Raw genomic sequence first — 72,089 nt, forward strand, 5'->3', positions numbered from 1 at the left:
AGATGCAACATTTAATACAGGGACATTTTTTAGGCTCTTATGCTTTGATTTATAAAACTTTGGAACAATTGGACCTAAGGTATATTAGCACCCCTACTCAGTTATGGAACGATATTTTTTTTACTTCCCGGGCTAGAAAACCCGGGGCATGGAAACGTTGTTTGGCACAGAGTAGGGAGGAGGATTTGAGTCTAAAAGCAATTAAAAAATGGCAGGAACAAGAGAACCATGGCTTAACCCTTAACACCTGGAAGACCATAAATAAACTCAATTTCAGTGTATTGAGAGGTGCCAATTGGCGTAGAATGCTATTTTTTAGTAAATGGCTTTTATATCGTACTCCGGCTGCCATCGCCAAAATGTATGTTAATACCTCAGCTAAGTTTTAGATGCCAGCAGTTTGCTCCCGCCAACTGGTCTCATATAATTGCATATTGTCCTAAAATCATGCCATTTTGGAATGAGATTTGTGTTTTTCTTCTAACCTATTATTAGATTAGGATTACTCATAATGCTAAATTAATGTTGTATGGCTATGATTCCGATCTTGAATTAGAAGACCACCTGATAAAATTGGTGTATATAGTCACGGCAGTGGCAAGATCCTTGATATTACAGAATTGGCAGTCAATACAGGTTCCTTTGTTCCAGGAATGGCTTCAAAAAATGAGGAAAGTTAGAAAGAGTGAATATTTGTATGCTCAGCGAATTGGGGGGATGAGAAAGTTTGATAACATTTGGAGATCGTATTTTGATTAATTAGGTATCAATGTATTAGGACTAAAAAGTATGCTCTATCTGCTGTTGTGTTTGTAATTTTTTTTGTCCTGTATGCTCTGTTTCAATGATCCTAATAACTTCAATAAAAAATTTTTTAAAAAAGAGGAAAAAAAAGGGTTTATTCTGATGGAGCTACTGAAAAATCAGTAAAGGTGGTTTATAAAACAAATCAAGGGTTTATTCTGATGGAGCTACCTCAGACACTGCCGCTGTAAACCCAGCACTTTCCAAGTCTCTAGAATGTAGGACTGCAAGTTTAGTAGGAAGGGAGGTTCAGATGCACCAGATACTAAATGAACCTCTGATTTGTTGTGAAAGACTCACCGAATGTCCACTATTTCACGGAGTAACCTTATATTCGATATGAATGTTGTTGATTTTATGGTAGTAACCTTAAGCACAATATGACCATTTGATGATGTATTTATTCTTCATCAGTTATGTTACTATACAATAATTAACATGAAGCCCGATGGTTCAAGTTTTAGTAACCCGTTGGGACGTGTCGGACCATATTGTGCCTATAATTGTATGAAACCATTAGTAATTAAGCATTACATTACATCAATATTTTATCTGCTTTTTATTTGTTGTGTATATGGCAATGTTGTGAGGGTTTTATAACTTAAAACAATAAAGTTTGATTTGATTTGATTTGAGTCACCTACACCATTTTCTTTCTTTATGTATCAATTATTTTTAAACTCCATTAGGTCACATCCCTATATAACTGTACCCATAAGTCCATGTGGTTCGTCCTAGTCTTTTCCTACAGTTATCTCTGCTCTACAAAAAGAAAGATCCTGGGAAAGAGCAGACTACCCTGCATCCAGGTGACTTATAACTGAGTCTACAGAGATATACCATAACCCACACAACATTAATTTTGTTGGTAAATTAAAAGTACCAGTGGTCTGTCCCTGTTTCATTTGTTTGTCTAGTTATTAAAAAAAAGATTGTAGAGCGCTGCAATGCTGCATTCTAGCAACCTCAAAGCAACTTCAAAGAGCAACACAATATATGGAGCTATCAACGCATAGTTAAAGGGTTCATGCATCCTGATATGAATAGCATGCTGCTATAGAGAGCTAGAAAAGGCCAGTGACTTGAAACTCGGGGTGATGATTTGAAACTGGAAAGAAGATTATGTTAAAATGTGTGATGTGGAGGTTGTAACTAACAGTGTCCATGAATCAGGGGCAGGAAGAGTCTGGTCCAAGTAGTTTAGGTAGCCTGCAAAATTGCCCATTTTAATTTGCTGCATGGTATATCACATCTAACGCACAGCTGCCCAGTTATGCTAGATTATTTGTTAGTCATGGAGGAGAAGGTCCAGGTTTTTTGTTTGTAAGTATATAAATCCCACCTTTGATAAAGTGTTGATCAGTAAAAAAGGCCCTCAGCTCAATCATGGGTTTTTGTGTTTGTATAGCATAACCCTTTTCTGCTGGTCATCGGGTGCTCTTATGTGACCCATTAAGAATAGGAGAAGGCTTCTTGAAATTACTGTTTTATCAGGTGTTTCCTAAGTCCCTTGCACTTCCACAGTGTCACTTTCTTTTGACGCTGCAGCAGCACAATCAGTGTACCACACTGAGCCATATCTATAAACTGATGCATTGGGTCCAATGAGTCAATTGGTGGAGCCCTGTGTCACATTATACCAGTGCCAGGTATAATGTATGCAGGGTAGGATAGCCACACAAAAACGCTACGCAGAATTGGCGCAGTGAAATGTACAACATTTTACTACATCACTCACGACTTCACTGCATCAAAATCCTTATGCCTACTCAGACCAGGCATAAGGAATGACACAGGGCTTGGAGTTGTGTAAATGTGTTGGATTTGTAAAGCGCACGGCTGCCCGTGAGCGTCCCAGCGCTTGCTTAGGGAACCTGTCCTGGTATTCCCCTGTGAGAAACCCCGGCAGGGTGTCCACAAGGTGAAAGCCAGGCATCCCGCCGCGAGGGGCCGTAGTGGAGATTAAGCAAGCTATTGCCCAGAGTTGCAGAGTGTGACCCCGTGAGTTGAGTAGGCACCAGAGTGAGAATTGTCGAGTCCGTGGAATTTTGAGCCCGAGACCCGCCAAGGCAGGGAATCGAACCCTGGTCCACAGTCAATCTCAGCTTCCGGGTCTGCCGCCTCTAACCACTGAGCCACACTTCTCCACTAAGAAGTTGCATCATTTTTACTATCAACTCCAGCAATGCATCACTTTTGCGCAAACAGATGTGTCGGAAATATCTGGCGCATCCGTTAATCCTTGCGCCATGGAGCCCTGCATTGTAAATACAGCACACCCATTGTGTCACAAGGACATTTGACTCAGACGCAAGGAAACTGGTGCATCAATGCTGATACGTCAGTTGCTTGTAAATGAGGCCCAAGGGTTTAAAGTCCGTCATGATTTGTGCCATTGTACTCATGATATCATCCACCCTGTGTTTATCTGCTGAGTAAGTTTTTTCTAAAATGGCGGGCCACTTCTGCAGGAGACCTTTTGCATGATGTACAGAAATTACACTTTAATCCTGGAGTCTACTGGGAGTTAATAGCCGTGTTTCGAGTAGGTTGAGTCCTAGTCTGACCTGATCAATTTGCCCATCCTGGCGTTTGTGTATGAATTGTTTGATTAGTCTGATGTACACAATAATACATTAGTCAAGACTTGCCAGTACCACTGTTTTCAATAGGTTATCTCAATGAGATCCATGCACAGTTGCAGAGTGGTGACCCTGGCCACTACATTGGTTTGAGGTGGGAAAGTACAGTATGCAACAAAATAATGACTTGTTTATTTGCTGTATGTACTGTAGATGGATAGGTCTGACATTGAGAACTATTTGAAGGCAAAAGAGTGCCTTTGCACCACCCAAAAATTCAAGCCTCTACATAAATATATGTAGGAGAAAGATTTGCATTGGTCAGAGTTATCAGTGGTAAATACCATATGTTTAGTGGACTCAGCTGTGTTGGCTAGGACCTTAGAATAATAATTGGATTCTCTCTGAAGCCTTTCCTGAAATTCCTTACTTGTCATTTTGTCTTTTAATCATAATTTCATGATCAGATGTATCATGGTTGTCAGTGAGGTCCTGGAGCATCGGTGTTCCCTTCAACAATGACATTAAACAGGTCATTTCTTATGTTATCCAATGTTACTTATATTGTCATTGATTAAATACCTGGTATTGATTTGCGAACAAGATTATCAGGATCGGCATACTCCTGTTTTTGTCAGGCCACACAAGGATGTTGGAAATTGGTTTATAATTGCTCGTATCGGAAGAGTGTACGCTCAATGTTTTCTGGATGGTGGTGACAATGGCATGCTTCATGGTGCAAAGACTATCGGTGTGATTACGATGGCGGACGGACTTAAGCCCGTACACCATCGTCCTGGGAATTGGGACCAGCAGCCTCTATGCCAGCGGTCCCGCACATGTAATTACAATGTGACCGCCACTGTGGCGGTAACAATGTGCATGTTTACCATTGCGGTAACATGCCACTGCAAAAGGGGGGCCCGCAACGGGCCCCCACAGTACATTCCGCCAGCCTTTGAATGGCGGTTGAACCTCCATACACAGCTCGGCGGGGATGCAGCATCCAAATCTGGTGGGCGGTGCTTGCTAGGAACCGCCACCATTTTGTGGATTCAGGGTAGGTCCGGCAGGCAATTGTAAGGATTGTCTGTGTCAGACCCATGGCGGATGGGCTTTCCGCCATGGGTCCGCCACCTGCCATACTTATCTAGCGGGCGAAGAATGGATTAGCGTTGGCGGTGAACCCGCCACCGGCAGGCTGCCCATGGCAGGTTCACCGCCATCATCATAATGACCCCCTATGTCTTGTTTAGAAACATTCAATATGTTGTAGATGTGGGGGTGAATGCTGGGAACAACAACTTGATGCATGCTGGGGCATAACGTTGGGAACAAGTGCTTGATGAATGCTGTGAGCAAGATTTGTCTTTTAGGCAGAGTGCTGTTATCTTGTGCAATAATCTGAAGAGCTCTGGTTCCTTCATAGGTATAGTATTGCCAGGGCTGGTCAGAGGTTGCTGGGAGGGGGTGTTGTTAGCTATGGCAAAGGTTCCCGCTTTTTACACGTCTTCTAGTATGTTTCACTATTTTGCAATATAAATAGTGTTGAGTAATGTGTGACTCATGTTTAGGATGTGCAGATTTGCAGTTCAGGGAAGTTGGTAATTAGTGTTCTAGGGTCGTTTTATTGTTTTCATACTTTGATGATTTGATTATTTCCTTCTTTTTGTGTTATTCTGGACCATGTCTTCCTTGCAAGAATTTCTTGCAGGGCTTACTATAGAAATCCCCCATAAACCTTTCTCTCTATATCTCTGTATTGTAATTTATTGGTGTCATCTCTCTAGAGTGGTGGTTCAATTTTCAATAAACCAGATCTCTTTTGGATTATATGTTCTCAACCCCTAGTGCACAAGTGATGAGAGTGTGTTTAGCCATTGACTGAGTATTTATCACTCCCATGATAACAGCTGGGGCTTATTGGTGCCTGGATCTCAGCTGGAAGCTTCCTTTGTGTGGGGCTCAGAATGCAACAGTCTGTCAGTTGTGTGTCAGCTGTAATCTAAGTGATCTATTCCAAAGCAGCTCATATAAGGGAGCGTGTCCTTTGTTTTTTCTGTCTCGTAATAATTTACTGGGCACTTCAGGCAGTGAGGTCTGCACATGCATGTGCATCTTTAGTACGGAGTGTAATTGTTTATTGCTTAACTGTAATCTCATGTATTATTGGGCTTCCTAAAACTCGTGTCATTTCCAATTTCCCTTACACCCATGCAAACTACTTACTATTATGTGTGCAAAACTACATTTAAGAAGAATTGTCTATTGGAAGTAGTGAAATCAAGTATGTGCAACCATAAAATACGCAGCTCTACCAACGCTTTTTGTCCAACTGGTACACAAAGAGCTCAGGCTCACCAAACACCACTGCATGCAACTTGAACACAGATAGAGACAAAGTCAGAACAACACTGACAGGAAGACTTACAAATCCACCCTTAGACACTGCCACCAGTCACCAAACGATCCGCGCTAATTGACCACATTGAAAGCTGCATCAGCAACGCCAAGGGAATCTTTGCCCTAGTGGAAGACTTCATCTCTCTGGTAGCAAGCTCCACCAGAGCAACCACTCTATCAGGACCTCTGCATCCAACTGTCCCTATTCTCCAGTAACAAGATCATCAGCATCTGCAAAACATCTGTGCCCCAACCAGACCCTTCCACCCTCACAACCCCCTGCCCATTGCTACCAACACCCAGAGGACCACCCACCATCACCACTCAAGAAACAACAATGACCATCCAGTCTATATGCTACAGAGCACCCTCAGAACACTGCACTCAACATGTCTTCATCAAAAGAATGGATTCTATCAGTGAAGCCTTCAATCTGATCTATGCTGACAACACCTAGCTCATACTCTCTTTCTTCAACAAGATGGCAAACACCCAGACCAATTTTTCACCTGTATGACTTAAGTCACCGGATGGATGAAAACTAAATGCCTCAAACTCAACCAAGGCATGACGCAAATACTAATCTTCAGCAAAAAGACCTTGCTCTGGGACTCCACCTGGTAGCGTGCCAAACTCGAACCCACACCCATCTCAGTAATCCACGTAAAGAACCTCTCAATAGTAATCGACAACCAACTCACCACAAAAGGCCAAGTGTCCACTCTGACCTAAGAGATGACGTCCTTAGAATAGAATGTGCCATAATACCCTTAAATATGTTTGCCAGGTCCATGTAGATTAATAATCTAGGAGGTCCACCGCAATGTGAATTTAAACAATATCTAAGAAGTTATGTAGCTACCTATATGCAAGCCAAGCAAGAACAAAGTTGAATCTACTTGTGAGATAATTCACTAACCTAAAATTGGTGAAGAATTATTAATACCACAAATTCCCCTGTTTGGAGACATTCAACCAGGATATCGACTATAAACGTCCTCTGACCATATCATTGTGGTCATAATATTGTGACTAGAAATATATTGTGCACAAAGATCTTGAAGTAAGCGCATTGCTTTTTTATTATGTTGCAATAATACAGAAGTGCAAAATATCATATTCTGTATTTATTAGGCTTCTTTATAGTGTGTGTTGAGTGATGGGAATATTTTTTTAAATATATATATTTACTTATTATTTTTATTTTTTTACAATTATAACATATTAGGGTTTTTACTTGAAAGAGTGTATTGTTATTAGAGCTATTTTTACATATACTTTTATATATGTCTGTTACTGTAGTTACAATATTGAATATAATAACCCCCAATGTAGTCACTTTTGCCAATTTTTGTTGGACTGCAGTTACAATAACAAGCATGATCCTGACACGGATATGCACTTTCACCAATATTTGTTGGATTGGCATTACAATAGAAAATATCCCACCTACTTACAAATATATATGAATTTTACCCCAATGTTTGTTGGTCCGGGATAAGTATGGTATATGTAATTTCCCTCCCCTAATATATGCACTTTCCCCAATGTTTGTTGGGTTGGAGTTAGAATAATAAATATGTCTTCCAAATAGATATATGTATTTTCTCTAGTGTTCCTTGGTTTGGAGTAAGAAGAGCAGATCTAGCCCTGTACCCAAAATAGGCACTTTCTTTTTACTTGACTGGAAATAGAACAGCAAATGTTAGAACCCCAGTCCAAACATGCATTTACCCCTATGTTTTTTGTATGGTGGTTTGAAAGAATAGGATTACAAAAGTAAATCTTACCACCCAAAGTATGTACTTTTTTAGGTTTTTTTTGGACCGGAGTAGGAATAGCAAATCTGATCCACCTCTGTCAAATAAATGCACTTTCCCTAACATCTATTGGTCTGGAGTTACCAAAGTAAATTTGACTCCCCAGACACATATATGCACTTTCCCCAATGCTTGCTGGGCTATAGTTCAAATACTTAGGGTCCGATTTTGAGTCTGGAGGTTTTGGACCACCAGACTTGCAGTGGCACAGTGGTGACTGTCCAGGCGTTCACCTAATTTCAAGGCAGCTTTTTGGACCAGCCACCGCTGTGCTGGCGGCACCATGAAGCCGCCATTCCCTGGTAGCGGTGCAGCGCAGAGGGCCTATAAAATATGTCCGCCAAGAATATTATGAGTTTCTCCTCCATAAGCCTTTCCATGGTGGCTCACCACCATGAAAAGGCTGGTGGAGGGGAAAACAAAGAGCCCCCATACCCCCATCGCCAAAGGGATGCATTCAGGGGGTTACTACATGTACCCCCCTGTTTGCATGCACCCTAAGTTCCAGGTCAGCATGGACTTCACAATCCATGCCATTCTGTAACTTATTTTGTGTTCCCCTTGTGGTGCCCGTTTTCAGGGCACTGTCATGGGATCGCAAAAGACGCTATTGTTATATAAAATTCAAGGGATTATATGTTTGGGATATTGAGGATCCTTACCCAACAGTGATTAAAAATCCTAATGAATTAATAACCTAGGATGTTTTTATATTGATTCACCTATTATTGTCTCTTTTTGAGTTTGTAATTGTTTTTATTAAATATCTGGGTGATTATGCTTTTATATGTGCTCCATTATTGTATTGAATAAATTGATATATTTTTTCTATTTCTGGGCTTTTTTCGTTTTTTGTGCTTGTATTCACAGCTGACTAAGGGTGCATCTTTTGATATCGTATTTAAGTTGTGGTGAGAATAAGAGTTTGATTGACATTTAAACCAAGGGAATTTCTTTATTACACTGTTTGTGTTGGTACCCTGTCCCTTGGATAGTTGGGCCACTTCCTTTTGATTTCCATAACGCAAAAGAAAAGACAGGAAAAGCTCGCCAGACACAAAATTTTACTCGTAATCTGATGGGCGGTCCCTGCACGGCTTTGGCGGTGCTGAGCTGGCGTAGAGCCGGCACTGCACAGTCTATGTCATTGTCGGTCCCTTAATCAAACACCTCCATGGTATGCACTCTCTCCAATGATTTCTGATCTGGAGGTAGAAAAGTAAATATGACCTCCCAAGTATATGTACTTGCTCCCATGATTGTTGGACGGGAGTAAGAATAGTAAATCTGGACCTCCCCACCCCCAGTCTGTGCACTTATCCAAATGTACGTTGGACTGGGATAGGAGTAGTAAATATGACACCCAGCCCCATACATGAACATTGCCAATGTTTGGTAAACTGGAGCTAGAATAGTACATCTGAAAATGCCTCCTTGCCCCTAAATAAATGCCCTTTCACAAATGTTTGCTAGACTGATATTAGACAATTATATCGTCCCCCATCCCCTCACCACTACAAATATATGCCCTTCCCCAGACCTTGTTAGATTGGAGTTAGAATAGTAATCAATCTCATCTAAAGTATGGATTTACCTTACTGTTTTTTGATTGGAGTTAGTGCCCTTCATTTTGACTTTCAATTGATCGATTTTTATTACATATTTTAGATAAGAGTTACTTTAGTAAATGTAACTACCTGTGGATATGTTTTGAGATATTTTGAGAGTGTACACTTTTAAAGTATATTTTTATATTAGTTTATTTTGATGGAATTATTTTTCTGTTGTTTTTTGGTTTTTTAAAATCCTTATCTGTTTTTAGTTTTTGCTACTTTTAAAAATATGTAATGGTGAAATGAGAAAAGAACATGTATTTATATGTTTTAATATACATGATTAATAATTATATATGTATACACTGTTGCTCTTAAAACAAATTAATAGTGGTATATTTATTTTGTATTTAAAAAGGATTTCTATTAAAATACCATTCATATATTATGTTTAAAAAAACTGAAGTTTATTGTTAACAATTATTTCATTAGTATGTATTTTAAAGAACAATATTTTTATTATAGTTTTCTTTTAAATATTTTGTTTACTTAATGGTGTATAAATTATTCGAAATGATATTACAATTTAAAACAATCTTTAGATTTTAGGTTAAATAAAAATAACGTTATTTATAAACAAATGTATGAATTTGCTAATATAATAACGATATTTTGGACAACAATATTTTTAGTTAGCATTTTAATGATGTAAACTATATATTTTTGATGTTGGTTTTTTACACAAATAATATAGCAGCACAATAATATTGTCACCAATATTCGGACATTCAACATTTCAGGTTCATCCAGATTTGACATAACGTAACAGCTGAGAATAAGTTAGGTCTCAAATACTCCGGTCAGTGCTACACTGTTGAATGAGCAATAATATGATTTGTAAAAATTACTCAGTGTCAAAGTTCAGTTTTTTAATACTACAATAAATGCCAGTCAACAAGTAAGTATGTCGACATTTTGACCAATATAGATATTTTCATTATGGTCTTCTTCAGAACAAATTAGGTAGCAACCTACAATAATTAAACAAAAAACAAGGGGGATAATTACTCTACTGTTTACACATTGACAAACCTTCCTTAGTTAACAAAGGATGTGGCATAATCCTTAAAATCTTGCCTTACCTCTACAAATAACTTTAAGCAACAGGGGATTGCTTCAAGCCGTGGATCCCACTTGGTCAGGAAAACATAGTACAACTCAAAGAACATAAGATGTATCAAGAATTCCCCACAAGCATGAGGCTCCGGAAATCGTATTTTGACTAGAAGAGTTGTATTCCATGAAGTTTTGCGAGTCAAGATATATGCCATTGCGTGCATAATTGAATGTAACATGGTAGGGTTGGTTTTGAACCAACATATAGTATGTAGTTAAGTGGAGGCATTCTTAGAGAATGCGGTGGGTTTGTAGTTGTCATTGTTGAATTCTGTTTTAAAGGCAAATCATTTTCTTTATAAAAAATGCTTGGCAATCAGTCTCCACAGAGATAATCTATGCTCAAAAAATATAAATAATGCCAAATCACTCAGTGCCACTGTAAATACTGTAATCATATTAGACACCTACCATAAAGCTACAGAAAAAGGAGAAGCTCACTACAAAATGAAGCGTTTTAAATCTATCAAAAATGTTACCCTGATTGATTACCTAAAACAAGTGATTCAAGCCTTAGATAGATTAAAAGCAATTTATAGATTATCCATACTCACAGGCCTCCCTGTGAAATAAACTGCTCCGTTTAAAGGTATCATCAATGATGCAGCAAGGCGATCTCAGACACTAAGACTCAGATTTACTCATTTTTCATGCAACACAGTGTGGCATCCAAATTTGATGTGTGGCTTTGAGCAAATGGAAAAACACAGCACAGAGTGTTATCAACTAGGCTGAAAGCACACCCTTCAAGTAAACATACCTATGTGTAGGCAAAATCAGAAGTTAACCTCCCATTCACTGAGTGCTACGCACTGTAGCACTCTTACAGTGCATCATTTTATTTTGAGAAATGAACACCTTCCCCTTGTTTGTGATTGTTTCAAGTTGTCATGATCCAAAGCTGGGTCTGGCTATCTTAGTAGATCAGACTTTGTGTCAAAACCTATTGGTGCTCGTGTTGATCCATCCTGTATCACCCTCCTTGACGCATAGCAGTTTTTGTGGCATGAAATGAAATGAAAATAGGATTTCTAAAGCACAACTCTTACCCGGAGGTTTCTAGGCACTACCCCAGGCTGAAAGACAGAGTTTGTAAGGGAGTAACTGAAAAAAGGCTAATTAGCGAATAGCTGGATTTTCAATTTTTTTCCTGAACTCCAATAAGTTTGTTTTATTCTTGAGTTCTATGGGGAGCAAATTCCACAGCCTCACTGTACAGATTACAAAGCCCCTCCACCCCAGTTGACTCATTTGTATTTAGGGGCTACCAGGTTTTCATTGGTAGATGAACGAAGAGAACGTATTGGGATGTAACGTCAGAAGCGTGTCTCAGATAACCTGGGACAAGGTCTTGTAAAGATTTAAAGGCTATACAGAGAGCCTTGAACTGGATATGCTTTCCAATGGGAAGCCAGTGTAGCTGGATCAGGGCTTGGGGTGCAGATTCATATCTGGGGATGCCCCGCAATAATTGTGCTGCTGTTTTTTGCAGCATCAGCAACTTATGCAGAAAATGTTTTTGAATGTTGATGAAATGCACATTGCAGTAATCCAATTTGGAGGAAATGAGAGCAGTAACTACAGTTTGTTGCAAGGACATTGGAAATAAGGCAAGACTTTCCTAAGGATTTTCAAGATATAAAAGCAGGAAAATATGATGTGATTTATCTGCCCTTCAACAGATAGTTGAGTGTCAAAGATTACTCCCAAGTTTGTCACCGTACTTCTTGGAGTAGGAAAAGTTCAGAGTTCTTGAGGCCACCAATTAGGAGACCAAAAAGAGGGGTTATTGCAAAGCAATACAACCTCAGTTTATGAGGAATTCAACTTCAAGCAGTTTTTTGTAATGCAGTTGCCTATGTGGAGCATGCAACAATGAAATTGAGCTGCCATGGCCTCTGGGTTACTTGCTACTGACACAATGATCCGAGTGTTGTCAACATAGGACACCAGCGCAAAACCATAAGGTTTAATCTAAGCTGCCAGCCGGGTGACATATAGATTGAGTAGTTCACCTTTCCAGCCCAGAACACCTTTTGGACTGAATAGTTAACAACACGCGTTGCTTGCTTTGTGTTATGTTAAGGTATGTGCAATGCCTCAGTAAATCTGGACCCAATGAAGATGTCATGTTTAAAGCTTCGAAACTCAGTCCACCTTGATAACTGAGGAGGAAGCGAACATTATGCAGCAATTGAGGCACAAACAATCTCCCCATGGAAACCTAAACGATGTAAAAAGACCTTCACTTTGCCTCTTCCCTTTCCTGGTTTCGTCCCCAAAATCGGAGTAATGTACCAATTGTGATAAGGCTAGATCCCTCCTCTACCCCCTTAAAGCTCAGCTACATGTCATTTGTTTCTAACCACTTAGAGACCATAATTCTTCTTTTCTTTATCTCTATCCTCCGTCTCTAACTGTAAAATTAATTGCATACATTTTACAGATTTAACTGACGTACCTACATCCTTCTTGTCCAAAAATGGCATATCATTTTCCATATTAAGAAAGCTGTCATACTGCTTAGGTAACCTATGACTTTTGATGTACAAATGTTTATCCTTGGCCTCATGTCACATGTAAAGCAATGCAATATCCCTTTAGATAACGTACGTCTACACAAAAAACAATTGCAATAAAAAACAGAAATACATTCAAAAGGGTATTGTCTGGAATCTGGATCCGCTAAGCAGAATGTGTGGTTTTTTTCCCTGCTTTAGATGAGTCCTCTTTTGCACCAGCACCTCAAAGGAACGCTTAACTCACACCTCAGTCCGGCCTCTCAGCCATTAACTCGATCTCTTTCTCACTGGTGCTGTCATTCTGATACTGTCCGTGTTTTGGATTAAAGTTAATTATCACTGGATGCCACATACGTCTCCCCTCCTCTGGGAGCTCTCGTGTGATTAGCCGTGACAGCAGCACTCTCCCACGTCTTTTAAAGGCCTCAAACTCATTGCATCTTTAAAATATCATAAGAAAGAAGACAACCTACGTTTAGAAAATATTGCATTTTTTCCGCTGTGTGACAGTTGGTGTTAATTTTACGTTTCAAGTTAAACTCAGGTCCAAAGCTAACTAAATGAATGTTGTTGATAACGTGTTTGCTTCCATATCTTGTAGAACCTTTTCATAATTATGTTTGCGGAAGGAACTATATACAATTAATTAAATACGAAACAAAAGCCTATGGCTCTGGAAAATAATTAGCATTCTATAATAAATATAGGATTACTCTACGCTAATTAGGTGTTCCTTATCTAATTTTAAAACAGCTAATGAAACTGTAAGAGCCCTGCAAATTAAAATACTATCTGTTCTTCCTTAAGACACCCATTATGGACATAAATCAGCTCATACAAAAAAATCTAATTTTCAGATCATATCGATGAAGTGTATGTTTGCTTTCACCAATGTAAGCTTAAGCTTAGAAATTCTAGAGTGCTACATGGTTTTTGACCAGAAAACAGGACTGTCCACACATGACCAATTGTTCATCACCAAATGCCCCTACTGTAGACCACCTGGACTATGCCCCCGCTGCACGTGGCATTCCACCCCCCCCCCCACCCCCCCCAATGCACATAGCCGTGTTGCTCTAATCTGTACATCATCCAGTGTCTTTGCATAAGAAAATCACCTCTGTGCTCTCCTCGAACAAAACTCCAGTGCTATCCTGGGGCACGCACTGTAGAAGCCCCTTGGCTAAGTAATCACAGGAGCCAGGAAGCTTCTTTAGTAAGCTTTATTACCCGGAGCGCCGGGAACACCGCTGTTCAGGATGCGGTCGCCGCCGATAACTAAAATGGCCGCCTTCCGCTTCCTGTAACTCCCTTCCGGTTCCGGCCATAACAACTAGACCGTCACCACATATCTCCCCCCTTTATGCAACCCTTAACAAAACAGTCTTACTAGTAGTCCATTTCGAAGTCCTTAAATCTCTCTGGTTTCCTCACGGTTCTTCCTGCTCCCGTCGTTCTGATGTGATCTGGCTGTTCTCCTCTTTGTCCTTCTGTAACCTTACTAGTCCCTGCTTTCTTACCATCTTCACTCAGGTTCTTCTCTTCCTTTCCTTCCCTCTTCACTTCCTTAAGTCCTCCTCCTTCTTCTCTTCCACTTTCCGCTCTCTTTCCCCTATCTACTTGCTGCATGCCTTCTTCTACTTGCTCATTCCTTCTTTCTCCACTTGCTTCTTCTCCTTCCTCTACGTTCTCCACCTCCTCACACGTCTCGTTGCCCCAGTTTAGTATCTTACTGCACTTCGCCATCCTGTCTTGCGACCATATCTTGCCATCGCTGAGAAGTGCTGATCTGGCATAAGGTTCCAGTACTTGAAGGGGCGGAGTGAACTTACTGTCCCCATTTCTTTTGAGTGTGGCCACCTTCACTCTGACCCAGTCACCTTTCTCTAATGTAACTCCTTGTACCTTGTGTCGTTTGTTAAAGTGTTCCGTGTATGTCTCCTGCGCCCTTTCCAAGTTTCTCCTGACTACTGCTGGAGACCATTTGCTCTGCACAACCATCTTCCTCCACACAGCATTGTCCTTGGTAAAAGGGTCTCTCCCTCTCAGAACTTTGAACGGGTTATACCCAGTGCTGCCCGGAGTAATGCGGTAGGCCCACAACATTTTAGGTAACTCTTTCTCCCAGTCCAAACCGTCACTGATGGCTGCCTGAATCGTGCCCATGATCACCCTGTTGAAGCGTTCAACCTGTCCGTTTCCAGAAGGGTGGTACACTGGAGTGTGTTTGACCTCTATTCCGTTTCTTTATACGAATGCTTCCCACTTCGCTGAGGTAAATTGGGGGCCATTGTCACTGATGATTACCTTGGGAATGCCCTCCTTGAGAAAGGTGTTTCTTAGAAATGTTATCACTGCTTCCGTATCCATGCTTTCCTGTACATCGACCTCTGGCCATTTCGAGTACTTGTCGATCAATACCACTGCGTACTTTTGTGTGCCTTCTGTGTTGAGAATGGGTCCCATGATGTCGACGGAGACTACTTCCCAAGGGCCTTCTGGGATGGGAAATCTCCCCAGTTGTGGTCTTAGGACGCATTGAGATTTGTCTGCCTTAGCACAAGACTCACACTGTCTCACATAGCGCTCCACTTGGGAATCTATGGCTGGCCACCAGTACATTTGTCTCGCCAGAGCTTTTGTTTTTGTTATACCTTGATGACCCTCGTGCAGCAAGTGCAGTAAGTGTAGAATCACCCCTTGGGGGGCACTACTTTGTCACCCCTGAGTAGGAAAAGGGGGTTCTCTCCCAGAGACATTTCTTCCCGCACCTCCCAATACCTTCTTAATGTCTCTTTGAGATGCCTCTTTTCTGGCCATCCATGGATCACGTATCCTTTGACCGTTTCCAGATCTTCATCCATCTTGTATGCCTCTTCCCATTCCTGGGCACTGATCACTCCTTCCATGTCTTGAATGGTAGCAACCACATAACCTTCCCATTTGGGGGCCACTTGCGCCTCGGGGTCTTCTTGTGCTGCAACTCGACTCAGAAAGTCAGCCACCTTATTTTGTGGCCCGGGTATATGTTCTACTTCATATACGAAGTCCAACAACCTGAGTGTCATCTTTGCTATTCGGGGCGTGGCGTGGGCATGACCACTCGAAGTCAACACTTTTACTAGCGGTTTGTGGTCTGTCCTTACTAGAAACTTCGCTCCCCACAGATATTGCCGGAACCGTTCCATTCCCCACACCACTGCCAGCATTTCTTTCTCAATGACGCTAAACTTTTCTTCGTTAGGCGCCAAGGATCTCGAGGCGAAACTGATGGTGGACATCTCACCGTTCTCCGACTTCTGCATCAGCACAGCCCCCAGACCTCAATCACTGGCGTCTGTAGTGAGGATGGAACTCGCTTCCGGGTCGAATCCTTTCAAAGGTATCGTCGCGCCCAGTTCCTGTTTGAGCATGGCAAATTCTTCCTGTTCTTTCTCCTTCCATTGGAATCCATTCTTTTCCTTAAGTAGTTGTCGCATGCAATGTGTTTTGGTAGCAAAGATGGGAATAAACTTGCTGTAGTACTCTGCCATTCCCAGGAACGACCTGACATCTTCCTTCTTTCCTGGGGTGGGCGCATCCAAAATTGCTTGCATGTTGGCTCTCTTTGGCTCTATGCCTTTCTCACTCACTTCGTGCCCAAGGTATGTCACGGACTGAACCCCGAATTTGCACTTGGACCACTCTGCCGTCAATCCACTGGCCTGCAATGTGCGTAGTACCTGGTGTAGCTTTTCGTTGTGTTCTTGTCTGGATGCACCCATGATATCATCTTGGAAGAACTGAACCCCCTCCATCTTCTGAAGAGTCTGTGCATGAGGTTCTGGAACACGGCAGCTGCCGAGGCCAATCCGAAGGGCATTCTGACAAATTTGTAACAAACAAAAGGTGTAATAAACGAAGTTAGATGGCTGCAGGAGTGATGGAGCTTCACCTGATGGTAAGCGGAGGACAGATCCAACGTGGAGAACCACTTCACACCTTTCGTCTTGGCTAACATCTCGTTGATGCGGGGAAGGGGGAATTTGTCAACCAAGATATTATTGTTCAGTTCTCTAAGGTCGACACATAGCCTCACCTTCCCGTTGGGCTTCTGTGCTACCACCAATGGTGATAACCATTCAGAGCTGTCAATGGCCTGTATTACCCCACTCTTCTCCAGTCTATCCAGTTTAGCCTGGACCGCCTCTCGGCACCTGAGCGGAAGGTTCCTTACTTTGTGTACCACTGGTTGGGCACCTTCCTTTACCTTGATGAGGTGTTGGTATTTAACCAGCTCTCCTATTTGTCCATTGAACACCTTGGGGTACTCTCTGCGCCAAGCTTCGGTGTCGCTGACTTGTTCCATGTCCATCAATAGGATTTTCTCCACTCCTCCCGGGTTCAATTGTATGCCAAGGGCACCCTGGTCCTTCCAGCTGAGTACCGATGGGCCTTTCTCGGCAACGTACAGTTTGCATCTGGCTTGTCGTCCCCGAAACTCAAAGAGGAGTGGACAGAAACCCAGCATGGGTATCCTCTGTCCCGTATAGGTGACAGGTCGTAAGTCCATTGGATGTAGCTTCTCCTTTATCCGTGTCTCGAACTGTCCTTCCCATACCTGCTTCTGAATTATGCTGATGGGGGCCCCACTGTCCGCTATCATTTCTATGGGTACACCTCCTATGTGCATGTCCAATCTTGGCTTGTCCGATTCTGCATCAATGTATAGAAACTCTTGCAAATCTTCTTCCTCTGCAAGGTTTTCTTCCTCCTCTTGTTGTTCCTGGTCCATGTATCTGACGGTGGCGCCTTTGGGCTTGCGACGGCATACCTTCTCATAGTGACCGAATATGTTGCAATAAGCACATTTCGCCCGGAACGCCGGGCATACCTTGTCGTTCCCCAAATGTGTGGTGCTACCACACCTGTAACAACTCGGTCTACTTCCATGACCTGTCCTCTGGGCTGTGCCTCCTGTCTGTTGCGGCCCTTTTCTGTTATCTGTATTTCTCATTGAGTTCTTCTGTTTGTTCCTCTCACCTTTATAATTCGTCATGACTCTGCAGACCGTCTGTGTGTTTCCTGTATCCTTCTTGGCTGCTTGCGCACACCTCTTTGACATCTCCGCTTTCTTCACCATGGCCCATACCTCTTTCAAGGAGGCATCGCCGTTGACCCACAATTTTTCCTGGACGTGTGTACTCGTGGTGTGCATAATTATTTGGTCTCGTATGAGGTCATCATGGAGGGGACCAAATTTGCATGTGAGGGCCAGTTTCTGAAGCGCAGACACATATTCATCCACTGACTCACTTCCTGCTTGCTTTCTGTGAAAAAAACTGTGTCTGTCAATAGCCACGCATACCACGGGTCTGTAGTGCGCATCTAGATCCGCTACGGCATGGCTGAACACGTCGTCATCATTGTCATCACGTTGGCCTTTCACTCTGATGCCTTCAGGGCCCAAATTGTGCAGCAAGATCTTCAATCTCCTCCTCCTGGAATATGCTGCCCCACTCTCTTCTTCCAACGCCTCTAGATAATTCTTAAAGTACCTCTTCCAATCTTCCCAGGGCATCACCGGTTCACCCCTGGTCGGGAGAAAAGGTACCATTTGTGTGAGTGTTGTGGATTGCGCCGCCATCCTCCTGACGCCAGTGGGACTAGAAGGAGCTGCAATGTCTCGGTTGGGAGGGCTGCCAGGAGTCTGTCTGGTGCCAGTGTCCGCTACACTTCCGCTGCTCCTTGTCGCACCACTCGACGTCGTCGCCGTGATGTCTAGGGAACGCTGTCCCTCACTGCCGACCACTGCCGACTTTCCGCCTTGGCTGGCCTCCTCCGCCAGTTTGGCGCGGGAACTGCGCCTCGCGGTCCGTCACTACTATCTGCCTCGCGTATTCCGGTTCAATCTTCTCCCCCTCGTAGCCCCTGGGACAGGAGAGGTTTATTATTGCCTTTTCCAGCTGAGCTTGACCTTTCCCCAGGTGGGCGCTGCGCGGTTATGGATGACACCGTCTGCCCCCTCAAATAACAGCAGACAAGCTGCATCACCTGGTTGCTGTGGCCCCCTCGACTTGCAGGTGCTTGTGGTGCATCTGGGGTCGGAAGATGCCGCGAGCGCAGCGCGCTCTGTCCTCTGCCGCGCTCCGGTTGGTGGGCGTGTCTCTCCCTTCGGCAGGAACTCTCACCTCGGTCCGGGGAGCCGCCGTGCGTGTCAGCCGTGCTGTGCACACCGCGGTTAAGGACACCTCGTCGCCATTGTAGAAGCCCCTTGGCTAAGTAATCACAGGAGCCAGGAAGCTTCTTTAGTAAGCTTTATTACCCGGAGCGCCGGGAACACCGCTGTTCAGGATGCGGTCGGCGCCGATAACTAAAATGGCCGCCTTCTGCTTCCTGTAACTCCCTTCCGGTTCCGGCCATAACAACTAGACCGTCACCACACACACCGAGCTCAGTTCTCACCGAAGGCACAGCGCATAGTGCCCGCCGAGACACATAAACTCGTGCTCCCCTATGCACTTCCACCAGTCCTTGCTTGAGGTGCATCGCTAGTGTTCTCTTTGCATTACCCTGTGCTCCCCACACAGAGACTGCGCACATAGCACTGTTCTTCCCTGGTGCACATCACGTCATTTGGTGCTTCGATGAAACACATCAGCCTATTCATCACGCTGCACAAGGTAATATGTAACGGTTAGTCTGGGTGCATTGTTGCATGTGTTTTTGCATGTCTGTGTATGCACGAGTGCGTGTATGTCTGCTTTTGTGAAAATGGCTCACTGTAACTGTCTTGGTCTCTGTGCACAGGTACCTGAGAGTTGTGTGCCTCTATGTGAGAGAAAGTCAATTGATGTTCTCAGTGTTTGATCTTCTCGCCTCCTATTACATCATGCTCATTGTAGCCCTTCATTTTGCACTTAATGTTTTCATCAGTCAGGTCCGACATTAAGCATGGACGAGCTGGGTCAGGCCGGGGCTCTCACATACAGCCAGGAGCATGCGACCGCCTGCACACCGGGCAGGCAGCAGCCTCAACCCGACCTGGCTAAAAATAAGTGTGTTCATACACCGTTTCCGGGGGGCTGCCAGCACTGTGCACACCCCTCAGTTCCAGTGGCGGCTCTTACGCTATGGCGGAGGAGCGGTGCCCACTACTCTGCAGCATAACGTAATGGTATTATCGTTTTATTGTGCCCTCCTGCTGCAGCCACTTTGCATGAGGGGGCAGGCTGCAGATCAGGGGAGGAGTGGTAAAACCCTCCTAGGTGCGCAATGACTGTTTACCCAGCCCTCTCGGCCGCCCATAACAGTCATGCACACTTTCCCTGTTCTCCACGCAGGCTGCATTACTCCCTGTGTGGAGAACAAGCCCACCCCTCCAGCCCCTGGCTGAGTGCTTTGTCATGGCGCTCAGACCAATCACAACGCTGCCGCGTTGTGACAGGCCTGGTGAGCTTGGCTGTGCTTCCTGTTCCTGGAGTCGGATGCAGGAGAGCAGGAGCAGAGACTCAGGACCCGGCGGCAAGGTATTATTTTTTTTTAACATTGCAACTCGCATAACCCCCACACGCCAGCCCTACCATCTGTGAGCCGTGCGGAGTTGAATGAGTGTCTTACCCTCAAAACAAGCAGAGGGTGGGAGAAATATTTTTCAATAAAACTTTGTGGAGGCCCCGAATTGGGTTTTCCCTGCAGCCTAGCAGAGCAAACGGTGGCCCAGTCACCAGTGTACATACCATTGTGTGTCCATCTCTCGCGCCTCCAACTTCAACGGAGCCATTTAAAATCACTAAGAGTGAAGGGCCTTAATGGCGAGTCCTTACATGCCAAAGATGCTGTGAGTTTGTCAGCATAGCTCTTGTTCTACGTTCCTCATGTGACCTAAATTTAAGGCGGTGAAAGCTGAGGTGGCGAATTCGCTGTGCTTGAACATTCATGATTAGGTAGTATCACCATGAAGGAACAGATCTTGTCCAAGGTGGTATAGCTATGTTTGTAGTTAAGCCCTGCTGAGCTGGTGAGATTAAAGCATATGTGTCTAGAAGTGCAACGGTTTCGTGGTTCATCAGCTGAAGAGGTTCCTGTTCTAAATGCCAACAGCTATGAGTTTTGGAGATGACAGATTTGAAAGGTAAGCACATAATGAACGCTGAGAAGATTTTGGCAAGGCAATTCGCAGGCAAATTTGCTGACAGATAATAATTGAGTAATATTTCACGAAGCATATAGTAAAGTGTGGTCCTTGCTGGGATGCTGAGTAAAACAAGTTAGTGATAAAAACCCAGCAAAGTCGTTCATTGGTAGTCAAATTCAGGGCAGCGCTGGCCTTTTATTCCATCTGGCATTTACCCGTGGGCTGAAGCCATTTTACTCTTGACCTGACAGCCCAGGGCCACTGATGGTGCCTTTGTCACCTTCTCCAGCTCCCCAATGTTAATTGTAGAAGGTACAGGGGAAGCTTCAAGAAAGAGATGGAGGGAGGTAAGGAAATTATATGGTGTAATGACGAGATGCCGACTTTGGAACTGGTAAACAAGGCTCGAGTCTGGATTCGGCTCAACATCCTGTGATTCTGGGAAAATCACTTAATCTCCCTGTACCTACCAAAAAGTGAATATGTCCTTGTGGAATGTAGCTGCTGCTCATGTAAAGCGCTCCAATACCTTCTGGTCGAGTTTGTGCTGTATAAAGCTGCAGGAAAAAAAAGAATAAAAAGCGATCAGAGACTGAGAGAGAGGGAATGGGTGATAAAAGGTAGAGAAGAAAGAGTGGTGGTCTGAACGTTTTTGTCATGGCTGCTTTCAGTTCCTCAATTGGGCCCCAAAATATACTGGATCTCTAAGTTGTGCACGCCAAATAGCTTTAATTGTCTTTTTTCTGTTTGAAAGTTGGGCATGGCCTCTTTGCCACCTCCTCTGTCGTGTTTGTCTCTGCAGCTTAAATTTGTAAATCCCTGCAGGGGATATAACCCACTTCTGTGGTGTTGTGCCTCTTCTTGCTTCAGTATGTATTTTAATTGTTTGACTTTTTCTTTTAGCCTCTTCATAGCAGCCTTAACAATCTTCATTTACTATTCATAGTTATAGTTACCGTTTGACTTGGCATCCTTGGCGTAGTTTTCCCCCTATCTTTTTGATCTCAGACCTCCTGTTTTGTTGACTTCTTTTTTTGCTGCCTTAAGGATTCTGAGCACTTTACCACTGCTAGCCAGTGATAATGTGCTTGTGCTCTCTCCTTAAAACATGATAGAATTTGGCTTCTACCCAATTGGAATATTTATTTTCCTTGTAAGTACCTAGTAAAGTGGCACTACTTGTGTCCAGGGCCTATATAGTAAATGCTAGTAGTGAACCTGCAGCACTGACTGTGCCACCCACTTAAGTAGCACTTTGGACATCAGGCCTGCCGTTGTAGCTTGTGTGTGCAGTTTTAAACTGCAATTTCCACCTGGCAAAAAAAACTGTTTGCTAGGTCCAAACCTTCCTTTTTGATCCATACAAGTACCCCAAGGTTAGAGCATGGACAGCACAGAGGGCAGGGTATTTAAAAAAGTAGAACATGTACGTTTAACCTATACATGCCCTCATAGTGAAAAACTCTTAAATTCGTTTTTACTACTGCATGACCTACCTCTCCCATAGGATAGCATTGGAATTCCCTTATTACATTTAATGAGCTGTAATCTCCAAATGGGAGCAGGCAACCGGTCATGTCCAGTGTCTTTGGAATTGTAATGAAAAATCCTAACTTCTCATTTCATTTTGAAAATGATACTTCTAGAAAGATGACATTTTCCTGCCTTAGCCATTTGGTGCCTGCAGCCTGTCTCTGGGTCACGTGACTGGGTGTAGTTGACAGTTGAGTGGTACCTTTCAATTGGGAGCACCTAGGAATGTCAAGTTTGCTGTCTATGGAATTGTAATGTAAGACCCTATTTAATGGTAACGTTGGATTTAAGTCACAATTCTAAAAATGCCACTTTTAGAAAGTTGGCATATTGTGCTCCTAACCATTTGGTACCTGCAGCCTGTTTTCTTCGGTCATTTGACTAGGTGTAGCAGTCAATTGGTCTGTATGTATTGTTCCCAGTCAGTGAGACAAAGGGGAAATATGTGTTGGCAGAATGGGCCATCTCTGACTTGACAGGGAGGCGGAGCTGCCACCTCACCCTCTTGCATATCACAAATCTTCAGCATACTCACAAAGGGTTTGACAGTAATCTTTTGTGTCCCCAGACAAGCTGGGGCCACGGCAGAGAGCCAGGAAATTCCAAGCACCCCTGGGAGTGTAACCCTCTAGAACCTTCTCCGACTTCAAAGCTTGCATCAAGGATAACTAATGAAACCTCTGACCCAACTCTTCAGTACAACTCTGGACCTGTAGAAGACTCAGAAGGACGGCTGTGGTACTCTACTGCTGAATGATGGACTGCTACCCTGCTGCCCTGCTACTCTTCTGCCCTGCAGCCTGAGTGTGAAGGACTGGACCTGCATCTTGAACCTCAGATCACCAGAGTGACTCTAAGGGCTAGTTTGTTGCCCTCCTGATCAGAGTCCCAGGGAGAGAAAATGCTCCAACCACCTTTAATTCAGCAACTGGAATGTTTCAGCAGTGAGTCTTGTCCCCCAGTGGTGCAGTCGCAGTCCTGTACCCTTAGAAGTGCGCCTGTAGGTGCTCTGCCAGCCCAGCTGTTCTCCAAGCAGAACCAACGCAGTGTGATACATCGCATCACTGTCCGGCATCGAAACTGTAGCTGTGTAATGCATCCCTGAAGCAGGACCCCGCAGCTTAACCTCCACTGCTCAATTTCTTCTTGACACAGGACCGCACATTGCAGCTCTGCAACTCTTTAGAACTGCCTCTGCACAATGAACCCTGATCAGAAAATCACAGTTGGCACTTTGTGCTTCAAGGCCCTATTTTTACCCAACTCCTTCAAATTGCATATCTCTGGGTCGACTAATTGGATTTTTGTTGTTTTGGTCTGAAATTATTTATGAAATTATAGTCTATTTTAATGTGTTGGTGTGGATTTTTCTTGTGTTGTGTTTTCACTTAATACAGTTTGAGGTCGTACATCATAAATACTTTACACACTGACTGCTTTTGTGCCAAGCTACCAGACAGTTAAGCCCATAAGCACATGTTAATTTCCTATTTTCTCGTGTTTAACCTAGCAAGAAATTGTGGTTGCTGCTTCAATAGGGTTCATCCATCTCTGCAAGTAACCCTTTTTCCTACACATACCATCTTCTAAGCTTTTCAGAATACAATAAGCCTAGATAGCGCCTACTGCGAAGTCAATAACTGCAGTAACAAACAGTAAAAGTTCTTTCTGAACTGCCTGAGCTGCAAGAAGGGTCTAAAAATGTATACGATCCTACATTTTCCTTATAATTTTGTGGAGGTCTTCACTGCCAAGTTTTGTGCTATGCAATAGCATTACATATACACATTTGTTACAAATTGGGTCTCTAGGTGGCAGAGATAAGCACCCTGTTCAATCAGGGACAACAGTCCTAGTCAGGGTAAGCTGCATACACACTAACAGATAACCTGTACTCACCCTCTGGTAGCCTGGCACACAGCAGTCAGGCTTATCTTTACGAGGCAATGTGTAAAGTATTTGTGCAACACACACATTAACACATTGAAGTCCATACGAATATTCCACACAGGTTTAGAAAAATAGAGCATAATTCTATGAGTAAATCAAGACCAAAATGTAAAAAATACAATGAGTAGAACTGGATGTATGAATTTTTAAAGAAGAAACCAAAAATAGTGCATAAAGGTTAATAGCTTTTAGGGGTTACTTGAGGTCCCGCTAGACCAGAGCAAATCCAAAGTTCAGGCCAACCGCAAAGAGGGCAGGCCAGCTACAGGACTCAGGCAGGTCCTGCTGACAAAGTACCTTCGATGTCAAAGATTCGATGCGAGGAGTCGAGGAGGTGATGCGTCGTCGACGATCCTGCGGATGGAAGCGAAGTGTTGGTGCTGATCGAGGAAGGCTTTGGCTTTGAAAGGCTTTACGATGCAGGCACTGTGTCGATGTTGAAACACGCTCTGCCTCAGCATCGGGCCATGCATTCCATCTAGGCGATGCCGTTGATTGGCTTGTGCATCAGTGTTGAAGGGCAATGCGCAAGTTCTGATTGGCACTAAGTCGTTACTGCATCCATTTTAATGGTTCTGGACAGCAGAAATGATCTTTCAGGCCCCAGGATAGGATTGGCACCGCTTGGCAGGGCAGGACTCACAGATGGCAAAGTACAGGTACTGTGCAGAGTTGAAGGAAGTCTTTGATGGCCCTGTGTCTTCAGAACAGGAGGCAAGACAGCAAGCCCTTGGAGTCACTCTGGGTTAAAGTGAGATGGGTCCAGTCCTACTCCTCTTCAGGACAGATCAGCAGGCCGCATGGCAGATCAGCAAAGCAGATAGCAGTTCCTTCATAGCAACAGTCAGGCAAAGTGGTAATCCTTGTGGCACAGCAGTCTTTACTCCTGGCAGAGTTCTTCACAGGTCCAGCAGTGTACTGTCTTGGTAGAGGCCTATTACTTATATCCAAACATGCCTTTGAAGTGGTGGGGGGACTTCAAAGCAGGACCTTCAAGTGCACAGTTTCACTTTCATCTCAGCCCTGTCTGTGAGGCTATATATAGGGGATAATCAGCCCTGTGTGTGGGCCACAGGACACTGCCCAGTCAGGCGTGTCAGTGCCCCCTACATCTTCCTGCCTACCAAGAGTTATCAGAATGTATATGAATGCAGATGAGCTCTCTGTCACACCCACACTTCCTGTGTTGTGACTGTATAGAGCAGAGGTCTTCAAACTTTTGTCAGCTGAGCCCCCTATTGAAACCTTTTTACACATCGAGCCCCCACCACCACCTGACAAAAAAGTTTCGGCATCATTGACGGCCATTCCCTCCTGCAGAGCCCAGGTCGTATAAGGCAAATAATATTAAATAAAGTTAGAGTGTTTAGTACACTGAAGTTTTTGTAGTGCTTGTGCTTATTCTAATGTTCAAATGAAAAGTCTCCAAGACAAAAATAGCACAGAAAATTACATTGGTGCTTTATTTTTCACCAAAAACCCAAAATTTAGGATAGATTAGTAAAAACAATCCCAAAACACAGGTGTGGGGTGTGCCTGTTTTTCTCCACAGAGACAATGTGTGGATGGATTCTTGCTTCTGCCATCCTTAGGTTGTGCTCCACTTCCAGTCTTGAGCAGTAGCAGTACCTGGAAACGGGAGTGCTCACAAAATTTTGTAATATATTTTATGCAGTTGTATATAGTGCGAACATGACCCAAAGGCATTGGAGCACTTTTACATTACGCAGGCGCACATTCATTTTTTGTAAGCACAGGGAAATTAAGTTATTTGCCCAGCATCACAGGATGTTGAGCAGACACCAAGAATTTAACCTGGTTCGCCAGCTCTGCAGGCATCAGCTCTGGCTGTTGTGCTACATCCTTGTTCCTCAATAAGATACCAGAAAAAGGGGTTCCACAAAACATGCTTTCTGACACAATTGAAAATCCATGATTATGTGGAGTATGGCCTGGTGTTGCCATACCAGTAGGAGGCAAGTAGGAGGCAAGCCACAGTGTTTCAAGAAAGCCATGGGGACATTTACATCCTACAGTTGTGATATAAGTGATTCAAGAGGATATATACGTCTTTATTCTCTAGCAGCAAGAATCAATTTGTTAGCATAGTTGGTTAATAAAGAAGATCACCTTCCAAAGCTTCAAAAAGAGCTGCACACTTCCAGTCTTGAGCAGTAGCAGTACCTGGAAACGGGAGTGCTCACAAAATGTTGTAATATATTTTATGCAGTTGTATATAGTGCGAACATGACCCAAAGGCATTGGAGCACTTTTACATTACGCAGGCGCACATTCATTTTTTGTAAGCACAGGGAAATTAAGTTATTTGCCCAGCATCACAGGATGTTGAGCAGACACCAAGAATTTAACCTGGTTCGCCAGCTCTGCAGGCATCAGCTCTGGCTGTTGTGCTACATCCTTGTTCCTCAATAAGATACCAGAAAAAGGGGTTCCACAAAACATGCTTTCTGACACAATTGAAAATCCATGATTATGTGGAGTATGGCCTGGTGTTGCCATACCAGTAGGAGGCAAGTAGGAGGCAAGCCACAGTGTTTCAAGAAAGCCATGGGGACATTTACATCCTACAGTTGTGATATAAGTGATTCAAGAGGATATATACGTCTTTATTCTCTAGCAGCAAGAATCAATTTGTTAGCATAGTTGGTTAATAAAGAAGATCACCTTCCAAAGCTTCAAAAAGAGCTGCACACTTCCAGTCTTGAGCAGTAGCAGTACCTGGAAACGGGAGTGCTCACAAAATGTTGTAATATATTTTATGCAGTTGTATATAGTGCGAACATGACCCAAAGGCATTGGAGCACTTTTACATTACGCAGGCGCACATTCATTTTTTGTAAGCACAGGGAAATTAAGTTATTTGCCCAGCATCACAGGATGTTGAGCAGACACCAAGAATTTAACCTGGTTCGCCAGCTCTGCAGGCATCAGCTCTGGCTGTTGTGCTACATCCTTGTTCCTCAATAAGATACCAGAAAAAGGGGTTCCACAAAACATGCTTTCTGGCACAATTGAAAATCCATGATTATGTGGAGTATGGCCTGGTGTTGCCATACCAGTAGGAGGCAAGTAGGAGGCAAGCCACAGTGTTTCAAGAAAGCCCAGGGGACATTTACATCCTACAGTTGTGATATAAGTGATTCAAGAGGATATATACATCTTTATTCTCTAGCAGCAAGAATCAATTTGTAAGCATAGTTGGTTAATAAAGAAGATCACCTTCCAAAGCTTCAAAAAGAGCTGCACAAGAAAACATTTAAATTTGGTCTACAAAAGAAGTGAGGATAGTTAGTAGGCATACCTCACAATATGTGTTATATTAGGCTGTGGACTCAGCTTTATTCAAGGTCAAATTCATTTTTCGAAGTCACTGGTAAATTATGTGATTTTGCCTGGGATCACATGATGTTGAGCCGATACAGGACTTGAACGCGAGTCCCCAGAATCAAAGTCAGCACCTATGGCATTAATGTCAAATCTGCTCCTCCTTGAAATATCCAACATTCTCACAAGTAGTGGGACGAAGGGGAAAGGAGCGAGGCTTTAAAAAAATAATACAAAAAGCTCTTCACTCTTACCTGAGAAGGGAATCTTCAGGAAGGATACAACCATTGTAAATTCCTTGCAGTGAAACGTACTTCCAACGTGGGAAGCAACATGGGGCGCAACTAGACCCAAACTTCGGGGTGGAGGGCTAGGACTCCCAGCCATGGCTGGCCCTAACACTGATCGCACATGTGAGAGGGACAGGTGGGTGAAGTGTCACATGAGCAGGGTGAGTAGTGTGCTCGTGTGACTGCAGAGTGAGGGACAGGGTGAACAGAGCAAGAGCATTGTGGGTGCAGAGTGATCACTGTGAGCGCAGAGTGTGTGGTGTGCTCATGTGAGCGCAGGGTAAGTGGAGGGAGAACGGTGTGAATTCAGGGTGAGTGGAATAAGTGCAGTTGGTCACTGTGAGAGAAGGGTGAGCGGGTGGTGTGAGAGCATGGTGATCAGTGTGAGTACATTGTGATCCCTGTGAGTGCAAGGTGAGTGGGAAAGTGAAGGCCGAGAATGAGGAGTGAGTTGTCTGATGCAGGGTGCATTCACAGACACAGTTGCAGTTACTCAGCATGTTATTGAGGCTTGGCATAGGATTTCAGATATAAGTTAAACTATTGCTTTTATAGCATTATTCAGGATCCAGGTATCGAGGGTGGCGGAAATAAATATTGTGCTCATCCTGCAACAAACGTTCCAGTCTTGTGATTAGGGATGCCAGCTCATTATATTGATGTCCCAGACAGTACAAAAATAGGCAGTTCCCTAAAGCCTATTTTCAGCACTTATCTGTGCATACTTGGAACAGCAAAAATAAAAAGAAAGTATTTTTAATTGTGTTCTAAGGCTGCCTGAAGGATCCATGACCAATAATTATAGGGAACAAAGATTGAAAAAGTCACATTTCAAATGAATACATACTATTTTATTTATAACCCTATTTAGTGTCAAGACAAGGCCTTTGCAGGCTCTTTAAACAACATATACCTGGCATTTTTCTTAGGTAACCCTACTTTATATTCTTTTTCATGTAACGCTTTCTCAGACTAAGGCAGTAAAAAGTAAAATCCAAATGTAAGGAATAGGCAGAGTGGGAGCCCATGGGGTACTGGAACCAGAAAACAAACCACCTCTGTAATCAGTTTACAAAGGTATGTAAATATGTACATGGTCTTTAACAGGTGCGCAACGCCCATAAGACTCAAAGGGGTTCATCTCCCCCGTCGTTTGTGTCAGCCCGGACTGAGACAGCTTCCTGGGCACACACACAGGCAGTTTTTGAGCTGCTGTGGGCTGGCTGATCCGTCTTATCGCAGCCGCACCTGAGTACTTCACAGTTCTTTAAAAGACCATTTACTTGTTAATGAGGCTTTGCTGTTTTTTCACCCATGAATTGGCGCCTCCCCCCCAAAAAAACGTTTGGCTCTAGTTGCGCCTCTGGTGTGGATCATTTGTGTTTTTTTGTTTTCCAGTTCACTTTTAGAAAAATATTTTTTAACTTTGAATGCCACTTTGTCTGCAATTTGCAGCTTTTTAACTGGATAGCCTTTCCTCGACGTTCTAAGACTTTGATACAGGCTCAGATTAGACTTTACTTTCTTGGAATTACAACTACAATACCCAGCATTCCAGTGTGAGAGTTACAACAAATGTGATCAAAGTAAACAAATGAACATCCATAAGAAGCAGATGGGGACATTGTTGTCATTCTCTAGTTCTCTTTCTTTCCTGCTTGTGTTCGCCGACATAAGTGCCATACCTTGTTTTCTTAGCTTTAAGTTTCAGTGATAAATGTAGTATTATTTATCTTTGATTTATCTTTGATTCTGGAATAAAATCTGTTGGTATCTCATTCTGGAGACTGTGCAGCACCCGCTTTGACGTGGAGCCAGTGTGGGTGCGTCTGTGGTTTGCTACAGTGATGCTGCGACAGGTGCCACCGCCTCAGCACATGCTGTACATGTTGCAGCAGAAGGCCACGCTTCTAGTTTTAGACGTCACATGGAGGAGAGCTCCAGTGAGCAGTCTCTCCCGTGAGCTGTACCATTTCAATCTCTGCTCTCCCTGTAATTTTCAACAGCAGCTAGGGCCGTGGGGTCTGATTGCATTTCTGAACACTGATAATCCGTAGTCCCCCTTTGTCACTCACCTTCACTCAGACATGTCTGAAAAGCATGGGTACTTGAGGCAGGACACAACAGTAAGATATGTTATGAACACTGATTTTACCATCATGTTAGAATAGACAGTATTTGAATGAGTGGTGGCTGCCATGTCAAAAAATACAGGACCTCCTGTCTGACCGGTTTGGACTTGCAAAGTGTTACAGTGGGTGCAGGAGGATCTCTAAAGTGTGGATCAGAGATAAGAGAAATCCGGAACATAGGCATACTTTTTTGACAAGTTGCAGTTGCAAAGACGAGAGGGGTGAGGTAGCTGGGCCCAGTGGTGTATTTTGACGAGATAAGGGTGCCACCCTTAAAGGGGCTTCTGATTAAGACCTTGGGTATGCAAATGCCTTCACATCTGGCACGCAACGCCCAGACACTGCCCAGCCAACCCCACAGCAGCTGGAGCTGCAGCAGCAGCCCGGGCTGAGACACACAACTCATGCCTGGAAGCAACAATGGAAGGTGAAGTGGTGGGGTGGAGTGCATGCCCCCACTGAAGGGATGCTGCGCCCCCACAGTTTGAAGTCCTATGGTCTAGAGAGAATGCATAAAGTGTACCTGCCACCCATCCCAGACATGTATAGGAGACAGGCTGCAGGGCACAAAGAATAGTGAGAGCAAAGAAATATCCACTTTCTAAAAGTGCCATTTCTAAAACAGTGATGATAAATCCAACTTTACCAGCAAATTGGATTTATCCTTACCACTCCAAAGATATGAAACATGATGCAGCTGCTCTTGTCAGCTTATAAGTGTTTTGAGGAATTCCCAATGCTAACCTATGAGAGGAATTTGCCTCACAGTAGGGAAAAACAAATTTAGCTGTTTGTAACTACAAGGACATGTAAATCTTAAAAGCATATGTCCTACCTTTTAGTTACACCTAGCTTAAGCGTGACGTGTGTTATGAAAGGAGAGTTTTAAGCTTGGCAAATGGATTTAAATGCCAAGTCAAAATGGCAGGAAACTATACCCGCAGGTTTTGCAATGGCAGTCCTGAGACGGGTTTTGAAAGGCTACTTGTGTGGCTGGCACGGCCAATGCTGCAGTCTGACTAATAGCATATAGATTACAGGCTCTGGGTATATGGTATACCACTTTACATGGGACTTATAAGTAAACTTAGGGGCTTCTTTAAAACCCTTGTGCTGCCGGTTCGTCGCTTTTTGTGACGCACGAGTGGTGCATTTAGCTGCCCCATATTTACAAGGATACGAAAAGCCACCCTGCATGGCTTTTCCAGTCCTTGTAAATACTGCCCCTTTACACGCAGGACTTTTCGTAAAAGGGGCTTTCCATGAGTGTTGCTGTAGGTGTTCCAAGGCAACACCCATGGAACCTGACACATTCTCAGATTTAGGAGAAATCGTAAACTTGGGAATGCATCTGAATGCTGCTCCTCCCCAGGGGAGGCATAGGGAGGCTTAACAAGGAGAATTTTTTTATTTCTCTGCGTTTTCTTTCCTCTTTCTAGGCGTGCTGCATTCTGCATTCAACATGGAATGAGAAAATCATCTCTTGTGATTGTTTATGTGCAGGAAGGGGTCCTTTCCTGCACATAAACAACAATTGAAAAAAAGTTTTTCAACTTCTATATGTGTTACATTAAGCAGCACACATAGAAGTTTATCTTTATCATAGAAGTTTCAAAACGTCATTTCTGATTGTTTATTAGCAGGAAGGGACACCTTCCTGTACATAAACAAAAATCCCTGCGACACAGGCATCCTTGCAGTATGGTGCAAGGGTTCCTGCATCAGCGCATGACAGCAAATTGTGTGCCAGGAGAGAGCAAAGGGATCTGCCATATCATTGTAAATATGGCGCTTCCCTGTGCTACAGAATTAACTCAGTGCAGCGCAACCAAATGGCTTCCGTCACCGCGCTACGTTAATTCCTTGTAAATTAGGCCCTGAGTATGCCAATCATGTAGACACTGATGTCACTATGTTTAGGGGTGAAGCTCATGCACTTTAGCACTAGTTAGAAGTGGTAAAGTGATCTAAGTTCAGAGGCCAACAAAAAGATAGAGCAAAAAGAAGGGGTAACCAGGCAAAACATTTGGGGGTAGACCACCCTAAGGATGACAAGTCTAACACGTGCACCCCCAGCTGAAAGTGGGGAGATCTGCCCAATCTCTACGAAGTTATCATCACTAAGGTGGAAGAACCTAGATAGACCATCAGAATTGGCTTGGCCTGGAGGGGTGGCACCTTACCCCTGCCCACCAGGTGTCCCTAGTGCACCACAGACCCGAGCCTTATCTGGCACATACTGGACTTGATATTCAGGCCTACCTGTTGGAAAGCCTGAAGCACTACCTGTAGGAGAAAAAGGTGGTCCTTCCAACTGCTACTACTGGTTGGGCTGGTTAGATCCCTAACGATATTAAAAAGCGCTTTTGTACTATTAAGGGCTTCTAGAATAGATTTGGCATAGAAATCTGCTTTGTTCCTAGCAATAGATTCTTTATACTGGATCTGCACTAGCTTCAGCGCTTTTTTGTCCGAGTCCAAATAGGCTCTCCTCCACCTACTCTCCACCCTTTTACAGACTCTCTGCAGCAGTTTCAGGTCGTCATTATACCAGGAGGCAGAATTTATTTTCCTGTGTTTTTATACGCCTTATCGGGGCCACAGAGTCAAGGATTTCTGCTGCCACCTTACAATAGGTCTGATAGTTTTCCTCTACCGAGTTAGCGGAAGAGAATAAAATCTGCCCCTGAAAGTACAATTGGGTCCTATTTTTTACCACCTTATTCCATTCTCTTCCTTTCCGGAAGTCAGATGACTGATTGTTTTTGACCCCTGAATTAGGCAACTCAATGGCGAAATGAATTAAAAAATTATCAGTCCAGCTCTGAGGCAGAATACCGACCACCTCTGTCTCGGCCTGATTCGCAAACAGGAGGTCCAAAACATGTCCTCCTAAATGAGATGGTTGCATTACCATTTGATGGAGACCAGGATTCTCGCAGGTATGCCTTAGGTCCCTTAGGTGGTTATCTAGACTACCATTATCCCATAAGTTAAAATCTCTCAATATCAACATGCGTGCATGGGTCAAGTCGGTAATGGAATTGAATAGGTCCTGGTACTGGGTGTCCGCCCCCGGGGTCTGTAACAGAGCACCCCTGTAAGTAATCTACCATTAGTCTCCCGGAGTGAGAAGCCCAGCCTTTCAATCCCAATGACCTCATCAACCTGTAGGGGTGCGAAATCCCACTCTTCCTTAAAAATCACCCGACCCAATTATATGTGCTCACCAGCTTTGAAAATAAATCACTTCAGGTGAGTATCACAACAAGTGAAGGTTGTGAGCGAAGGCAAGTCGGAAAAGAGTGTTGAATTTGACATGAATGATTGATGGTTCACGGAGAGAAGAGCGGCCATGAGGACAGACTGTGAAGGAGAGCACTAGCTGAGAAAATGTGAGGAGGTATCTCGGGTGTGCGAGTCTATGGAAGTTGAAAGCCGGCATCGTTCAGAAATTCTCCTCAGGAACTGTGGCGCACTGCTTCGTAGCGGGAGTGACGTCAGATGCAGGCAGCACCATATTGAAGTGATTAATGGTCTAGTCCTTTTGTCACGCAGAGGAAGCGTGCGTGCCACCATCTTAGGAACAAGTAAACTAAGACTTGTAACTGCCGGTTAGCTAACCGGGGAAGAGAAGTAAGCGATTTTGATCGCACAACTTGCAGGAGGAACAAGCATACATGGCTCATCAGCAAGTATAATAAAGCATTTTGAGACACACAGGTGAGGAGTGTGAAATAGTCAGATGCAAGTAGACATATTGTGAAAAAAAAATACTTTATAGATACCTTGACAATAACTTAGCAATTGAGACACTGAGGCATCTTAGGACTGAATTATACATTGAGTGGATCAGTAAGCTATGGCGTCAGGGAATATTTACAATTTACAACCTCCAGAAGCATTTTTAAAGGCAGCAGGAGTACCACTGGTAAAATGGGAGGAATGGAAGGAGTACTTTTGCAACTACATTTCAACATTTGATAAGACAGACAAACGTCTTAAACCAGAGGAGAAAAAGAAAATACTGTTACACTGTTTGGGAGCAGGTGGTTTAAAGGTGTACAACAATGTCACGAAAAAAGCGAGAGAAGGTGAAAGAAATGTTTTTAATGATGCCATAGAGGACTTAGATGGTTATTATAAACTTACTGTGTGTGTTGCTGTACACAGATATACATTTTACAGAAGGAAACAAGGTAAGGAGGAAAGTATAGAGGACTCGGTTTCAGCCTTAAAGAACTTATCATTCTCATGCAAATTTGAAAACATGCACGATGATTTCATTAGGGATCAGATAGTAATGTGTGCTGCCAATCCCAACATACAAGACGCATTATGGGCAAAGGGAGAGAAACCACTTCAACAAGTTATTGACATTGTGAAAAAAGCAGAATTGACTGGCCGTTGCGCTAAGGAAGTCATCAATGAAAATAAAAGTAAAACAGATGATGCAAGTGTAGTGGCTAAAATAAGCAAAAAGAAGAATAAGGTTATGGGTTATAGGAATAAAGACAATGAAGGACAAAAATACAAAGGTAAAACGAAAACTTTTGATCAATTAAAATGTTACCGCTGTGATAGCAATAAGCATTTAGCCAACTACTGGAAATGTCCAGCTAGGAACAACAAATGTAGTAAGTGTGGACTAGATAGGACATTTTCAAAAAGCTTGTAAAAGAAAAATTAGAGCAAATGTAAAATATGTAGAGGATGAGGAGGACGATGAGCAAAACGCCTCGGATGATTCTGATTACAACTTGTGTGTACTAAATGTGACGGACGAAAGTGAAAGTGAGGAAACAGAGAAATGCAAAAAGAAGAAACCCATGTTCATAGTGGAGATAGGAGGTGTGAATATTGAAATAGTTGCAGACTCTGGTTCACCCTGCACCTTAATCAACCGTGATGTGTGGAGAGATAAATTCCAACAAAAGTTAGGAGGGCATATGGAAAAACCTGATATTACATTCACCGGCGAACGTATTGATCTTATGGGTGTTAGGAAACTTACTTTTAAATTCAAGGAGATAGAAACAAGCAGTAAGTTGTACGTAGCTGCCACTGGACTATCAGTGCTTGGATGGAAAGACAAGGGTAAACTTGGCATCACTCTTAACCCAAACAGCTCAGAGCCTGTACTCGTCATGCAACAGGACAGGATACAAGGTAATAACTTAGTTGACAAGTTCCCCAAAGTATTAATGGCAAAATAGGTAAATTGAGGGGTTTGCAACACAAAATTAAGCTTAAAGATGATGCTGTTCCCTGCCTTCACATGGTAAGACACATTCCTTTAACTCTTAGGGATGAGGTAAGAACAGAAATCACTAAATTACTTGAAGCTGAGATAATAGAACAAACAGAATCTTCAGAATGGGTCGCACCCCTGGTGGTCGCTAGAAAACCTAATGGAAAATTGAGGTTATGCATGGACTTGTGTGACCTCAATAAAAATATCCTTATTAATCAATCCCCGCTGCCCAGAATGAATGAGATGCTATCGCTAACTAAAGTCATGACTGTATTCTCTACCATAGACCTAGCCTCTGCCTACCACCAGGTACCTTTGCATCCTGAAAACAGACACCTCACTACCTTTATTTCACCATTTGGGTGTTTCAGATTCAAAAGGGTACCTTTTGGTTTAGTGTCCGCAGTGGCGTTATTCCAAAGACTTATGCAAGAAATTTTTAAAGGAGTTAAAAAATTGCTCATCTTCCAGGATGACATTCTGGTGATGGGAAAAGATCAGAATGACAAGAGACTGGAACAGGTGCTTAAAATCTTAGAGAAATGCGGAATGACAGCAGAGCACAAGAAATGCAGGTTCAGTAACAAAACTGTAACATACCTGGGTCATGAAATAACCCACGAAGGAATCAAACCAAATAAAGAACTACTAAAAGCTATAAAGATGCTCCAGTTCCACAGAACAAGGAGGAACGTAGAGCATTCTTAAGACTAGTGGACTACTACTCCAAATTTGTAAGAAACTTTTCAGCAAAAAACTTACAACATAAGAACACTTTAGAAAAATAAAAACAAATTTGAATGGTCACAATGTTGTGAAGAAATTTCAAAGGACTAAAAAAAGAAATTTGTGAAGCAACAACCGTGCAAAGGTTTGATACTAATCTGTACTGTGTGGTAACTACAGATGCCAGCGGAAAGGGTATAGGAGCAGTCCTTACTCAAATGAAAAGCAATGGTAAGGAAGTCACCATCGCATTCGCATCTCGCTCTTTAACTTCCACCGAGGAAAAGTACTCAGTTATTGAGCGGGAAGCCTTGGCTTGTGTGTGGGGGCTGTAACATTTCCGCCAGGACATTTGGGGAAATAGGGTCATTTTACGTTGTGACCATAAACCACTGACCAAAGTACTCACAGTAAAAGGATTGAATAACGCGTCCCCAAGATTGGCACATCTATCTATAAGACTTTTAGATTACAATTATGATGTACAATACTTGCCAGGAGTCAAAAATGTAGTAGCAGATTTCCTACGCAGGTTACCCTTACAAAATGAAGAGAAAGGATTAAAGGAAGAAGAACTCTGCGTGGCAAGCATAAACGAGGAATTTCCAAGCATACAGAAAGAAGAGTGGAATAAGAAGTATCTGAAGGATGAAACATTACAAGAAGTTAGAAAACTGATTGTAGAGGGATGACCCAAGGAGAAATGTCTGAGAAATGAGTTGAGACCTTTCTGGGAACTGCGAAGTGAACTGTCCATGGAGGGGAACCTTATCTTAAGACAGGGAAAAGTAATACCACCGTTCATTTTAAGAGAAAGAATAGTCAACATTTGCCATGAAGGACACCTGGGCATTAATAAAACTAAACAGAGAATAAAGAATTGGTATTGATGGCCAGGATGTGATATTGAAATAGAAAGAGCTGTGAGGAACTAAAAACCATGCGAGAATTCAGATAAAACTCAAGTAACTCTCAGACCCCCTCTACAACCGTTGAATTGCCAAACATGTCATGGTAGAGAGTAGGAATAGATATAATGGGACCAATAAAATACAATGAGGAACAAGTATACTTACAGGTCTTAGTAGATCACTTTTCAAAGTGGCGAGAAATAAAAGTTTGCAGGAGGGTGGATGCAACAGACGTTGTCACTTTCATAAACGGAATATTCACGAGAGACGGCATACCGAAAATGATAGTAAGTGATAATGGAAGTCAATTCACGTTGGACATTTTAAAATAATTCATTGAGAGGAACGGAATCACCCACAAAACAACTTCTGTTTATCACCGGGCTGGCAATGGAGCCATGGAAAGATTTAATAGGGTAATAAAAGGCACCATTCAATTATCTAACTACAATGGCAAATGTTGGAGAAAGGAAGTTAACAAAATGATTTGGGGGTACAGAATAACACCAGGGGAGAATACTTTGGTAAGCCCATTTGAAATTACGAGAGGAAGGACTCCTATTTCCAAGGACAATATTGGATGGCTCAAGACAGCTAGGAAGACAGAATGGTCGGTGGAAGTGGTTAGAAAAAGAATCCAAGACGCCCAAATACTGTGCAAGGAGAAATTTGACAGTAAACATAAGTGCAAACAAATCAAAATCAAAGAAGGAGACAGAGTGAGGGTCAAAAAGAGTGGAGACAATGGTAAGGGACAGAATAGGTTTACAGAACCGTTAATTGTTGAAAAGGTCTTTTGTAACTCTGCACTTCTCAGCGATGGTAAGGTGTGGCATGCCTCCTCTATTTCTGTTCGTTCAAGATCTGACGTAATACAACAGGACATCACTGAAGGAAAACCCATGGAAGAAAGGGACGATGTGGTTGAACATGACAACTACGGCTGGTTGCGCTGGACGGAGAAGGAGATGGCACATCTACGCCTTCTGGTAACATTGCTAGTAATGACGGACAGGACCGTGAACTCATTGAGTCTATTGGTGAATACAGAGACCCTAGCTCTAGTGACTCAGAGGTATCACCTGGCTCTAGTAGTATTACCACATCAAGATCAGGACACTGGGGAAATTATGGATAAGAAGAGTGATCTCATCACTAGAGATACAGGTAGCCCCTTAATTTCTGAAAGTAGTCTATTGCCAGAACCGGAACATTTGTTAGAAAAAGACGCTATGGAAGAAGAGGCAAGCACCAGTAGATTTGGACACAGCTTGGTTAAACCTAGCAAGTACAAAGACTTTGTTTGCAACTAGTTATCCTTTTTCTTACTGTGCTTCTTCTAGTCATTCTTTCCTCTTTAAGAGTTCCTTAAGGAAAGGAGATGGGTTGTGTTCTCTGGTTATTTCCATTCCTTCCCTCCCTTGTGTCCCTCCTCCTCCCTCACGTGACACTTCCCTTGCGCGAGATAGTGATGTCACCAGCTGGAATGTTGACAGCTGGAAGTTCCACAGTGACAGTTTAGTTGACAGTTACAGCTGACAGTTTGTCAGTTTCACCGCTCATTCACATTGTTCACTCCTGTCTATGGTGTGTTGTTCTTAACCTTAATAAATAATCTAATCCATTAAGCTGCTTCAGGAATTCTACTTAACATCCGTGGCCCCCTTTGTTCACTGCTGCACTTACTATGTGGGCCTTTTCAAATGGCGCACTGGATACTTGGCCGGTAAGAGACATGCGCTCTTGATAACATGCATGCGCCACATGCATGGGCCTAAAGTTGATGAGGACCTACGCAGCTAGAAGAAATTGTTAATTCAAACAAGCAACCCTGCCTGATCTGTTGTATAAAAGTTGCCAATGGGCTCCCAAAACACTTAGCTGTAGAAAGTTCAGAACATCTCAAACGCCTGGGTAAGCAAATGATAATCCGGAAGGCAAGCTCTTCAAAACGCTTGTTGCCTTCAGGCGTGCAAGACAATTTAAAAACGATAGTTTAAACACTACCCGCAGAGCTCCATTACAGTAAAAAAGGAACACCAAAAGCTACTCACAGCACAAGTAGTTTCAAGAATTGATTTTACCAGCACCACATTACCACATGTACACAGGTTGCATATCAATCCTTCACTTCAAAACTTGTAGATTGTCCACGAATTGTGGAGATAGCAAGCTGATAACAGGTCAATGTTCCAGCAGTCCACTGCTCAGAAGTAAGTTCCTTCCGGGGGAAATAAGAAAGGTCAAATGCCCCAGGCAGGCTGTCCGGATGGTAAAGGGCACTGGTGGGGCTAACGAGGGCGTGCTGTTCCTCCTTTCTTCAAGCTTCTTTACATCAGGTTTCCTTCGTAGTTTCAAGTACATGTCATCTTTCAGAACAGATAGGGTTTTTTTTCCAAATCGTTGCCATTGTTACTATCCAGAAGAAAGTCCATAGGTAGCCATGAAGTATGTCCAAGTAGGAGGGTTATGAAGCTTAGTTACAGGATGGTAAGTAGGATAATAGGTTCAGCCCCACCTGGAGCAGCAACCCTGCTGCTCTGCCCACACACTCCAACTGTCTCTCTCTCTCAACCACACCAGGCACTCCAGCATTCCACTACCTCATCAAGCATTCCAACATTCCACACGCACACCACGTCCATACTGGCTGAGCAGCAAGCAACAGGTACCTAAAGGAAAGGATGCAAGCAACAATACAAGTTAGAACACAACTCCACTCTGATCAGGAATTACCACTTAACAAGGTATAAGGAAAATCCCAATGAGAACCTATGAGATGGGTAGGCCTTAGAGTAGTGAAACATGAAATAGGCTGTTTTTCACTATCAGGACTTGCAAATCACAACAGTACATGTCCTACCTTTCACTTGCATAGCACCCTGCCTTTAGGGATACTTAGGGCGTACCTTAGTAGTGGCTTATATGTAATAAAAGGGGACTTTAAGACTTGGCAAGTAGTTTTAAATGGCAATGTCAATACACTGCACACACAGGCACTGCAGTGGAAGGCCTGTGACAGGTTTGAAAGGTTCCTTCTGTGGGTGACACAACCAGTGCTGCAGCTCACTAGTAGCATTTAATTTACAGGTCCTGGATATATGCAATTCTACTTTACAAGGGGCTTACAAGGACATTAAATATGCCAATCAGGTATACACCAATTGCACACATATTTAGGGCAGAAGAAAATGCACTTCAGCATTGATTAGAGTGGTAAATTTCACAGTCCTACGGTAAACAAAAAGATACAGCAAAACTTGGAGGTAAAAAGCTAAAAGATTGGGGAAAGACGACCCTACGGATGGCAGGTCTAACAACATACATCAGGAATTCAGAGTGCATTAGCTGAAGACCACTGCAGGCAAGTTTATATGAGATTCAGAAACACTTAAGACCTATAAGGCAGAAAGTAGCCCACACTGAGGAGGTTTCCACAACTAGCCAACTCTCAGATTCATAGTAAGACTAACAAAAGTGAATAATGAAAAAACTGTATTTATCAACTAGATGCTATCTCTGCAGTAATAGTCATGTAAAATTTAATAAAATGTGCTGCACTGCGATGCTTATGAGGGAAAATACAGAGCCAGGACTACGACTCCTTGCAGTGGCACTCTAACAAGACAGTTTTTCACCAAGCACAGTCTCACACCTTGGTGCAGAGTTGAGTGTGTCCTGTCTAGCATGGGATTTGGACTGGATGCATACACTTCCAGTAAAAATTCTTCTCCATAGACAAATTCAGAAGGATCTCACACCTTGGATGAGTGTTGTATACTGTGCACACATTATTTTTATGAGAAATCAACATATTTCCTTTGTCATATCCAAGCTTCAAGTAGGGGTGAACAAATCCAGGTCTGTCTATCTTACTAGTTTGTACTTTGCATTAAAACCCATGGATGATTGCACTGCTTCACCCCAGTAATACCACCTGAGGCAAAGCACACAAAGGGCCTAATTATGAGTTTGGCAACTCACGGTGGCGTATCGGTTGTGGTCCAGCCAACGCTTCTCCAGCGGTCGGACCGCCATTGCAATGCCGCAACCCCCAAGCATATTACAACTTTCCTCACGGCCAGCAGTCCCATCAAGATTCTTACTCCATGAAACTGCTCGCAGTGAGCAAAGAAAGGAGATCCTACAGGACCCCCTGTTGCCTCTGTGCACCAGGTTGTGATCAGGGGGGCAATGCATGCACCCCATTCCTGCAGGGCATGGACTGCACACTCCATGCGAGGCAGGAACATGCACTGGCGGTCCAGCGGCAGTGCACTTTAAGGCTCACAAATGAGTCTTTAAACTGCACCGCTGTGGGACCGCCACGTCACCCGTCCCGCCAGACCACAAAAATACTTGTAATCTGCCGGGCAGGTGGCATTGAGTTTTGGCAGCGCAGGAGCGTGGCAGTGGTGTGCCACCTGCTACGGCACCACCAAAATACGTACTTAGGCCATAAAGAATTTTTTTGCACTGAGAAGGGGGCACCTTTCAGGCATTGTAAATAGCATGCCTAGTTCTGCGTTGCTTTGCACTAATGAATAGGTTTAGTAAATCTGGGCTGCCATGTTCTCTACATGCTCCAAAATATTGGTTCTGAAAAGCTAGGGAGACATCCTTTTCTTAGTTCCTTTCGCAATTAAGAATTGAGGAAGTGATGTTTGATGAAGAAGGATACATTCTAAGTACAGTGGTCTGAAAAAAGACATAAGATGCCCCTGATTATCTGCTTTACCAGTTCAAGGAAAGGAAAGACTTCGACATAAGTGACCTATGATGAGAGATTATGAATAGACTCTTTAGTCAGGTGGAAATGTCTTTTGTAGGTTATTCAGTCTTTAGATTCCTTCAAACTAAAGCATATATCAGATTCCTTGTGCCTGTTAAGAAGCCATACTGCTAAACCCAAACATCTCGAGCCTGATTTGCACAGGAAATGTACACTTTTGAGTAATTTACAATTTGTAGCAAATTTACCATTTTTCAGTAGTCACGAAATCTGAGTGTACTACAAAAGTGTAAGTTATACCGTCTCCAACCCTATGCAAGGCAATTCTCTCACTTGTGTGTGGATTAGTGACATCTCTCTCACACATGAACACTCCCTATACCTCTCTTACTCCTCTAATCCCATCCCTTTTGTAGTAGATCTGCCTCTTTTCCACTTCCTTCCTCTAGACTCTCCCATATTTATTACTAAAACATATACTTACGTGTGCGGAGATCATATACATAATTACAGAACACAGCAGCCAGACCCATCCTCAACCTCCCCCCTCAGACTGCCTTCACCCCCAACTCAGAAGCCTCCACTGGCTCCCCGTCCGGAAGAGATGCCGCTGATAGTTTGTGAATGGCACTTTGCAGTCCATTTTGGACTACTGCAAAGCGTGCTATAATGTGCATTTTGTGAATCACGGCTCTCGTATTAAAATTTCTGATTGTGCCTAGCAGTTATATGTATATATTTGCCATGTACACTTCTAATGAATGTGTACCAAGAAAAAACAGATGGCCTTGATTGCACAACTCAGCCACACATCCACCCGCACATTATCAGATGCAAGTACATATCAACACAGCTTTTATATATATTAGCAGTTGGCAGCCTGATCACAGTGTGAAAACAAAACAGTACACATTAATGAACTGCACTGGTTTGGTTGCTGCTATCTGCACGATAAGACAGGCAGAAATGTGGATGCTGTCCCTACCATACCAATAACACCACTGAAATAAATAGACAGATATTAGAGTGATTTAAACCAGGTTCGACCATCAATGTGTAAACATTGTAGAATTGTGGGAGGCATTTTGGGGGTACAGGGACATGTCAAAATTAAATTGTATATTTCAGGCATGCCACCAGGATTACAAGTATAATGAATAAATCACATTCATAGAGAGTACATGCCAACACACAATGTGACACATGGACGACTATATGTTTCTCATAAAACATTAGTAAGAACACTATTTAGCAGGTGCTCAACCATATATTCACAGTTTAAATATTTATATGAGTAATGTTCAAACATGCGTTAGAAATCTGGGCTACAAGACTAGATTTAATTTGTATACTTTGATATTTCTTTAAACATCTGTTATACATTTAGGTTAAAGGCTGTTTAAGGTGTGCATGAGCATTTCACTTCTATCCCCCTCCTATAAGAATTGATTTCCATCTGCACTAACGACAAGGCCTGGCACATTATCTCAATATCTCAATAATATGATCGCCTTTACTACAAATTACCATCCCATCCAGAAACCTATTTAGTGGATCACGCCTCACTAGGGTTGTTTTTGCACCATCAAGAGGTACACAAAGCACATAGCAGAAGATCCAGAGGTGAGGGGATCTCTTTGGTGGGAGCCACGGCCTATGAGCAGTGGTGGCTGGTATCACGGTAGAGTGGTGGGGCAGGGGGGAACGAAAACTAAATAAATAATAATTAAACCACTTACCTGCGTCATGCAGCTCACAGCATCTCCAACTCGGTGCTCTTCTGTTGGTGCAGTGCACGGGCTCTGAGACTCCCCTGTGGCCAATCCTGACACTGCTCTCATGTTTGAAAGCAGCATCAGGATTGGCCTGAGCACTGTGAATTTGCACTCACTGAAAGACTGAGAGCCTGTGTTTTGCGGTCTCCAAACCGGCAATCCAGCTTTGGTTGGAGAAAGCTCAGTGTGTATGTGTGTTTGGCCGGCCTGAGACAGCCGGCCAAACCAAAATGCGCACTTACAACAGTCCTGCACACCACTCCCCCTCCAGCCTCACAGCCTGTCATCATCTGCCCCACACCCCAAGACTCGTTCATGCTGAAAAATAAAACAATAATATACCTGTGTTATTATCGTTGTATTTTTCGAGTTTTGGGGCTGCTGGCAGGGTGGGCCATGCTTCTCCGTAATAGCGGAGGAGCCGCAGCTGCCAATGACATCTGATGTTTGGTAGAGTTGGACAGACCTTATCTGCATGGAGATGTGTTGCATGAAATTGGGGTCTATCTCCGGTCATCACTTTTTGTTCATCAATGGTAACATCCTAAAGCTCATGTTCCCATATTAGAAAAAACAACACTCTTTTTAAGGTTAAAGGAATTGCATTGCGGCAGCTGCTGACATAACACAACCCACCAGGTTATGCTGTGGGCAAGGGGATTACTAGGGATCAATGGGGAGGGTGGCATGAAAAGATGCTTACCCTTCTTATTGGTTATAGACCCCTCTGCACTGACACATCTGGAAGTGACTGCATTAAAACGTGCTGTTGAAAATCCCCCACAGCATAGAGGCAGCACTGTGGCTCCCATAGGGTTGACCCACTTATCTGATGCTCAGCTCATCAGCAGGGTCAATGGCTGTTGCATGGTTGTGGGGATACATAGAAATATAACAAAGTAAACAGACTGTTGGATCCGTGTTTACTCTCTGTTCACATTGCTGATTTAAGATCCGGGGTACGGAGAAGAGTGCCAGAGTTACAAAAGTAGTGGATTGGTTGATTGAAAAGGCAGGCCTTCTGCTTCTTGCAGATTTCAAGAAGAGAGTAAAAGCTCGGATACGGAATAGGAGGCTATTTCACGCTTTAGAAGTAATGTAAGAGAATGTCCATATTTCTGATTTGTTTCTGTGTATGCGTGGGATGTGTGTGAGAGTCCTGTGGAGCAGAGGTGTCTGGGTGATTGTAAGCCGAAGATGTAACTGTTCAGATAGGTGGGTCCTGAGTTGTGTAGTACCTTGCATGTGCGTGTGAGTTTGGATTGACATATTTGCGTATTGAGAATTAGTGGAGCTCCCTGAGGTGTGGTGTCAGGGCCGGCTTTAGTACTGGCAGTGCCCTGTGCGACAATGTTTGTTGGCGCCCCTTACCCATGACCACCTCGCCACGGATTCCCTCACTACCACCATTTGACAATGCCCCCAAGTCTCCATAACCACTGTCTCTTAGACTCATTTAGTTTAATAGCAACCCTCATGCCAGTTTAGGGTCTCAGAACACTTTACATCACACACACGTGGCACGGAGACAATCATGCATGTGTAAATCTCAGTGTATAGGAAATGTTACCTAAGACAGAGGACTACAATGTGTAGGAGTCAAATGTCATCCTTACTGGCAGGCAGTATCATTTAAAAGTCCTTGGTCTGGAACACCACAAGTTCAGAATTTTAAATGTAACACCATTGATAGGGGTTTTCTTTAATAATAAGAATTGATTTCTACCCAAATGAAACCTTTTTGCAATATTAGGATAAGGAAAGACGGGGCAAAAACACGTAGATGTAATATTTTTCTTGCAGTTTCATGCAGCTCTTTGATGGAAGTTAATAGCTCACTGCTCTATATTAGGATTTTAACTTTTAAACTGCAAGCAACAAAAGGATCTTGCTGACAAAAACGATAACCCCTTGACCTATTTATAGTGTATGCATAATGGGACACGTTCTTTTTTGCAGCAGGCATATTAACCTTCTTCACTATGATGAGTTAAAACCTTCACCAGACAAAGCTCTGGTCTCTCTCCAGGAACAACATAATTCACCCGTGACATTTTTAATGTTGCTTCAAAATTGCTGGGACAAGGAACATGGCATCTGGAGCTTTTTTAAAACAATAAACATGGCACCCCACCCCAAGTCAGCGCCATGGCACTGATCGTGGAGAAGTGTGGCTCAGTGGTTAGAGGCAGCAGACCCGAAAGCTGAGATCGGCTGTGGACCAGGGTTCGATTCCCTGCCTCGGCGGGTCTCGGGCTCAAAAATTCCACGGACTCGATAATTCTTGTTCCGGTGTCTACTTGACTCACACGGTCAGACTCTGGGCAATAGCTTGCTTAATCTCCACTACAACCCCTCGCGGCGGGATGCCTGGCTTTCACCTTGTGGACACCCTGCCGGGATATCTCACAGGGGAATACCAGGACAGGTTCCCTAAGCAAGCGCTTAGATACCGTGTCGGTGATTTGCGCTATATAAATACATGTACATTTACATTTACATCGCACCGCCCTAGAGTGGTGTGATGTGAGTTCTGTATGGGAGATTTAGGATGAGCCTGGCTGCTGAGTTCTGGATGGTTTATAGTCTTCTAGTGAGTTGCTTGGTAACTTCAGTGTAAAGGGTGCTCCCATAGTCCAACTTGCTGGTGTCAAGGATGTGAGTGACAGTTTTTCTAGAGTCGCTTGGGAGCCATTTGAAGATCTTCCCGGAGCATCTTCAGGGGGTTGAAGCAGCATGCAATGACTGCATTGATTTGTGCCTTTGTGGGGTCATGTCCAGTTTGCAATTGATGATGATTCAAGATTCCTGATGTGGGTGTGTGTCCAAGTTCAGTGGCCCCAACTGGAATTCCATAGTGAGGTGTTCTTCATGTATAAATTCTTTATTTCGGCCAAAGGCCATAAAAGTTTTCATTTTAAAACATCATTCAAAAAATAATCTAAAATGTATCCAGCCAAATGTTACATGTATTCAGTAAAAGAATCGGCAATTGCAATAAAACAATTTCATTTAATAAAAACTTTTTTTAAATATAAATTTAGTAGATGTCTAATTATTCATGCAGTCCAAGGTAAGTTCCAAAATCACAGGTATCTTAGTCTTTAGTATGTCACAGGTGTTCTTGCTGAAGATCTCTACTTCTGGCTTCTTAAGGCTGGGTCTGGTGGCTTAGCAGACTATGGCATCCACTGTAGGAGCCTGTGTTTGACCTGATGGTCACAGGTTCAAATCCTAACAGGTCAGCTCAGCCTTTCATTCTTCAGAGGTTGATACAATGAGTACCATAGAGTTGGGTTACAATAAATGTTTGTTATTTAGTGCCAAGATATACTTCTGGGTGATCGTGAACTTTACAAATACACGTTATGATATGTTCTTGGTGTTGTGCTGGAGTCAGTTGGTTTTCATCCAGTTAGCGACTTGGTCATGCTGGTAGTCAACTAGTTTCTTGTTCGACAGGGGGAGTATAAGTTGTGTGATGCTGGCGTAGGTGAGGATGTTGATGTTGCTTGCATGGATGATGTTGACCAGAGGGATCATGTATGCATTACATATGAATATTATGGTTTTGAGTGACTGAGTGAGTTCTTGGTTTATGCTCCAATGATTAGGCAAGTGAGTTTGTTTGTTTATATGTGTGTACATAATGGCAGAAGTGAGTGTGTAGGAAGATGAATGAACATCATGTGACTTAATTGGAAAATGACAACAGGGTGGCTCCACCTCATGGACAGCCACAAGGTACAGAGAGGGGTTCAAAGACGATGCAGATGAGTAATTGCATATTTTGAAAAAGTTGTGTGAGAATGTTTCTTCTAAAATTTTCTCTGCATTTGTGGTGTGGGTTGTCTGTGTTTTGGTACAAAGACAGAGAAATAATTATCAGCTTTGTTGGCCCTTTTGGACTACAAAGTTACAACTAGATCTGTGCCTTCATGTCCGAGTGTTGTGGCATGTCTTTGAGGTTATAATTTCTTTTTATCATCTATATTTGTTTTTGATATTATACATCAGGCAAATTAATATCCAACCTCAATTCCATTGTATCAGAAGAAGCCTGTATAGAGTAGAGATGGTAGGGATATGTGAGTCATCTAGATTCATTGCTGTAGGCTTTTTTCTATGTGGACTTCTGCACCTAAAGTCCAGACATGAGGCTAGCATTCCTTATACAACCATCAACCCTTATCTTGAAAACACAAACCTTATCTTAGAAAACACAGCTTACTTGGCAGTGGAGACGTTGATCATAGATAAAACCCTATTAAAATAACGCTATTTATCTTTCTCTGATTTTGGTAAATAAGTGAGGGTGAGGACAGAGATGGATAAATGTCACTCAACACATGAGGACCACCCGAAAGAAGATGGCTTCACTTTATAACTTTTATTCAATTGCACAGCAGGCTCTGTTTCCAACAGAAGGAAACTATCACTTCTAACATTATATAAACATTGGGGCGTGGTTTATATCCATTGGTCTGATATCATCGTTCTACTCAGATATTTATAACAAACCCTGCATTCATCATTTGAAATTGAGCAAACAAAGTATTGCTCTGCCACAGGTTCCTTCCCAGGTATGTGGAGATTTCCTAGGGGATAAGCTGCTGCTGCACCTCTCTTCTTCTATAGGCTTGACGCCTACTCATAACTTATTTTCTGATACAAGAAGGGGGACTGGGTATGGCTATTACCCCATGGCCTTCTCTAGCTTGCATTCCAGTGCTTGTGTCTCATTCTAGAATCTGGAAAGTCCCTTCATCACACTTACCCTGTGCTGCCAGTGTGTTTTGATCTGCATTTCCAGCCTCCTAAATCCTAGTGAAGGTGTTCAACATTTCATTCCCATTTTATGTCAAATGTGAGGCATGCAATCTGCAACTAGAGGGACCCCACCAACTGAGGATGAATGATCTAGTGAGTGGGGACCCTATATCTACAGATCCTGCAAAACAGAAGGACTGAAACCCGATGGTTTACTATTTCTGGTTTCCACGCCCTTTGCTCTACTTTCCAGCAAGCATCAGAAGCATTGGAATCTATCTTGTGCCCCAAATACAGGGCGGTGCCATCAATTCACCAAAAACCAGAGCACAATCTTACCAGCTCTCTTTCTTGATGCTTGCGACTGTGATCCAGGACTCCAAGGCTATCTTAACCAGCCACCCATGACATTCCCCTGTCCACGTGCCCTGCACCACCTTTGATTGCCAAAACGCTTAGCTTTCTGTATGCGAGTGGTGTTCTGAGCTGAAATGAACAAAGGATTGTCTTCGTGTCTGGGACCATGAGTAGCATTACATATAGTTCACAGTTAACCAGCCCATTTGTCTGAGATACAGTGAATGCTCAAGTGTGCTCTGTTCATATTGTGTATTACTTATTATTGGCATTTGTGGTGGATGTTATGGTGTTCAGCAGAGCCAGACATTGTGTCTCATTCTCCCCTGCTGCAAGTCAGACTGCCCCCTGCCATATCTGTATCCCACATGCTCCACAATGGGGAGTCAAACTACAGTCACCTACATGCATGAGGTTAGGATCCCCAAACAGACTCACTTGTTAGCACTTACACTAGACCACAATCAAGTGGCCTAATGCTTCTAGAAACAGTCTCCTCTAGAGAGGAAGTAACATGGGAAACTAATGTCTGATTGCATCCAGATAGCACCAGCTACTACCCGCTACAATTGCTTAGCTGATTGTCATGAGTTATTGTTCTGACTGGTTGTTTTGTTTACTGCCCAACAAGAAAATGATCTAAGCAAGGTGAAGCAAGATGCCATCTTCACCGGAGGCTGCCAAACTGAAAATGTGCTGTTTTTTTGGCTTAGTGGAGAAAAATACAACAGTAGAGATACCAGCACTGCCCCACTGATTGTGTTTGGTTTGTTGGACCCATTCTAGAGGTCCTGGTGCAGTGATAATATAAAGCGCACTGATAGGGCTCTGCCCTCCACTGTGCATGCCACCTCCCTCCCACATAAGAGCAACCAGCTAACTCCTTATAGAGTCGTAAAAACAGAAGTGGTGTAAGTAATTAGAGGGGAATTGATTCAGAATGCGGGGTGTTCAGAGGCATTACTCACGACAGCAGGTCTATTACACTTGGCAGGTACACATTTATGATTAAGCAACTTCCCTGGTGGAGGAAACACGGTGGCCTGTCTGAGGTGAGGTGGGAGGTAGAAAGTAAGAGCTGATTACACGAATAAACTGCATGTGTATGAACAAAAATATCGAATCCCTCGTATTTTATTGACCGTTGAGCTGGCAGTCTGTCCAAGGAGTCATTATTGAATTTTGGGTCACACATTACTAATGGAACAGCCTGGTCACCCAGCATCGGTGTAGCTTAGCTCAAGGCTGAATAGTGAACATGTAGCTATTATAAATCTGACCTTAAATCTAGCTTTGGATGGCTGTGGGCAGTGGTTATAAAGTGCAGAATTAAACCATGCAGGGTTTTGGCAATTTGAACGTTTCAAAAGGTAATAGGTACTTATGAGTTCTGTTACCAGTAGGTATGTAGACACTGCAGATAGATTAAAAAACACTGTTCTAACTGTGGCCAAAGGCTACCTAAAACACCATTCTCATGACATCGTACTCATTAATTAAAATGCAAATCTTTGTAAAACCGACCTTTTTTCTCCACAAGAATGATTTTTAGAAATGATATTAACTTCGTGATCTGCCCATATACAGACTGGGCAGTGTGGCTGCTGCCCTGGTGACCTGCAGTGAATTTGAATTAAATGTGAATTAGATTCCTCTCCAGCCCAGTTAGACAGGATGAGGTGTGACATGCTCATATAATTAAGGCCATCCTGAAACATAAGAGTCCTCTGACTCACAGGCCTCCCTGTGTGTGAAAGCTTTCAGAAGACTAGAGGCATCGCTTAAAGGACATGGGACGGCCATGTGATTTCTACACTTCGACAAAGGAAGGGAGATAGTTATCTTAGCTTAGCCCATGTGTGTTCACAAGTACACAAGAAGAAACCAGGCCAACCCCAGGGGACGTATTGCAAGCCGAGGATCCCAGGGATTTCAGGGCACCTTTCGTCATTGGATGTCAGCAGTGTGATGGCATAGCAGGAATCGTCTCGTGGTGAAATAAACTGGGCAGAGAGAGGGTGGTTTCAGGAAGAAGGAGGGAGATTTGTTTTTTAATCCTCTCTGAAGCTATGTTAGAAAACTGTAACATTGAGCTTTGTGGGATAGGTCTTACGATAAAACACAGGAAGAACAGAAATATAAAGGAGGAGGCAGAAAGGAAACATTACTTTGAAATGTTTAGGGCAATTCAACTGTGGCCATAGGTTACATCCATAAGATATGCCTCATAGCTCCTTGAATGCAAAATGTCCCCTGAAACACCAAAAAAAGAACATGTATGCATGAAGGAGTACTTGATATCCTTGAATTGTTATGACAAGAAGAAGAGGGAACCTAGCACCTATTCACAATCAATCATTATTATTGATCTACCAGTGGCGGCTCCTCCTCTGAGGCTAAGGAGCGTTGCCCCACTGCTTCACAGCAGTGAAGTAAAGGATACATAAAATGATCATAAATTGTCTTATTATCATTTTATGTTTCCTTCTGCTGCAGCTTTGTCTTTGGGGCGGGCTGCTCTGACAACAGAGGAGCAGGGGAGGAGTGGTTTACCCACTCCTAAGTGGGTAATCCACTCCTCGGGACGACTGAACATTCATTTACACTTCGCATCTTCTCCATGCAGGCTGCATCACAGCCTGTTTGAAGAACATGGGCAGGCCCCCATTCCCTGGCTGAGTGCCGAACCACGGCGCTCAGACCAATGACAACGCTGTATTGCAGCATTGTGATTGGCTCACGGGAGGCTGGGAGCCAGGTGATTCCTGCTACTTCCTGCATCCTGCTGCAGGAGCAGAATCAGGAAGAAGAGGGCGGAGGAGAGGCGACCTCGCCAGCCATCACAGATAAGGGTTTTTAAAAAAAACTTTTTTTGTCTAACCCCCAACCAACCTCTCTGCCCCAGCCCCACCACCCGGATTCAGAAGCCGCTGCTACTGTCATCTGCTCTCTGTAGGTTTTGAGGGGAAGAAGATACTGTGCTACTTTGGAGAAAGCCAACAAGTCCAGTTAGAATGTAACTTTTGGAGGGAGGAGTTGGCCTTACGGCTACGAATCTGGGAAACTGGGTTCGAGTCTCGGCAATGACGCTGAACATCCTGTGATTCTGGGCAAATCACTTAATCTCCCCGTGCCGCACAAATAAAATAAAATAAATGTGTCCTCATGTAATGCGACTGGTGCTATTCAAAGCGCTCTGATACCCGATTTGGGTCAAGTTTGCGCCATATAAAACTCTGTGAAATAAAATAAACGTTTGTCTGTGGTCATGAGAAAGGTGATTGCGAACTCTACCTCTGACAAGGATCTGTTGCCAGATAGCCCCAACAACGGGAGTTATAAAAATGGTGGGAACATTTGGGGTCTCAGGACAGAAGTCAGTGGTGTTTACTACAAGTTTTGAAAATTGACAATTACCTTGAAATGTCTCTTTTGAAACATGGACACTTAAGGCAAGTGGGTGTTTAAAACGGAAATATTGTTTTCATAAAAAATTAATTACTTAAAAAAAATTCTCTTTGGACATGACTGCTTCAGTGTTGGCTACATGTTTTTTTAAGCACAAACAACTCACTCTTACATAGTATTTCATACTTCAGAAACTTTTTCATATGCAGAAAATACACAAATTAAGTTGTTGTCTTGTTAACTAACTTGATCTGGGAATTTTATGGTACTTATGTTTTGTGAGAAAGTATGTTCACGTCAGCAAAACTGCCAAGGAAAAGCCAGGATTCCTCAGATATAAATAACTGCTTTTACTTTCTAGGCAACAGAATGTTTAGCTCAGCCACAGTTTATATCAATACTAAAATCACTTTCTCGCTTGCCATCAATCTATTTCTCTACATGTGAGTACCAGAATTCATTAAAATATAATGGTGTCTTGACTGGAGTATGTACTCAGAGATATCGACTCATCGGTAGTCTGTGCCAATGAATGTTCTGTGCCATCAGTTTTCTACACCTGTTGGTACCTTTTACCTTCTGCTTTATGTAGTCACCAGAATTCAGCATCAACAATGGCCATTAATCCCATAAATCTACTGAATTTGCATTCCAGTGAATGTTCTGGTGCTCTGAAATCCAGTTTCCTCCATCAATTATAAGTTGGCTATCTGTGACCTGGCTACATTAATTATTTTCATGTCCTTCAACAATTTATGTCAAAATGTTCCAGAATATTTGATTTGATTTGAGTTTTTATAAACCGCTAACAAATACCCTGGGGCATCTTGGTGCTAAGTAATCACGTTAAAAGTGTGACCACAGCTATCACTGCTGTAAATGCCATGTTTTTAAGGGCTTTCGAAATCTAATAAGAAAGGGAGCTATTTTTATTTCAAGAGGGAGCAAGTTCCAATTCCATGTGATACAAACCACAAAGCTCCTGCCTCCTCAGGTGGAAATTGTATAAGAGGGGACTACCAGGTGACTGACTGAACTGGAGCAAAGAGTTCTCTCTGGAACATACCTTCTGAGTTTCTCTCTCAGATAGGCTGGTTCTGATCCCTGAAGCACTCTGTATGAATATTATATACTTCTGTACTGGAAGCCAATGTAAACTAGTGCTGGCCTGTGAAGCAGACTGGAATCTAGGGATTTTCATTAACATCATAGCTGCAGAGTTCTGAAGAATCTGGAGTTTGTTCAAGGAGACTTATGGGAGATTTTTATATGGACCATTACTATAATCCACTCTAGACAGAAAGGGGACAAAACAACCGTATTTAACAGGTCAGATGGAAGGAACTTTGCTATTTTCCTAATAATGAGAAGTATAAAGAAGGAGGTGGAGATCACCCTATTAACTTGTTCCTTGTAAGTAAGTCTGTCATCAACCAGTGTTCCCAGATCTTTTACTTTTGTTACAGGTACTGGTAGCGTTCTTAGTTCATCCGGCCACCATGAAGGGGTCCAGAAAGAGGTGTTGTTTCCAAATTGAATAACTTCTGTTTTTGAGGAGTTTAACTTTAGACAGTTGTTATCCATCCACAAGCTCACTTCCCTAATACAGTTTCAGAAAGACTGCAATAAAGATAGAGCAACACCATCTATTCCCAGGCCTTCTAACCGGTCAATGAAGCACTCATGATTGACTGTGTCGAAGGCTGCAGACAGGTCGAGTAAGATAAGGGCTGCATTTCCACCCTTATCTACTGTTGCCCTGATCATCGGAGTGGCCACAGTATGATCTAAACTCAGTAATGTGCCATTTGTGAAAAACAAATTGGGAATCATCCATAACAGATGATTATTATCCAGGAAGGTAGCTAACTGAGAATTCAGTGCCTTCTTGATCAGCTTGGCCAGAAACGGGAGCCTAGAGATAGGTCTGTAGCTATTAGGATCAAGGATGTTCAAATTGAGTTCGTTTAGCAATGAGAGAATCGATGCAGATTGCCGAACTTTGGGAAAAAGACCCTTCTTAAACATAGCGTTAAAGATTTTCATAAGTTGAAAAGCCACTGAGTAGGGTACAAGCTACATAATCCTTCCAGGGAGAGCAGTGATTGAAGGGGGAGCCTGACTTGGTGGTGAGAATGGTTTGTTTAACTTGCTCCTCGAAAGAGGTTCAAATTCCGTGAGAGTGATCTTCTGTTTATCCCCAGGTTGGAGGTCCTTAATGATCCGATGCATGGATACATTAGAGGAGAATCTACTAAAGATGATCTCAACTTTGTTCTGAAAGAACAGTGCAAAAGAGTCATGCATGGCAACCAGGTGTTATCAAATATTTAGGGATAGAATTTGGTAGCACTATCGTAGAGTCTTTATAACAGAATGAATCTATAATCTTGAGGAAAATTAAAGACCTTCTAGATGCATGGTCCCCAAGATTTATGACCTGGTGGGGCAGGATCGAAACAATTAAAATGATGATCACGCCCTTGGTGAATTATGTAATCACTATGCTCCCTCTTTAATTGACCGAGGATTTCCACTGTAAGCTAGACGTCCTCATATCCAAATTTTTATGGCAAGGGAAAAAGGCCAGAAGTGGCTTGAAAAAACTTAGATTAGCTAAATCTCTTGGAGGGGTATTCTTGCAGACTTCAAACTGTACTAAACAGCATTCTTAGCTAAGCAGAGCTCATACTGGCTGGTACCACCAGCGGAATATACACCTGTCTGGCTGGAAATTGAAAAATCCTTGCTTAACAATCTTGCCCCAGTAGCCCTTCTTACCTCCAACTTCACGAACGTTAAATGCTCAAAATCCATAATTAAGCACACAAAATCTGCCCTATTGAAATTAGATAAAAAAATTAGACACCAGCATAAGACGCTCTAATCTTGAGTCACTGTGGGACAATCATAAGATCTTATATAAAGGGAATACTCTATATAATGAAGCCTGGATTGCTAGAGGGATCTTCTTTCCACACCAATTATTTGACTCAGCGTACCCCCTTACATTCAAAGACCTACCGTCTAAATATAATCGGGACTCCATGGAGTTTTACAACTTCTTAAAAATAGAGGCAGCGTTAACGAAAGCCAAATTATTGCCTCACCCTCTTCCCTTCCACATTACGTGGAGAAGATAAATAAATTGAGCCACCAGGTTTCTTGGATCTATATATTACTCCGCCCAAACCAATCTGCCCTTAATAAGAAATGCATTGCTCTTTTTGGGACACACAGTCTTCCTCCCCGATTTCTGATACTGACTGGACCATAGCATGGCTCCTACACAAGGCTTACTGGACACCAGCTCACCTACACTTGCACAAGATACTTGAGGACCCTAGCTGTTGGAATTGTAAGGAAGAGATTGGGGATCTCGCACATTTGTTACTATTCTGTAAATGTGTGGAACCTTTTTGGGATAAGGTTTTCAATGTTATCTCTAAACTATTTTCATGCTCCCTCAAAAGGGAACTCTCTACGTTGTTGTTTGTCTTCCTCAGGGTAGAATCATTGACCGATGGGGACAGTGCCCTTTTGGACCTGCTCCTGACAGCCGCGGTTAAGGTCATCTTGAATAATTAGAAGGACACACAAAAGGCGTCTTTTAAATGTTGGCTAAACTGGGCATCCAATCTTAGGGATGCTGACAACGTTGTGCTACAAAATTCACCATGGAAACCACCCATCAGACATATGTGGGACAGCCTTAACTTATACTTCAAATCACATAAACCGCCTTGAACCATGAACATTAGAGTGGAGGGTAGGCCCGCTGGCTGTCCACATCCTGGAATATAGATTGGCTAAATGTTCCCCTAAAAGGGTCGTAATTAACAATGCTGTTGGGTAGTATTAGGTGATGCATACCGATATTGTATATTGTATAATTTGTATTATTGTATTGTATTTATTTCCCTTTTTATAGTTTCTGTATATTAAGTTCAGATATAATGTGATTAATGGTAAAGTGACCACATAGCCCTTTAAGTTCCTACCAGGGGAATGTCATAGGTTCAATGTATAGAATGCCATGATAACTTCGTAACCTCAAAATATTATTGTGTTATGTCCGTTTTATGATTTCATGTGCGCAACTTGTTTGCTTTTAATTTGAGTATAAGTATTATTGTTTATGGATACAACCAATACAACTTTTTTGAACACCAAAAACACAAAAAAAGAAATGGGGTTTCTTGTTGGCAGTGGTTTGCACCCAGCCCAAGTAGGGACTCTCACACTAGTTAGGGTAAAGGAGTCAGACAGCTAAGATAACTCCTGCTCACACCCTTGGTAGCTTGAAATGAGCAGACTGGCTTATTGCAGAGGCAATGTGTAAAGTATTTGCACCTGCACACACAGTAACACAGTGACAACACTTCAAAAGGAGTCCACACCAGTTTAGAAAAATAGCAAATATTTATCTGAATAAAACAAGACAAAACAACAAACACAAGTCAAAATATCTCTTTAAAAAGATTAAGCAAGTACCGTAGATGCGGAAAAAATCAAAGACGGTGCAATGCGCAGGGGAGGTGAGGTGCCAGAAAAGCAAAGTGATGCATCGGTTCCTTACTACATAGGGAAGGCGCTGTGCTAGTTCCTTACTGGCAGGGGAGGTGATGCATCAGTTTCTTATAGGCAGGGGAGGTGATGTGGCTGTTCCTCACTGGCAGGAGAGGTGATAAGTCGGTTTCCTGACATAGGGCCTCAGTGCCTTTTTGCAGGGTGGTGTCGATGAAGTATTGGCGCCCAGGGATGATGCGTTGAAAATGCAGATGTGCTGCATCAATATGACAGTGGCGAAGAAGGAGCTGTGTCAATTCCAGAGCCGCAAAGCAGGTGCTGCTTCAAATCCACAGCCACGAAGCAGGTGCTGCATCGGATAAGGAGCGAATGCCCTGGACAACAGTCACATGGTGCTCGGGACTCACGCTGCAGTAATTTTTCTGATGTGCTGCGATGGCACACTGGGGCCTGCGGTGAAAGCAATGGTCGATGCATCGAACGGGAACCACGCTTCAGGGCAGGCAGCGGCGATGCATTGATCTTTTACAGCAGGGAATCGATAAAACAGGCACTTGGAGTCAGTGTGTGGACTTTCATTCCTCAAGCTCACCACTTACACATCACTGAATTTAGGACCACTTGACAAGTTAGGACTCTCAGCAGAAGAGCCCAGCACTGGCAGGGGATGTCCTGAGACTTCTTAACAGGAGATAAGCACAAGTCAAGCTCTTGGAAGCAGGATACAGAAAGCAAAGTCCAGTCCTTTCACTCCTAGGACAGAAGCAGCAAGCAGCAGGCCAGCACAACAAAGCAACAGGCAAATTGCTCCAGCTTCTCCAGCTCTTCTTCCTGGCAGAATGCCATCAGTCCAGAGGTTTTCTGATGTTGGGGTGACAAAGGTCCAATACTTATACTCATTTCTGCCTTTGAAGTAAGCAAACTTCAAAGGAAAGCGTATGTACTGCAAAAGACCCTGCCTTCCCCTGACCTGGTTCCAGACACACTACAGGCGGGTTGAGAAAGCTTTGCTATTCAGGTGTCAGTGTCAACTCCTCCCACCACTCTAGTTTAGGAAGGTCCATCAGTCTGATGAGGGTCCATCAGAATTTACAGGGCACAGCACAGGTTCCTTTGTGTGGCTGTCTAAAGTGAATAAACAAGAGCCCAACTGTCAGCCAACCCAGCCGGTATTCTACAGGAAGAGGCACAGAATGAGTAAGCAAGAAAGTGCCCACTTTCTCAAAGTGCCATTTTCAAACACATAATTTAAAAACCAACTCCACTTAAAGATATATTTTTAAATTGTGAATTCAGGGACCAAAAACTCCAAATCTCTATCTGCTCCCAATGGGAAATTAAACTTAAAAAAGATATTTAAAGGCAATCCCCGTTTTACCCTCTGGAAAAGATGGGTCTCGCAATAGCGAAAAATGAAATTAGTTGTATTTCACTATTAGTACATGTTAAACACACCAGTGCGTGTCCTACCTTTTGAATACATTGCACCCTACCCAAGGGGCTGCCTTTGGCCTACATTAGCAGTGACTTACATGTAGTAAAAGGGATGTTTTGAGGCTTGGCAAGTGGGTGAACTTCTCAGTTCTTAATGCCAGTTTAAAACTGCATTCACAGACACTGCAGAGGCAGGCCTGCAATATGATTCCAGGTGTACCCATGTGGGTGGCACAATCAGTGCTGCACGACCAGTAGTAGCCTTTCATTTACAGGCCCTGGGCACCCCGGGTGCACTTTACTAGGGACATACTAGTAAATCAAATATGCCAATTATGGATAAACCAATCACCCAAAATAGAAGGAAGAAGGTAAAAAGCTTGGGGGTAACTGCAAGAGAGGACTGATCCATCAAATAAAATGCAATCTCCATGTCTTTTGCTTGTGGATGAGGATCTTTTCTGTAGTGGAACTTTGGAAAGAATCATGGTATAATTGGAAAAGTAATATTCAAAACACTCCTATCTATAAAATAAACTAAGTAAAATACTACATGTAATTGCATCTTAAAGTGGGATGTGATGATAAGTCGCATCTCCTGCAGCTAAGAAGGTAAGGGTGCACAGACACAAGAATCATTAGTGTCTAAAGCTTGCCTGTATTCCTGAAGTGATCTAGAATAAACATTAGTCGAGAAATCTTCTTTTGAGAAGTCTATAATTGAAGCTTTTAATTTTGTCTCATCCATTGGGTTTGCAGGCATTGCAGATGCTAGTGTAAATCTAAGTGTTTCTATCTCTGGTTTAAAATTCCAAATAAATGAACTATAAATGCTAGCACAGCCACTATTAGTGCGACGGTAATTGCTATTCTATACTTAGCCTTGGTTAGGACACACATGTTTGTCTACAGTCAGACCTTTTGCAGGTATTTCATTCAGCTTATATATGAAAATCTTCATAAGACATCACTAGCCCTACACCAACTTCATCTAAATGTGTTAGTCCTACTCTTCTACTGCAACCTTGGCCCTAGGGAAATCTTCTTATGTGCCTTTGTTAATTATGTCCTGTCAAAATCATTTATTTGAGTCTTTTAGGTTTTGGCCTTTAACACAATAAATACATGATTTTTTGTATCAGTTCTTTGAGGCTTGAATTCCCTAAATAGTGTTTGTCAAGTACTTGGTTGTAATATTTGTTTGAGAAAACTTATTTAAACAATGCTGTTTTAGTGTGGTATATCATAAATTTTCAAATAAGTCTGATCTCAGTTTGTTATGATTTTGATTTAGATTTGATGCATTAGGATCGTTCTCTGAATAATAAGTCCATTCAGACGCAGAATACCTGCAACAAGGTACTCTAGCTCTCTTGGATCTCCTCGTTGTCTGTTTATCTTCTTCTATTTCACTTATATCATTCAATTTTGTTTCTTCAATGATGGTTTGTGGTATGTGTTCAACTGACATGTTAGATCTCATTTGCTTCCTGCCATTTGGCCATTCCAATCTCCATAGGGTTTCTTCCCCCCACGCTTGTTCCTTTATATGCGTTATTTGATTGCTCTTGTGATTCTTCAACAGTTCCTTTATTCTCTTCTCTCAATTCTTCTTCCACTCTACTTTGCAAGATTTCAGGACCAGTAAGAGATTTTGCTATACTTCACCTCCCTCTGGTCCTTCAGGAAGTGTGGGTACAGGAGATCTCACACTTGGATCAAAGAACACTACTTCTTCATATGGGCACCTTACTGGCTGGGTGTGTGAAGCATGCACCCAATTAGGTATTCCAGCACAGTTGACAGAAGTGTTGTTTATCAATATGGCCTAGCAGGGGCCTTTCCACATCGGCTCCAGACATGATTTTCACACATGCTTTTTCACACCAATATCCAGTCACCTGGGTTAAGGTTGTGACAATGCTCCTGATGTGGACTGGCAATAGCAGCTTCATCCTGGTGAGAAACAAAATGCACCACATCAGCTAATCTTTTGCAGTAACTGAGTAATCTGTGATGTTTTCAAGCGCATTCGTACCCGCAGGCACAGCAGGTAGTCTCATTGCACAACCCATGAGGATTTCATGTGGAGATAATCCCGTTCTTCTGTCAGGGGTGCTCCGAAGACTCATCAAAACCAGTGGTAAAGCATATGGTCATTTCAGAGAAGTAGATGAACAGACTTTGGTCAATCGAGATTGCGCTATGCTATTCACCTGTTCAACTATCCCTGAAACCTTGGGGTGATAGCTACTGTGCAATCTCTGCTCCACTCAAAGCACCACACACTGAATTCTAAGGACATCATTATTAAAATGAGTCCCTCGGTCTGTCTCCAGAGAAATCAGGAATTCGAACCGCGGAATGAGTTTATGTAACAGCAGTTTAGTTACAGTCAGGCTGTCATTTCTTTGTGTTGGGTAGGCTTCCACCCATCGGGAGAAAATGTACACTAAAACAAGGACAAATCTCAGACCGTAAAAGCAGGCATTTCAAGGGAGTTCAAGTAAATTCTAAAGGGTCCTCCTAATCTTAGATGTGACTTAATGTTACAGGGTTCTCTTCCCTACATTCATTTGCTGACATGTCACACACCTATGGCATAGCTCTTCTGCTAAAACTCTAAATCGGGGTTTACACCAATTCTGCCTGAAAAATCTAACTATTGCATCCCTTCAGATGTGTCCTGGACCATAGAAATGTTGTGTCATGGAAAATAGCAAGCTATATGGCAACAATGGTCATCCATCAGCTGAAACCGAAATGTCATTAGCATTTTTAATACACCCTGCTCACATTCACTCTTGCTGCTGTGCATCTGAAACTTCTTCCTACAATCGTTTGATTTCCTTCTAAGTATCAGCTACTGACAACAACATTGAAAAGGTAGTGTCTCGTCAGATTCATTTGTATATTCTCTGTTAAATGCGCATGCCACAATGCACACTAATGTGCAATTTCATTGGCGTATATATTTCCAACAGTGATATAATTATTGCCACATCTCTGGGCTAATGAACAAAGAAAGGTGCCTCGCCACTTACTTTTTATCCCACACTTAAGGAAAAGTTGAGAACACTATTTGTCGTACTCAACTAGGTATTTTTATTTATACCAATCAATTTTATATTTCAAATTCTATTTTGTCAAAAACAACCTTATTATGGTCAGACAAACACATATATACAATATGCATTCAACATATAGTGTGGCTTATATACATAACAACGTGTTGTCACAACAAATATTATTCACTATTGACAAAAAAATTAAATGCAAAAGCTTTTCACAACAGACAATAATATTTACAATGTAATAAATGAAACACAAATTGACAAATGAAAAAAGACTTGGTGCAAAACACAAAATTGGTGATAAAGTAGAAAAATTAGGAAAGGAGCGTGAAAGCAAATTCAAAATTAATTGTCAGCCAGCAAATGCTGGTTTCCAAATTGTCCTTTCTAATTGGCCGACGCGTTTCGAATCCAGGAGATTATGTACCGGATTCTCATCAGGGCACAATTACTCTGTCTGTGAAATTTTAAAAAAAGAGAAGAAATGACGTTTCAGTATTTGGGTTGGAAAGACAGGACTCCCTATGAAGTGACATACAGCAGAAGGAACCTACCGGGTCTTCAGCAGAAACAAATTCGAGGTAAAGTAGTGAGTGCAGGCTGGAGCGGCTCCAAAAGGAGTCAGGGGGGCAGAACTCTGGGCTAAACATTTAACTACACAATTTATTGTGGAAGCTGCAAATCTTCCCACAATTTCATCACAAATTCTGTGTTCCTTATAGGGGAACCAGATGACATCATAAACCTCCTCTGTGAACATAACTGCCTAAAATCATGGACTACACCAAGGCCGTCCTGACTATTTGTAAATATAGTCACTCTCAATTGAGCTGAATTATTGCATGTCCTTATAAGTGCAATTAATTCTGCCAACTGTGCAGAGGCAACACCTCGAAGCCAGCAGGTTTTTACCACTTCCTGAATTGTGCAGTGTAAGCTTCTCTCAAAGTTCCCTCATTGTGGAGAAGTGTGGCTCAATGGTTAGAGCGGCAGACCCTGATGCAGAGATCTAGCCCGGGACCAGGGTTCAATTCCCCGCCTCGGCGGGTCTTGGGCTCAAAAATTCCACGGATCTGATAATTCTCGCCTCGGTGCCTATTCCAATCATGGAGTCCCACTCTGCAACTCTGGGCAATAGCTTGCTTAATCTCCACAACGGCCCCCACAACGCTAAGGATGCCTGGCCTCCACCTTGGGGGTGCCCAGGAGTGGACACCTCACAGGGAAAGCCAGGATGGGTTCCACAGCGGTATTCGTACAAGCGCCTTGAGACCCGTGCGGATGAGTAGTGCGCTATACACGTATCAATTTACATTTTTATAAACATGAGCCGTCCACAAAAATTACATAGTCGGGCTCATCAAATGGTCCATCTTTAATGTCTGGTCTTGGCTCAGTGCATAAATCAATTACATCCAGGCAGTCATGTTGAACCTCATTTCCAACAATTTCATTTTCAGACAATGGTAACAATGTAGCTGGATTGAGTGTTTGACACCCTTTAGGAGCAACATTATTCACAGCAAGTATTTGTTACTCTCATTTTGTATGTCTGCTGTTTGTCAAGTACGGTGTTTTGGTACGGGTAAGCAGAATTTCCACAGAGTGAGGAACCATCACTGTAAGAGGGTACCACATCTCTCGATACTGACACCAACTGCAGCAACCACATTAAGGCAGTCAGTCAGTCTTGCAATAACAGGGTCAACAGTGGTAAAAAAATATTCCACTGGTCTTCTGGAATCTTAAAGTAACTGAGTGAGCACTGAGAGAGTGCAGCCCTTCCTCTCACTGCAAAACAATGTGAACATTTTACTGTAATAAGGCATTCCCAGTGCCAGGGCATGACAGAATGCTTTCAAGCAATCATTGTCCCATGAAAGAGGGCCAGGAACATATTTGTGTCAGCCTCAATAAAGGCTTGACCACTAGGGAAACAATTGGTATCCACTATCTACAGTATATTTGGTATCCACTATCTACAGTACATCTACAGTAGTAAATCATCCCCATGAACAGCCGGACCTCTCTCTGAGTGGGTGGTTTATCTTCAGAACTGTATCCATTCTTTCCTGTGACACCCTTTTCATTCCCTTCTCAGTGAGATTTCCTAAATATAGGACTTCTTTTTGACAGTATTGTAATATGCTCAGGGACACCTTGTGTCCGTTCTCAGTTAAATGATTTAAAAGAACAATTGTGTCCTGTTTACAAGCTTCTTGTGCACTTCATGCTGTAAGCAGGCCATCAATGTCCTGTACAAGAACTGAATTACAAGGCATATGCAGAGTTTCAAAATTATTTTTCACGATCTGAATAAATATGGAAGGACTTTCTGTATACCCCTGTGGAACTCAGTACCATGCCAAAACTCTAGCTCTAACTATAAATGAGAGCACAAATGTACTGTCCTCATGCAAGGGGATGTAGAGAATGGCTTGGCGGAGATCCACACAGTAAACTATTCTTCAGTGCAAGGAATCTGAAATAATATTTCTGGATTTGGTATCACGGGATGTCATGGGACAACTATATTGTACATTTTTCAAAGCTCTGTGCAATTCTATATTTCCTTTTGGGCAAATTGCACTGAATTCCAACATTTTCTTTCAAAATCCCTTGTTTCAGCATGTTTTCAACTACAGGAGTTTTTCCAACCACTGTCTCAAGTAGTAGATTACATGGTGGTGTTCTCGGGAAAATTGCATTTGGCTTTATTGTCATTCGGACTGTTTTTACACCTTTGATTAGTCCAATGTCTTTCCCTGAAAAATACCATACTTCTGATTTAACAGTATCTGGGTAAATTGGGAAGTAGATCCACTACCGTTCTTACAGGATATAATCCCACTGCTGTTTCTTGACGGGCCATTTCCAATTCAACATCTTTATCATTCATTTGAAATTCATCTCATCCAGTGTGCCATAAATAGAGAAATTTAACTTGCACAAAAGATCCCTTCCTAACAGATTACAGGACTTGAATCACATTCCACAAATTGGTGCTCTTCTTCAAAAGAACCTATTTTTACAAGCACTTTCTCCAAAACAGGATTAGTTATTTGTTTATTTGTGACACATACAACTTGGATCTTCCGTCCTGAGGGTGAAAGGTCTGGGTTTCCAGCTTTTTTAACAGTGGAATTGATAGCACCTGTGTCGATGACAAATTACACTTAGTGGTCATTAACCTCTCCTTCTGCAAATGGTCACGTTCGGTCTACATGTAAGACTGAAACAAATATGCAATCTTCAACCCCCCTCATCAGACCATCATTTTGAATTGTCAGAAACTAAACTCTCATTCTCCACCATGGGTAATTGTTGAAACAGATTCTGATTTTGGAATGGATTTGAATTTACTCTCAATACTTACTTCATGATAAAACTTGGATTACCCATATTCTGTGCGACCATGGCAGCTCCTGGGACCTGCATCATAGGAACTTGTGACTGAGTTGGCATCTGCAATCATTGGACTGGAATCTAAACCAGAGCATTCTGAATTTGCATTTGATTTATCCCTTGCATTTGCCCATCACTACTCCATTTTTAATTCTGTCTACATTTTCTCTTCCAGTGCCTGAGCTTGTTGCTATTGTGAAAAGGAGTTTATTTCTTTAGTGTTGCAATGTCAACTTCAGAATTTGGATCTACCATAACACCTAAACCTCTACCCTGTGGAACACCAATTCCCCGTGCAATTTAACCTCCAACCAGAAAAGCAACACCTTGCATTCCACCAACATTCCCTCCATGTGATTGGTTATCAAATTCCTTTTGAGCCAGCTTAGACTGAGTCAGCATGAAGTTCTCTTTAAGTCTTTTCAGATTCATTTCTTGCTCATCACTACAGTATTTTGCATACATCAGAATTTCCTCCAAATGTTTCATCTGCCAACAAATAACATTCTGCTGTATATTCATACTGATCTCTGGTCGCAACCCAAGGACGAACTGTGAAACAAAACTCCTCATACCTCCCTTTTCGGTATTTTCTTGTCACCTGCAATGAACTGTCCTGGTCAGGCAATCAAGTCTCAGATACAAGCACAAAGCTTCTCATGATGTAACCTTAGATAGGTCACACATACCAGCTTACACGCTAGGACATACATTTTGGGCAGTATGAGTACATGAATGGAGTACATGAATGGAGATGCAAGGCATGGCAAGATAAATGATAATGAGTGTTTGTGCATGATATGTATGTTGCAACACATGTCTGCCTTGAAAGCTTAGTAAAACCAGTAAATAGCACTTATGGCCGTAATACATGCATCTCTAGTGGCCAACATAATGATGCATGCGCACCACTTCAGCACAATGACACAATCAGACTAGAATTTTTTAAGTGAGGCCTCTCATGAGAGTTATCATAACCTTGGCAGCCATTTTGACTTAAACTCCATAAAAAGCGTCACCCAACCACCACGCCTTTGCTAGGCAATTGGTGCTTTGGATGAGGACCTCTCCTGTGTTTCAGATTTACCTGATTCCTGAAGCCCTGTTCCCGCAGCATCCCCAAACAGCAGCAAGTCTTCAGTTTCTCCTGGCAATCTCGCACTGACATCGTATCTGCAAAAGAGGAGAAAAAGCAATCAACAAGTCAGAAAGTGTCCGTGTGCATGAGGCTTGAACAAAATAGCAGCACAGAATGCATAACAGCAGCAGTGCTACAGTACTAAATGTAAACTAAATGTAAACTTCAGTACACTAATTCTTTGACAATATCTGGATGAAGCAGAAGCGCTTTCTTGTTAATAGTCTTATTGCAGTGCAAAACAGATTTCATACTCAACAATGGGCAAACTCAGTTATTGAACAATAACCACATATTCAAATGGCCATGCCTACTTTATGAATAATGCAAACACAAGGAGATGATGGACAGAGTGCTGAAACTTATCAGACACTCACCCCCAGTCACAGATCCATGCTGAATCCCTCATTCTTATTTAGCTCACTTCACCAAACCCAGTTCAGACCCAGCTATATGCAAATCAGTCTTGACCCAAGCCAGGTCCACCCTGTACTGGAAACAAGCATCCTGGGACCAGTTTTGGGGCATCACCCCTCATCAGCCAGACTAGCCTGAATCCAGTGGCACGATGACTACAGAACCCAAGTCTGAGCATACCCAGCATACTTAGGGTAAGAAAGCAAAAAACGCACAGATGATGGATGCAATGCAGCGCAAATCAAACATTCACCCCAGGCAAGAGATCTGAGTGCAATCCATTGTTCTTTTGCTCACCATGCCACCCCAGTTTAGACCCAGCCATATGCAAATCAGTCTAGACCCTGTGCCTCAGGGGAACATCCAGCCCGAACTGCCAAGCCAGGTCCTCCTTGGACTGGACATACGCATCCTGTGACCGGTTTAGGGCCATCACCCCTCATCAGCCATGCTAGCCTAATTCCAGTGGCACAGTCAGCCGGGACCCACGCTTGGGCTTACCCAACACACTTGGGGAGAGAAAGCAAAAAACACACAGATGATGGATGGAATGCAGAGCAAATCAAACCCCCAGTAAAGATATCTGGGTTGAATCCACCATTCCTTTGGCATGGGGAGCAAAATAAAAAATCGGCTCGCAAAGGGCCAGATTCTCAGAATCTGGCCCTTTGCAAGCGCAATTTTTGCATTTGGGATTCATCATCCAAAAATCCAAAAATCGCAAATTGCGAAATCGCTAAATTACGAGGTATTGCATTTAAGGAATCTTGAGATTTCTTAAATGCAATTCATGATCCATTTCTGAATAGTGAATTCGCTATTTTTGGCCGCTATTTACCGCGAACTCTGACTTCGTGGTAAATAGCGAAAACTTAGAAAAATGCACTTTAGTGCGTTTTTCTAAGTTGGATGTTACACACACACATGTCCTTTGGACATGTGTGTGCGCAACATCAGTCTACATTTACATTTCAGGGGTGCTACAGGGTGTCCTTTGGACACCCCTGGCACCCTTGAAATCGCATCCTTATTTCCTATGGGCCCAAAGGCCCATAGGAATGAATGGGGAGTCATTCCTTATTTGCGATTAGCAACTTGCTAATCGCAAATAAGGATGCGATTTCAAGGGTGCCAGGGGTGTCCAAAGCACACCCTGTAGCACCCCTGAAATGTAAAGGTAGACTGATGTTGCGCACACACATGTCCAAAGGACAAGTGTGTGTGTAACATCCAACTTAGAAAAACGCACTAAAGTGCATTATTCTAAGTTTTCGCTATTTACCACGAAGTCAGAGTTCGCGGTAAATAGCGGCCAAAAATAGCGCATTCGCTATTCAGAAATGGATAATGAATTGCATTTAAGGAATCTCGAGATTCCTTAAATGCAATACCTCGCAATTTTGCGATTTCACAATTTGCGATTTTTGCATTTGGGATGATGAATCCCAAATGCAAAAATTGCAAAAATTAACCCACAACCTGCTACGGAACTAAAAAATGCAACATTTTATTAAAATAAAATTGATAACTGCTAAAAATGTCACACTTATATTAAAAAAACATAAACAATACTTATACATAAAAATACATCACATGCATTTAAAACATATACTAAAAAACATAACACTAATTGAAAAAATCGATATTTTAAACAACTATCCCCAGATTCATCATTGTCCCATTTTTATGTATAAGTATTGTTTATGTTTTTTTAATATAAGTGTTACATTTTTAGCAGTTATCGATTTTATTTTAATAAAATGTTGCATTTTTTAGTTCCGTAGCAGGTTGTGGGTTAATAGGGTAATAGGGAGGGAAGTAATTTAATTATAATAAATACATTATATATTTTTATTTATTAATATGTATTTATTTGAGATTGTATAGTGTTAATTATGGGAAGTAATTTATTTTTAATGAATTAATAATGTGTTGTAAAATAATATTAATTAAGTGGTAATAATTATGGTAATTGTGTAATTAATTTTCGGTGTGGGGTTTATTGGGGTAATTGATTGGAAGTCATTTATTTTTACTTAATCAATAATTAGTTGCTAATTAATATTAATTAATTAATTGAAAATTAAATATGGAAATTGTGTAATTAATTTTAGGTGCGAGTTGTGGGGTTTATAGGAATGAAGTGCAGGAAGTTATGTATTTTTAATCAATTAATAATTAGTTGTTAATTGATATTCATTTATTAATTGAAAATTAAATATGGAAATTGTATAATTAGTTGTAGGTGTGGGTTGTGGGGTTTATAGGGGTAATGGGTGGGAAGTTAATTAGTGTTTAAGTGTTTTAGTTTGTTTTTTAATCAATAACATTTATTTAATTGATAATTAATTATGTTAATTATGGAAGTATGTTTATTTTTAATTTAGATGTGGCTTATGTATTGTGTGATGTTAGGGTAGAAGGTAAATAAAATGAATGTATGTAATAATGTTTTTGTTTATAAATAATTTCTAAATATATGATATGTATATAACATTATAATATGTTTTTTTAAAGTTTTTAATATTACATATAGTTGTATTTAAATTTTTAACATTTATATATATATATTTTGTTTTGTTTGTTGTTGTTGATACTCTGTTTGTTTTTAATGTTTAATTGACTGGAGTGGGAATACTAATTTGTAACCCTTTGCAATCCAACATTTTCCCTACTGTTGCACTGTCTGGAGTGAGAATAGTAAATGTTATCCCTCCACTAGCCAACACTTTCCTTACTGTTACACTCACTGGAGTGAGAATAATAATTGTATCTCTCTGCTGTACAACACTTTCCCTACTGTTGAACTCACTGGAGTGGGAATAATAATTTTTAACCTCCACTACCCAACACTTTCCCCATTGTTGCATTGACGGGAGTGGGAAATTTAAGTTTAAATATTTTTAAATAGTTTTATGTTTTAATTAAAAATGGAATGTTTTTACCATAAATGTTATGTTTTTGGTATATGTATATATACCGGCTTTCCAAGTCGGGAAGACTGCCCGCTGCTGCTGCGGACATGTCCGGTCACCATCGGGTGATTGAACTTTCAGGAGGAAGGATAATGGACGTGCCTTGCAGGAAGCGCCCCGTTAGCTCGTAGCGACATCTATAAAGCAAGGCAAGCGTCCTTCAGGACTTCGCATCAGCCCACATGGGTTACATTTTGCTTTACTCGGCAAGAATGAAACAGTGCGCCCACATGGGAAAAACTTTACGCACTACAGATCCCAGGAGGCTCTTGGTAGCCACGCCCACCATGGCAGGGACCTTCAAGTAACACGAGTACGTAAAGAACAGTGCTTTCATGACTGCCTTGCACCAACGCCACTGATGAAAGGAGTGCAAACACCTGAAACACGTCTGGCTTTTAAATGTGATGTGTCTTCGTGATTGCGAGGTTTGCCAGCAAGATGTGCAGCTACTAATAAAGAGCTTCAAACTTACCTTCCTGTGGCTTGTCTTCGAATTTGGGCTCCTGCTTTGATTGATGTACACCGGCTTTCCAAGTCGGGAAGACTGCCCGCCGCTGCTGCGGACCTGTCCGGTCACCATCGGGTGATTGAACTTTCAGGAGGAAGGATAATGGACGTGCCTTGCAGGGAGCGCCCCGTTAGCTCGTAGTGACATCTATAAAGCAAGGCAAGCGTCGGTCAGGACTTCGCATCAGCCCACATGGGTTACATTTTGCTTTACTCGGCAAGAATGAAACAGTGCGCCCACATGGGAAAAACTTTACGCACTACAGATCCCAGGAGGCTCTTGGTAGCCACGCCCACCATGGCAGGGACCTTCAAGTAACACGAGTGCGTAATGAACAGTGCTTTCATGACTGCCTTGCACCAACGCCACTGATGAAAGGAGTGCAAACACCTGAAACACGTCTGGCTTTTAAATGTGATGTGTCTTCGTGATTGCGAGGTTTGCCAGCAAGATGTGCAGCTACTAATAAAGAGCTTCAAACTTACCTTCCTGTGGCTTGTCTTCGAATTTGGGCTCCTGCTTTGATTGATGTACACCGGCTTTCCAAGTCGGGAAGACTGCCCGCCGCTGCTGCGGACCTGTCCGGTCACCATCGGGTGATTGAACTTTCAGGAGGAAGGATAATGGACGTGCCTTGCAGGGAGCGCCCCGTTAGCTCGTAGTGACATCTATAAAGCAAGGCAAGCGTCGGTCAGGACTTCGCATCAGTCCACATGGGTTACATTTTGCTTTACTCGGCAAGAATGAAACAGTGCGCCCACATGGGAAAAACTTTACGCACTACAGATCCCAGGAGGCTCTTGGTAGCCATGCCCACCATGGCAGGGACCTTTAAGTAACAACGCCACTGATGAAAGGAGTGCAAACACCTGAAACGCGTATGGCTTTTAAATGTGATGTGTCTTCGTGATTGTGAGGTTTGCCAGCAAGATGTGCAGCTACTACTAAAGAGCTTCAAACCTACCTTCCTGTGGCCTGTCTTCGAATTTGGGCTCATGCTTTGATTGATATATATATATATATATATATATATATATATATATATATATATATATATATATATATATATATATATATATATTTTTTACCAAACCAATCTTCTGATTAAAGAAGGCGCTGACTTCGTGAGTTTCAATTCAAACGTATTTATTCCTTACTTCAGTTTCTGCTTAGACGCGTTTCGACGGGCTCCTGCCGCCTTGATCACTAACCATATATATATATATATATATATATATATATTCACTGAAAAAACCATGTCATCAGTGATGTAATATGTGACGTCATCAGCAGTGCATTGCACGCGCAAGTTATAGTGAGTCCAACTAACTATAACGTGGGAATTTCAATGGTTTTGTGCGAGTAAAATTTCCAGCTAACTATAACTGGTGTAAAACCTATGGTTTTTTCAGTGAATTTATTAGGTTTTTTAAATGCTAATTCCTAACTATAACTGGGGTGAACACTATGTTTTTTTCAGTGAATTTCATAGGTTTTTTAATAGCAAATATCTATAGGTAAGAAAGTAATAATTTTTATAACAAATTTTAAATAGTGTAAATATTTTTATTTATTTTTTATTGTTTGCCCTGGTACGCGCCCCGGAGCGCTCCCGGGGCGCGTACCGGTGAACGCACGGGTAAGCACAATGTTACGGCGTGCCCCGGGGCGCGTACCGGGGAGCGTCCCGAGAGCGCTATTCCCGCAAACAAAAACAACATCATGACGTTTCGCGTAGTCGCGTGATGCATCATATGACGCACTGCGTAAGCGCACCCGGAATCACGCGATCGCATACGATCGCGCAACGTCATGACGCGCTTACACGACGCGCCCCGGGGCACGTAGCGTAAGCGCATCGGGTCATGTGATCTGAAAATAACACTTTTCATTGGTGCAGATCAGTTTTGGTTTCCAAATGATGAAAGCTTGGATCATGTGACTTGAAAATAACACTTTTCATTGGTCCAGAACACTTTTTTTTTTCAAATGATGAAAGCCCCCACCTTTTTCCTCACTCTGACTTTCTACTTTGAGAGAGGAAGACCTGTATCTGATTCTGACAATGGCATCATTAGTAGCTGCAGCTGGTGTACCCCCTCCACCACCACAACCACCTAGAAAGGAAGGACCACCATCCCAGTTCCTTGTCCCTGAACAAGAAGAGGATGAGGAGGAAGAACAGGAGGCGGAGGAACAACCCAGGCAATTTTTGCCTGAAGAGCCAAGACAGAGTCACATAAAAGTGCATTGTATTTGGGACTTCTTCTCCCACCCTCCTGGGCAGAAGAAAGTGAATGCCCCTAAGGTTAAGTGCCTTATTTGCGGAGATATTCTTTCCAGGGGCAATTCCAAGAAGAAATATTCATTCTGCAATTATACTATGATGCGCCACATGCAAAGGTTGCATCCTAATAATCTTGCTCAAGCAGAGGTTCGTGCCATG

The sequence above is a fragment of the Lissotriton helveticus genome, chromosome 2_1 (assembly GCF_964261635.1).
Source record: "Lissotriton helveticus chromosome 2_1, aLisHel1.1, whole genome shotgun sequence".
Taxonomy (NCBI): domain Eukaryota; kingdom Metazoa; phylum Chordata; class Amphibia; order Caudata; family Salamandridae; genus Lissotriton; species Lissotriton helveticus.